Source organism: Ovis canadensis, chromosome X (assembly GCF_042477335.2).
Source record: "Ovis canadensis isolate MfBH-ARS-UI-01 breed Bighorn chromosome X, ARS-UI_OviCan_v2, whole genome shotgun sequence".
Lineage (NCBI taxonomy): Eukaryota > Metazoa > Chordata > Mammalia > Artiodactyla > Bovidae > Ovis > Ovis canadensis.
In genome coordinates this window covers 113,818,121-113,890,209 of record NC_091727.1, presented here as the reverse complement: position 1 = coordinate 113,890,209, position 72,089 = coordinate 113,818,121, and the positions used below count along the sequence as shown (strand labels likewise).

General features: G+C 37.8%; 1 pseudogene; it reads left to right on the top strand.

Moving 5' to 3' along the window:
- The first annotated feature begins 41,234 nt into the window (after positions 1-41,234).
- Positions 41,235-42,630, top strand: LOC138930841 (actin-related protein T2-like; annotated as a pseudogene).
- Positions 42,631-72,089: the final 29,459 nt, after the last annotated feature.

Genomic DNA, 72,089 nt, shown 5'->3' with positions numbered 1-72,089 from the left:
AGGGCAAAGGCTAATAAAATTTTGCCAAGAGAACACACTGGTCATAGCAAACACCCTCTTCCAACAACACAAGAGAAGACTCTACACATGGACATCACCAGATGGTTGACATCGAAATCAGATTGTTTCTATTCTTTGCAGCCAAAGATAGAGAAGCTCTATACAATGAGCAAAAACAAGCCTGGGATCTGACTGTGGCTCATATCATGAGCTCCTTATTGCCAAATTCAGACTGAAATTGAAGAAAGTATAGAATTCCATTATACCATTCAGGAATGATGTAAATCAAATCCCTTATGATTATACAGTGGAAGTGAGAAATAGATTTAAGGGACTAGATCTGATAGACAGAGTGCCTGATGAACTATGGATGGAGGTACATGACATTGTACAGGAGACAGGGATCAAGACCGTCCCCATGGAAAAGAAATGCAAAAAAGCAAAATGGCTTTCTGGGGAGGCCTTACAAATAGCTGTGGAAAGAAGAGAAGCAAAGAGCAAAGGAGAAAAGGAAAGATATACCCAACTGAATGCAGAGTTCCAAAGAATAACAATAAGAGAAATGAAAGCCTTCCTCACTGATCAGTGCAAAGAAAGAGAGGAAAACAACAGAATGGGAAAGAGTAGAGATCTCTTCAAGAAAATTAGAGATACCAAGGGAACATTTCATGCAAAGATGGGCTCAATAAAGGACAGAAATGGTATGGACCTAACAGAAGCAGAAGATATTAAGAAGAGGTGGCAAGAATACACAGAAGAACTGTACAAAAAGGTTTTCATGACCAAGATAATCACGATGGTGTGATCACTCACCTAGAGCCAGACATCCTAGAATGTGAAGTCAAGTGACCATAGAAATCATCACTATGCACAAAGCTAGTGAAGGTGATAGAATTCCAGTTGAGTTATTTCAAATCTTGAAAGATGATGCTGTGAAAGTTCTGCACTCAATATGCCAGCAAATTTTGAAAACTCAGCAGTTTCCACAGGACTGGAAAAGGTCAATTTTCATTCCAATCCCAAAGAAAGGTAATGCCAAGGAATGCTCAAACTACCACACAACTGCACTTATCTCACATGCTAGTAAACTAATGCTCAAAATTCTCCAAGCCAGGCTTCAGCAATACATGAACCATGAACTTCCAGATGTTCAAGCTGGTTTGAAAAAAGGCAGAAGAACCAGAGATCAAATTGCCAACATCTGCTGGATCATCAAAAAAAGCAAGAGAGTTCCAGAAAATTATCTATTTCTGCTTTGTTGACTATGCCAAAGCCTTGGACTATGGATCACAATAAACTGTGGAAAATTCTGAAAGAGATGGGAATGCCAGACCACCTGACCTGCCTCTTGAGAAACCTATATGCAGGTCAGGAAGCAACAGTTAGAACTGGGCATGGAACAACAGACTGGTTCCAAATAGGAGAAGGAGTACGTCAAGGCTGTATATTGTCACCCTGCTCATTTAACTTATATGCAGAGTACATCATGAGAAACGCTGGACTGGAAGAAGCACAAGCTGGAATCAAGATTGCTGGGAGAAATACCAATAACTTCAGATGTGTGCAGATGAAATCACCTTTATGGCAGAAAGTGAGGAGGAACTAAAAAGCTCTTGATGAAAGTGAAAGAGGAGAGTGAAAAAGTTGGCTTAAAGCTCAACATTCAGAAAATGAAGATCACGGCATCTGGTCCCATCACCTCATGGGAAATAGATGGGGAAACAGTGGAAACAGTGTCAGACTTTATTTTGGGGGGCTCCAAAATCACTGCAGATGGTGATTACAGCCAAGACACTTGCTCCTTGGAAGGAAAGTTATGACCAACCTAGATAGCATATTCAAAAGCAGAGACACTACTTTACCAATAAAAGTCCATCTAGTCAAGGCTATGGTTTTTCCAGTAGTCATGTATGGATGTGAGAGTTGGACTGTGAAGAAAGCTGAGTGCCGAAGAATTGATGCTTTTGAACTGTGATGTTGGGGAAGACTCTTGAGAGTCCCTTGGACTGCAAGGAGATCCAACCAGCCCATTCTGAAGGAGATCAGCCCTGGGATTTCTTTAGAAGGAATGATGCTAAAGCTGAAACTCCAGTACTTTGGCCACCTCATGTGAAGAGTTAACTCATTGGAAAGACTCTGATCCTGGGAGGGATTGAGGGCAGGAAGAGAAGGGGACGACAGAGAATGAGACGGCTGGATGGCATCACTGACTCGATGGATGTGAATCTGAGTGAAACGTGCGACTTAGTGATGGACAGGCAGGCTTGGCATGCTGCGATTCATTGGGTCGCAAAGAGTCAGACACAACTGAGGGACTGAACTGAATGACGTTGAAATAGTCACTTTTTATAGTTTTGGTTGTTGACACTTGAGCAATATGTGTTTAAACCCCATGAGTCCACTTATATATGTTTTTTTCAATGCATACATACTACATCATACATGATTTCATGATCTGTGGTTGGTTTAATCTGTAGATATGTAACTGTGGACACTGAGGAACAACTGTAAAGTAAAAGGTGAATTTTAGACTGCATGGGCTCAGTAGTCCTAACCTACACATTTGTATATCTATCCCATGTTAACAGTAGTTCTCAAGAGATTATGCATAATCATTAATATAATATTAAAAATATTTTCAATATTATATGTATATATATATGCACATATATATATACTCTCCACTCTCCACCCACCACACCTGTTGTATTTATATCTACACTAACTGCACATATATTCATTACATAACAGTGTATCTCTTATAACTCTCATTTAGTCTTAGTGCTATAAGTAATTTATATGATTATTGCTCACCATTTTATCCTATGTATCTCTCAATATTTTGATTATCTAAAGCTTATTCTTAAATTTTTCTTAATGAATTAATATTGCCTTTATTTGGTCCTGTTGAATGTTATTTGTTTCCTTTATACTTGAAAAATAATTTCACCAGGTTTTAAACCTTGATTTTCTTCCTTTGATTAGCTTAAACATATCACTCAATTTACAACTGTCATAAAAATTATTCTTGAAATTTCTGAGGACAATCTAATTTTCTTTCATTGTATGTAAGTTTTTCCCCCTAGGAACTCAGTTTATCTTTCTTTCTTTAAAGTCCAATAATTTCAAGAGAATATGTCATGGTGTTGATCATTATTGATAGGTGTTTTCTCAAGTGCATGTTTTCTAAGATGTTCTATTTCAATATGAATTCCAAATCTGATTTTTTTTTTAAATTAAGGTCTTAGAATTTTTTTCTATTTCCTAATTTTGGTTCATTCTTCATAGAATATTATTATATATGTTGAAACTTCTGTACTTTCATTATTTGTCACTTTCTTTATCTTTTGCTATTTAAAATTTTTTGTTAAAATTCCTCTATTGTGTTTCCATTAAAACATTTAAAATATTTATTCATACTTTTGATTCTTCTTATACAGATTTCACTTCTGAAACAGAGTTTTTCATTTATGTATAATTATTTTTTTTTAGTTTTATAAATCTAGAACTCATGTTTTATAATTTGTTACATTTTTCTTTCATCTTATAGCATTACCTTAATGATTTTAGATAATTTTTAAATTGATTGTTAAAATTATTACCTATTCTATGGACATGCCTTTTTAATATGCTGTTACTGCTTGTAAGAATTTTATTCTGTTCCATTTTTTGTTTCTCTGAGCACCCTTTTCTAGTTATTTGATTTTGATAGTTTTAAGACCTCAGGTATTTGTGAAATTTAATGTTTTGAACTTATAGAAGAAGAAAGATCAAAGTTTTGATTTTTGACTTAAGACAGACTTTCCTCCTTTGTTCTTAATAATGCTCAAATAAACTGAAACTGTCTAATTTTATTCATCCAAATCACGTTTATTTGAACTTTCTTCCATTCATCTTATCCCTAGTGTCTTCAATTTTGAATTCATCCCCAGGGATTTTCCCTCAATGTGGAGATCTTTCTAAAAACAGAAACCTAATGATTCCGTTTCAAAAGTTTTATCAACTTGATTATTCAGGCTGTCTAAGAAAACTTACCACAAATCCTTTCCCTCATGGCTATCAATATTAGTAGTTACAGTGCCATTCCCTTATTCAAAAACACAATTTTCCCAGCACAGTTTTAATTTCATTACATGTGATTGATTTATTCATATTTTCTATTTCTTCCAGGTTAAGTCTTAGGAGATTGTACCTTTCTAAGAATTTTTCCATTTCTTCCATGTTGTCAATTTTATAGTAGTTTGTAGTAGTTTGTAGTAATATTTTATGATCCTTTGTTTCTCTGCAGTTTCAGTTGTATCTTCTACATTTTCATTTTTATTTTATTTATTTTGTTTCTCTCCCTTTTTTGTTAATGAGTCTGGCTAATTAGGTCTACATTTAATTTTGCTTACCTTCTCAAAAAAATCAGCTTTTAGTTTCATTGATATTTGGTATTGTTTTATTTGCTTCTATTTCATTTATTTCTGCTATGATCTTTATGATTTCTTTCTTTTTATTAATTTTGGATTTTGGTTGTTCTTCTCTCTCCAGTTGCTTTTGGTGTAAGGTTAGTTTATTTGAGATTTTTCTTGTTTCTTGATATGGGATTGTTTTGCTATAACCTCTTAGGACAGCTTTTGCTGCATCCCATAGATTTTGAGTTGTCATGTTTTCATTGTCATTTGTTTCTAGGTATTTTTTAAAATTTCTACTTTGATTTCTTCAGTAGTCCATTTGTTATTTAGTAGCATATTGTTTAGTGCCCATGTCTTTGTGGTTTTTTACAGCTTTTTTCCTTATAATTGATTTCTAATCTCATAGCATTTTGGTCAGAAAAGATGCTTGATAAGATTTCAATTTTCTTAAATTTACTGATGCTTGATTTGTGACCCCATTGATCCTGGAATATGTTCCATGCACACCTGAGAAGCAAATCCTGCTTTTAGATGAAATGTTCTATAAATATCAAGTATATCTGGTCTAATGTTTCATTTAAAGCTTGTGTTTCCTTATTAATTTTCTGTCTGGAGGATCTGTCCATTGGTGTAGGTGGAGTGTTAAAGTCCTCCACTATCATTGTGTTGTTGTCAATTTCCCTTTTATGGTTATTAGCATTTGCCTTATGTGCTAAGGTACTCCTGTGTTGGGTGCACTAATATTTACAGTTGATTTATATTCTTCTTGCATTGTTCCCTTGATCATTATGTAGTGTCTTTCTTTGTCTCTTTTAAAAGTCTTTAAAGTCTATTTTGTCTGATATGAATATTGATATGCCAGCATTCTTTTGATATCCATTTACATGAAATATATTTTTCCATCTCCTCATTTTCAGTATGTATGTATCCCTAGGTTTGAAGTGGGTCTCATGTAGACAGCATACATATAGGATTTGTTTTTGTGTACATTCAGCCAGTCTGTGTCTTTTGGTTGGGACATTTAATCCATCCATCCAATTTAAGGGTCTGTTTTTGAACATGTTTATTTTCCTTCCTTTCCTCTTTTATTCTCTTCTCATTTTTTTTCCCCTACAGAAGCTCCTTTTCCAATTGTAAAAGTGGATTGGTGGTACTGAATTCTCTCAGTTTTTCTTATCTGTAAGTCTTTTGATTTCTCCATCAAATCTGAATGAGAGCCTAGCTGTATAGAAAATTCTTGGTTGTAGATTTTCCCCTTTTATCACTTTAAATATATCCCATTCTGGCTTGCAGAATTTCTGCTGAAAAATCAGCTGATAACCTTATGAGGATTTCCTTGTATGCTATCTGTTGTTTTTCCCTTATCTCTTTTTAATATTTTTCTTTGTATTTAGTATTTGTTAGTTTGATTAATATATGTCTTGGTGTGTTCCTCCTTGGGTTTTTCCTGTATGGGACTCAGTGAGCTTCCTAGACTTGTTTGACTATTTCCTTTTATATGTTAGGAAAGTTTTCAACTATGATTTCTTCAAATATTTTCTCAGGCCCTTTCTCTTTTTCTTTTTTTTCTGGGGCCCCTATAATTTGAAGGTTTGTGTATTTACTGTTGTCCCAGAAGTCTCTGAGACTGTGCTCATTTCTTTTATTTCTTTTTTTCTTTATTCTGTCCCATAACAGAGATTTCCACCATTTTGTGTTCCAGGTCACTTATCTGTTCTTCTGTCTCAGTTATTCTGCTATTTATTCCTTCAAGTGTATTTTTCATTTCAGTTATTGTCTTGTTCATCTCTGTTCTTTACTTCTAGGTCTTTGCTAAACTTTTCTTGTATCTTCTTTATCCATGCTTCTATACTGTTTCTAACATCTTGGATCATCTTTACTATAATTACTCTGAATTCTTTTTCAAATAGATTGCTCATCTCCTTTTCATTTAGTTGTTCTTGTAGGCTTTTGTCATGCTCCTTCATCTGCAGTACATTACTTAGTCATCTCATTTTTTAAAATCAAACTTACTATGTTTGTGGTCTCCTTTCTGCAGGCTGCAGGATCATAGTTCCTCTTGCTTCTGGTGTCTCCCCCGTTGGTGGATGAGTTTAGTCCAGAGGCCTGTGCTTTTATCCCTTTAGGGATTTGATTGGTGTTGCTCAGACCCTGCCCTAAGTATTAAGTGAAGACTCCCCTTTGCTCTGTGGTTGTCATTACCCTCTCAGGGGCAGGGTATGCTCCATAGTTGTTAGAGTAAAGGCCCCCAGATCTGCTTATTAGCTGTTTTTCTGATCTGTGATGTGAGGTAGGCAGATTTGGAGCACTCCTGCTGGGAGAGAAGTTGCTGGGTTTTCCTCCTCTGTATGTATTCAACTGTAAATGTGGTTTGTTATGACACATTTCACCCATTGTGCAAGCTTTCAGATTATGATGTTGGCATTGCTCTCAGCCCTGACTTAACTGTGGATGCACTGGTAATTGACCCTGGTATCTCTCAGACATTGCTTTCACCAGGCTACCAGAGAAGAGTCACTGAAGTCAAGTCCCAGGATTGCAGTTATCATGGATCTGGACCTATTGTGGATGTTATAGAGGCAGCTCAGACATCAATCTGGCCCAACCCCCATAGGTATGAGACCACAAAGTCTACAGCTGCTAAAGCGAGGTCTGTCTTGGCTGCAGGAGTACTCATCCATTCAGATGTTTTGTAGGTGCTAAGTCTGCCAAAACTCGTGTTTACCCCAGTGAGGACAGGGCACAGAGGTGGCATAGTTCCTGGGGTCACAGAAGCTCTAGTGGCAACAAGTGTGTGGAGGAGTCAGTTGCCACAAGAGACCCAGCCCTGTTGGTGATAAGGCACACAGGGATGCCAATGGCCATGGGCATGGGAGATTCAGCCATGATGAGAGCCTTTCCTAGCTCCTGGCCACTGGCACAAGATGCCCAGTCCCAGCAAGGGCCTTTTCTACTGCCTGGCATCAGGTGTATGTGGGCCAGCCCTGGCAAGGGCCTTTCATATCCCCAGTAGCAGGCAAGTACATGAGAATTAGCCTTGCTAAAGGCCTTTCCATGTGTTCGATCACAGGCACATGAGTGCCAGCCCTGGTGGGGGCTTTTTCTGGCCTTTGGCAGTAGGGAGGAGAGATCTGGCCCTGGTGGGAGTCTTTACTAGCTCCTGGCCTGTGGTGTGAGATTGCCAGCCCCTTCAGGGACCTTTTCTAGTTCCCAGTGGCAAGGCCAGCCCCGGTTGAATTTTTTTTTTGTTTTGCATTTGGCTGCAGGAGGGAGTGGGCTAGCCCTGGCAAGCGTCTTTCCTAATGTTCAGCTGTAGATTCAAGAGGGCCAGCCATAGCAGGGGCCTTTTATAATGCTTGGTAGAAGGTAAAAGAGGATCAGCCCTGGCAGGGGCCTTTTCTAGTTCCTAGTGGTCAGTGGCCAGCACATGGGGAGAGAGGGTGCAACGGCAGCTCCCTGCACTGTGCATCACTCAATAATGGCAACTTGCTTCTATGTGTGTGCTTGGTCACTCAGTCTTGCCAAACTCTTTGTGACTCCATGGACTATAGCCTGCTAGGCTCCTCTGTTCATGAGAATTCTCCAGACAAGGATACTGGAGTGGGTTGCCATGCCCTCCTCCAGGGGATCTTCCCAACCTGGGATCGAACCTAGGTCTCCCACATTGCAGGTGAAATCTTTACCATCTGAGCCACGAGAGAATTCCAAGAATACTAGAGTGGGTACCCTATCTGTTCTCCAGGGGATCTTGTTGACCCAGGAATCAAACCAGGGTCTCCTGCAGAAGTGTAGCGAAGTCGCTTAGTTGTATCCAACTCTTTGCGATCCCATGAACTGTAGCCCACCAAGTTCCTCTGTCCATAGGATTAGGCAGATTCTTTACCAGCTGAGCTACCAGGGAATATGGCAGTCCAGATTTCCTCCATAAGTGTGCCCTGTTGTGAATTTCCTCCCTCTCATCCCTTCAGGCTACCCCCTCACATCCAGCAGCAGTCCTCTCCCTGTGTTTACTCTTGAATTTCCACATTCTAGCACCCATCCCTCTGTGTGAATGGGTAGATACACATCCCAGTATGGGGCACACAGAGCTAGGGAAAGGACCATCTGTGTAGGTCTCACTTTGTCCTGTCGGCCACATACAACTGATTTCACTCTCCTCCAACGGCCCCAGATGTTCTCCTGTCCCAAGTGATCTTCCCATTGGTGAGAGGATTTCCCAAGATGTGGGATATATCCTCAATAGCTGGTACATGGTAATAAATGTTATCCAGTAGTGTTGCCCCTTATAACACAGAGTATTGTCATGCTCTTAGTGTACTTTTCCAAATCCTTCCCTAACAACAAGAACAATAAAGCATTTTTAGAAATAGGACAAATATATTCCTAGGTATCTTGTTAAAAAGCTTTTCCTTTGTATTTATGTTCTTATTTAGTAAATGTAGGATTTCATGTTGATTAATGCAATAATAATTTCTCTTTGTTATTGCAAAATTTCAAGAGTTCCTGAATTCCTAAACCTTTGTAGAAGAAAACACATTCCCAGGGGTGGTCCTAAGATGGTGGAGGAAAAGGATGGGGAGATCACTTTCTCCCCCACAAATTCATCAAAAGAACATTTGAACGTTGAGCTAATTCCACAGAACAACTTCTGAATGCTGGCAGAAAACATCAGGCACCCAGAAAGGCAGCCCATTGTCTTTGATAGGAGTTATGATAAAATATAAAAGATAAAAAGAGAGACAAAAGAGGTAGGGATGGAGATCCATCCCAGAAAGGGAGTCTTAAAAGAGGAGAAGTTTCCAAACACCAGGGAACACTCTTACCAGCGGGTCTGTGGGGAGTTTTGGAATCTCAGAGGGCAACATAATTAGGAGGAAAAATAAATAAATAAAACCCATAGATTATGTGCCTAATGGCAACTCCCAGCACTCACAGCCACCACCAGCAAGTGGGGGCTGAACAGGGAGTCGAGAGCTGCATTACTTAAGGTAAGGACTGGGCCCGAATGCCCTGAGGACAATCTGAGGGAATTAACATGAGATAGCAACCCAAAATGTGAGTTAGCCAGAGACAGAGAAAAATTAAAAAAGAGAGATCGAGAGAACTATCCTGCAAAAAGCCCTAAACTAAGGCACTGCCTGGCCCACTCACAGAACAAAGGACTGAGTGAATACCAGAGGAGAGCTAGCCGGCTGCAGACCAGCCCATCCCCCACTGGAGACAGGCAGGACTGGAACAGTCAAAGCCAGAAAGGGGCAAACTCGGCCCCAGAGAGACATCCTCTACCAAACTGCAAGCAGGCTCTGTTGCTAACTTAGACTTCTTGGGATTCTGGACTGTTGACATCCGCCTAGGGGCCCAGCCAGAGACCAGCTCCCAGGAAGAGACACATGGCACACCTGAGAGGGGGGTGCCTGCAGACCCCAGAAAAGAGAACGGCTGGGATGGAGGAGGAAATAAGGCACACCCCCTACCTGGGGGAGACTGCTCGCCAAGCACCTGGTCGCCTGAGCTGCTTGGACCTGGGAAGGGCACAAAACGCAGGCTCAACCGAGTCTGTGCCTTTGTGGAGTACCTGAGAACCTGAACCTGAGCGGCTTAGACCTGGGAAGTGCACGCAACCCAGGGCCCGCCTCAGACAGTAACCCAGCAGAGCAACCTAGAGCCTGAGAAGTGTAGACCATGAAATCACACACACCGTGAGCGGGGTCAATCTCAATGCGGCCAAGACACTGCAAGCATTCCCCACACGCGCCTGTGATATTTGCAGAATGGCAACCCACTCCAGTACTCTTGCCTAGGGAATCCCATGGACAGAGGATCCTGGTAGGCTACAGTCCATGGGGTCGCAAAGAGCCGGACACGACTGAGCAACTTCACTTTCACTTTCCCTTTCCACAGCAGGACTGAAAAAGTGAGCCTAAATAAGTAACCACCTTTGCCTCCTTGTGTCAGGGCAGAAATTAGACACTGAAGAGACCAGCAAACAGAAGAAGCTAAAATAAACAGAGGGAACCAATTTGGAAGTGACAGGTGCAACAGATTAAAACCCTGTAGTTAGCACCAACTACATTGGAAGGGGCCTATAGATCTTGAGAAGTATAAGTCGGATCAAGGAACTAACTGAAACTGAACTGACCCCATACTGTCCCAACACCACCAGAGAAATTCCTAGATATATTTTTACTATTATCATTTTTATTTTTTTTATTTTTAAGTTCTCTCTTACAGCTTTAATTTTGATTTTTATAACCTACCATTACCTTGCAAAAAAAGACCCTATTTTAAAGCAGACTTCATATATATATATATATATATATATATATATATATATATATATTTTATAATATTTGTGACTTTTTTTAATATTGTATTTTTGAGAGTCTAACCTCTACTCTGAGCTACCAGGGCTTCCCTGGTGGCTCAGAGGTTAAAGCGTCTGCCTCTAATGCAGGAGACCTGGGTTTGATCCTGGGTCAGGAAGATCCCCTGGAGAAGGAAATGGCAACCCACTCCAGTATTCTTGCCTGGAGAATCCCATGGACAGAGGAGCCTGGTGGACTACAGTCCATGGGGTTGCAAAGAGTCAGACACGACTGAGCGACTTAACCTCTACTCTAGATTTTCAATCTTTGCTTTTTGGTATTTGTTGTCAAACATTGTACTTTTAAGAACCCATCTTCACTACCCATTTTTTTCTTGGGAGTGTCATTACTGGCTTGATTGCTCTCTACCCCTTTTGACTTCCTTTTTCTCCACCAGGTCGCCTCTATCTCCTCTCTCCCCCTTCTCTTCTCTACCCAACTCTGTGAATCTCTTTGTGTGTTCTGGGCTGTGGAGAACACTTAGGAAACTGATTACTGGCTGGATCTGTCTCTCTCCTTTTGATTCCCCCTTTTCTCCACCTGGTCACCTCTGTCTCCTTCCTACCTCTCCTCTGTGTAATTCCATGAACATCTCTGAGGGGTCCAGACTGTGGAAGGCGCATAGGGAAGTGATTACTGGCTAGCTTGCTCTCTCCCATTTTGATTTCCTCACTTCTCCTCCTGCTGCTGCTACTGCTGCTGCTAAGTCACTTCAGTCGTGTCAGACTGTGTGTGACCCCATAGACGGCAGCCCACCAGGGTCCTCCATCCCTGAGATTCTCCAGGCAAGAACACTGGAGTGGGTTGTCATTTCCTTCTCCAATGCATGAAAGTGAAAAGTGAAAGTGAAGTTGCTCAGTCGTGTCTGACTCTGTGCGACCCCATAGACAGCAGTCCCCCAGGCTCCTCTGTCCATGGGATTTTCCAGGCAAGTGGGGTGCCATTGCCTTCTCTGAAAGACTGGCTGAATGGATAGAAAAACAAGACCCTTATATATACTGTCTACAAGAGACCCATCTCAAAACAAAGGACACACACAGAATGAAAGTGAAGGGCTGGAAAAAGATGTTCCATGCAAATAGAGACCAAAAGAAAGCAAGAGGAGTAATACTCATATCAGATAAAATAGACTGTAAAATAAATGCTGTGAAAAGAGACAATGCATGTAAGAATTAAAGATTTTAAAATTTAAAAAATAAAAAACTAAAATTAAAAAAAAAAGAGACAAAGAAGGACACTACATAATGATCAAAGGATCAAACCAAGAAATATAACAATTATAAATATATATGCACCCAACATAGAAGCACCACAATATGTAAGACAAATGCTAATAAATATGAAAGGGGAAATTAACAATAACAGAATAATAGTGGGAGACTTTAATACCCCACTCATGCCTATGGATAGATACTAAATAGAAAATTAACAAGGAAACACAAACTGTAAATTATACTATGGACCAGTTAGACCTAATTCATATCTATGGGATATTTCACCCCAAAACAATGAATTTAACCTTTTTCTCAGGGCACATGGAATGTTCTCCAGGATCGATCACATCCTGGGCCATAAATCTAGCCTTGGTAATTACAAAAACATTGAAATCATTCCAAGCATCTTTTCTGATGATAAGACAATAAGATTAGATGTCAATTACAGGAGAAAAACTATTAAAAATTCCAACATATGTAGGCTGAACAACACGCTGCTGAAAAACCAACAAATCACAGAAGAAATAAAAAAAGAAACCAAAATATGCATAGAAATGAATGAAAATGAAAACATCACAAACCTAAAACAATGGGACACTGTAAAATCAGTGCTAAGGGGAAGGTTCATAGCAATACAAGCTTTCATCGAGAAACAAGAAAAAAATCAAGTAAATAAACGAACTCTACACCTAAAGCAACAGGAAAAGGAAAAAATGAAAAATCCCAGCGTTAGTAGAAAGAAAGAAATCTTTAAAATTAGGGCAGAAATAAATGCAAAAGAAACAAAAGACACCATAGCAAAAATCAACAAAGCTGGTTCTTTGAGAAGATAAATAAAATTGACAAACCATTAGCCAGACTCATGAAGAAACAAAGGGAGAAGAATCAAATCAATAAAATTAGAAATGAAAATGGAGAAATCACATTAGACAACACAGAATACAAAGGATCATAAGAGACTACTATCAGCAATTATATGCCAATAAAATGGACAACTTGCAAGAAATGGACAAATTCTTAGAAAAGTACAACTTCCCAAAACTGAACCAGGAAGAAATAGAAAATCTTAACACCCATCACAAGCATGGCAATTGAAACTGTAATCAGATATCTTCCAGAAAACAAAAGCCCAGAACCAGACGGCTTCACAGCTGAACTCCACCAAAAAATTTAGAGAAGAGCTAACACCTATCTTACTCAAACTCTTCCAGAAAGTTGCAGAGGAAAGTAAACTTCCAAACTCATTCTATGAGGCCACCATCACCCTAATACCAAAACCAGATAAAGATGCCACACACAAAAAAGAAAATTATAGGCCAATATCACTGATGAACATAAAGGCAAAAATCCTTAACAAAATTCTAGCAAACAGAATTCAACAAAAATTAAAAAGATCATACATCATGACCAAGTGGGCTTTTTTCCCAGGGATGCAAGGATTCTTCAATATTTGCAAATCAATCAATGTGATATACCTTATTAACAAACTGAAAGATAAAATCCATAAGATTATCTCAATGGATGCAGAGAAAGCCTTTGAAAAATTTAATGTCCATTCATGATTAAAAAAAAAAAAACTCCCAAAAGCAGGAATTAGAAGGAACATACCTCAACATAATAAAAGCTATATATGACAAACACACAGCAAACATCCTCAATGGTAAAAAACTGAAAACATTTCCCTTAAAGTCAGGATCAAGACAAGGGTGCCCACTCTCACCAATACTATTCAACATAGTTTTGGAAGTTTTGGCCACAGTAATCAGAGCAGAAAAAGAAATAAAAGGAATTCAGATTGGAAAAGAAGAAGTAAAACTCTCACTGTTTGCAGATGACATGATCCTCTACATAGAAAACCCTAAAGACTCCACCAGGAAATTACTATAGCTAATCCATGAATATAGGAAAGTTGCAGGATATAAAATTAACACACAGAAATCCCTTGCATTCCTATACACTAACAATAAGAAAATAGAAAGAGAAATTAAGTAAACAATTGCATTCACCCTTGCAAAGAAAATAATAAAATACTGAGGAATATATCTACCTAAAGAAACAAAAGACCTATATATATATAAAACTATAAAGCAGTGATGAAATAAATCAGAGAGGACCCCAAAAAGATGGCAAAATATACCATGTTCATGGATTGGAAGAAATCAATATAGTGAAAATGCATATACTACCCAAAGCAATCTATAGATTGAATGCAATCCCTATCAAGCTACCAACGGTATTTTTCAGAGAACTAAAACAAGTAATTTCACAATTTTTATGGAAATACAAAAACCCTCGAATCACCAAAGCAATCTTGAGAAAGTAGAATGGAACTGGAGGAATCAACCTGCCTGACTTCAGGTTCTACTACAAAGCCACAGTCATTAAGACACTATGGTACTGGCACAAAGACAGAAACATAGATCAAGTGAATAAAATAGAAAGCCCAGAGATAAATCCATGTACCTATGGACACCTTATCTTTGACAAGGGAGGCAAGAATATACAATGGATAAAAGACAATCTCTTTAACAAGTGGTGCTGGGAAAACTGGTCAACTGCTTGTACAAGAATGAAACTAGAACACATTCTAACACCATACACAAAAATAAACTCAAAATGTATTAAAGATCTAAACATAAGACCAGAAACTATAAACCTAGAGGAAAACATAGGGAAAACACTCTCTGACATAAATCACAGCAGGATCGTCTATGACCCACTTCCCAGAATATTGGAAATAAAAGCAAAAATAAACAAATGGGATCTATTAAACTTAAAAGCTTTTGCACAATGAACAAACTATAAGCAAGGTGAAAAGACTGCCCTCAGAGTGGGATAAAATGATAGCAAATGAAGCAATTGACAAAGAATTAATCTCAAAAATATACAAGCAGCTCCTGCAGCTCAATTCCAGAAAAATAAACCACCCAATCAAAAAATGGGCCAAAGAACTAAACAGATATTTCTCCAAAGAAGACATACAGATGGCTAACAAACACAAGGAAAGATGCTCAACATCACTCATCATCAGAGAAATGCAAATAAAAACAACAATGAGGTGCCATCTCACACCAGTCAGAATGGCCACTATCCAAAAGTCGACAAACAATAAATACTGGAGAGGGTGCAGAGAAAAGGGGACCCTCTTAAACTGTTGGTGGGAATGCAAACTAGTACAGCCACTATGGAGAACAGTGTGGAGATTCCTTAAAAAATGAAGTAGAAGTGCCATATGATCCAGCAATCCCACTTCTGGGCATACACACTGAGGAAACCAGAATTGAAAGAGACATGTGTACCCCAATGTTCATTGCAGTACTGTTTATAATAGCAAGGACATGGAAGCAACCTAGATGTCCATCAGGAGATGAATGGATAAGAAAACTGTGGTATATGTACACAATGGAGTATTACTCAGCCATTAAAAAGAATACATTTGAATCAGTTCTAATGAGGTGGATGAAACTGGAGTCTATTATACAAAGTTAAGTAAATCAGAAAGAAAAACACCAATACAGTATACTAATGCATATATATGGAATTTAGAAAGAGGGTAACAATAACCCTTTATGTGAGACAGGAAAAGAGACACAGATGTATAGAACAGTCTTTTGGATTCTGTGGGAGAGGGCGAGAGTGGGATGATTTGGGAGAATACCATTGAAAAATGTATATTATATGTGAAACCGATCTCCAGTCCAGGTTTGATGCATGAGACAGGGTGCTCAGGGCTATTGCAGTGGGATGATCCAGATGAATGGGATGGGGAGGGAGGTAGGAGGGGTGCTCAGGATGGGGAATAACTCCAATTAAAAGAAATAATTTTTTTAAAAAGTTATATCTGTTTCAGACCAAAAAAAAGAAAGAAAGAAAACACTCCCATTAGATATCCTTATTAGTGATAACTGTCAGTTTATATGTTTTTTTTATATCCATTTACCTCTTCAACCATCAGATTTAACAGTTGCCTATGTAGTAACACACACGTGGACACCAACTTTGACACTTGGAGAAGTCTTAGTCTTAGATGCCTCCATGTAATTCTGTTCATGTGGAAGAGAGGACAAAAAATAATTCAGAGTTGGAAACATTACCATTGCCATTTTTTTCCTGGAAGGAGTACTCAGGTGTTTTTCACTTTGGAAATCACTGACTGTTCTCAGTTCCCACTCAATTTTTGACCTGTTGTCTATAGGTCTAATTTATGTGAATTCTTAAAAAATGCTATTTATGGAAATCTTTGTTTACTCATTTTAAACAAAATAAAAAACACTTTATTTATTTACTTTAAACAATATTTTTATTATTTTGTACTAAATGACACAACTATGGAGCAGGCTTTGACTAACTAATTCATTCTATGAGCAGAAATGAAACCACAAACTGATTGCACATATACTTGCTATATGCCATTCATTTTTCCCAAAAATATTCCTAATTACTTTTAAATTATTTTTAAGATCTTAATTATTTTTAAGCTATTTTTAGCAAATAGCTCCCTATCAGGCTGTATTTTTTAGAAAATACTGTGTCTAACCAAATCCACAATCATAAATCATACACTTTAAATGGACAAGATAGTTTATGTGTAAGTTCACAGTGGGAGAAAAGACAAGATAAAAGAGAATGAGATTTTGTGATCATAAAGTGATAGAGATGAAAAGATTTATGAAAAATAAGCAAAACTTACACACTACACAAGCTAAACCAAGCTCTAACTACAATTTTTGTCTTTTTTTGCATGTGTGAAACAATGCCACTTACACCCTTCTTTCCATGCCTGACTTTATCACACATTCTTTGATTTGTTAGGAAATGCATTAGTCTGTCTTGCTGTTTGCTGGTGAAAGTTAGACAACCTGATAACTAATTTTCAGAATCAATAAACTATACATCCTTGGTACAGTTACTATTAGCAGATACTTTCTGGAGGTAGTAGCCAAGTCTGAAAAAAAAAATGTAATTCTAATGTTGGCATTAGAAATGAAATGAAATGAAATTCTAATTTCATCTTGCAAACTAAACCAGAGAGCATAATTTGGAGCTATTCATTTAGGTGGCTACGTTCTGAATTTAAGCAGAGACCTATGTTGTTCAGTTGCTTGAAAGGTATTTTAAAGACACTTGTTATCTTCAATTATCCATTCTGACTCTAAAAATATGTTCAGTTCAGTCTCTTAGTCATGTCCGACTCTTTGCGATCCCATGAATCGCAGCACGCCAGGCCTCCCTGTCCATCACCAACTCCCATAATTCACTCAGACTCACGTACATCGAATCATTGATGCCATCAAGCCATCTCGTCCTCTGTCATCCCCATCTCCTCCTGTCCCCAACCCCTCCCAGCATCACAATCTTTCCCAATGAGTCAACTCTTCACATGAGGTGGCCAAAGTACTGGAGTTTCAGCTTTAGCATCATTCCTTCCGAAGAAATCCCAGGGCTGATCTCCTTCAGAATGGACTGGTTGGATCTCCTTGCAGTCCAAGGGACTCTCAAGAGTCTTCTCCAACACCACAGTTCAAAAGCATCAATTCTTCAGCACTCAGCCTTCTTCACAGTCCAACTCTCACATCCATACATGACCACAGGAAAAACCATAGCCTTGACTAGGCGGACCTTAGTCGGCAAAGTAATGTCTCTGCTTTTGAACATGCTATTAGGTTGGTCATAACTTTTCTTCCAAGGAGTAAGCGATTTTTAATTTCATGGCTGCAATCACCATCTGCAGTGATTTTGGAGCCCCCCCAAAATAAAGTCTGACACTGTTTCCACTGTTTCCCCATCTATTTCCCATGAAGTGATGGGACCGGATATCTAGATCTTCATTTTCTGAATGTTGAGCTTTAAGCCTACTTTTTCACTCTCCTCTTTCACTTTCATCAAGAGGCTTTTTAGTTCCTCCTCACTTTCTGCCATAATGGTGGTGTCATTTGCATATCAGAGGTTATTGATATTTCTCCCAGCAATCTTGATTCCAGCTTCTGTTTCTTCCAGTCCAGAGTTTCTCATGATGTACTCTGCATATAAGTTAAATAAGCAGGGTGACAATGTACAGCCTTGATGTATTCCTTTTCCTATTTGAAACCAGTCTGTTGTTCCATGTCCAGTTCTAACTGTTTCTTCCTGGCCTGCATAGAAGTTTCTCAAGAGGCAGGTCAGGTGGTCTGGTATTCCCATCTCTTTCAGAATTTTCCAGTGTATTGTGATCCACACAGTCAAAGGCTTTGGCATAGTGGATAAAGGAGAAATAGATGTTTTTCTGGAACTCTCTTGCTTTTTCCATGATCCAGCAGATGTTGGCAATTTGATCTCTGGTTCCTCTGCCTTTTCTCAAACCAGCTTGAACCTCTGGAAGTTCACAGTTCACATAATGCTGAAGCCTGGCTTGGAGAATTTTGAGCATTACTTTTCTAGCATGTGAGGTAAGTGCAATTTTGCGGTAGTTTGAGCATTCTTTGGCATTGCCTTTCTTTGGGATTGGAATGAAAACTGACCTTTTCCAGTTCTGTTGCCACTGGTGAGTTTTCCAAATTTGTTGGCTATATTGAGTGCAGCACTTTCACAGCATCATCTTTCAGGATTTGAAATAGCTCAATTGGAATTCTGTCACCTTCACCAGCTTTGTTTGTAGTGATGCTTTCTTTTTCTTTTTTTTATTGTTATTCTTTTTTTTTAATTTTATTTTTTTACTTCACAATACTGTTTTGGTTTTGCCATACATTGACATGAATCCACCACAGGTGTACATGAGTTCGTAATGATGCTTTCTAAGGCCCGCTTTACTTCACATTCCAGGATGTCTGGCTCTAGATGAATGATCACACCATCGTGATTATCTTGGTACTGAAGATATTTTTGTACAGTTCTTCTGTGTATTCTTGCCACCCCTTCTTAATATCTTCTGCTTCTGTTAGGTCCATACCATTTCTGTCCTTTATTGAGCCCATCTTTGCATGAAATGTTCCCTTGGTATCTCTAATTTTATTGAAGAGATCTCTAATCTTCCCCATTCTGTTCTTTTCCTCTATTTCCTTTGTATCCAGTGGGATGGTGATCCGTGTGTATAGAGAAAAGTGCAGACTTTTTTGCTTAAAAGACACTTTAGCAGCAAGTAAGTAATGGCATTATACTCGTTGTTTCACTTTTTGTGGCAGTAGTCTTCAAATTTATCTTTGGTTTAAACAAATAGTTTTATTAAGATTTTTTGGGTTAGAAACTGCATTGAGCAATATAATATTCTCACCTTCTAGACAGTATTTCTGGATAAATTACAGGTACACATAACTTCAGGAAAAACTAATTGGGTTAATATCCATCAACATTTTGGAAAAATTTTTTATCTATACTAACAAAAACTTGCAAACAGGCAAGCCTATTTGGAGTAAATTCAGAGAACATGGAAGAAATGGATAGAGATTCTAAATATATATTTTGAAAGTTTTGCTGGAAAAAAGAGAATAAAAGGTCTTGCCAAAGTGGAAAGGGGAATGAAGAGTCGGTGTTTTTTTTTTTAAATATAAATGTATTTATTTTAATTGGAGGCTAATTACTTTACAATATTGTATTGGTTTTGCCATACATCAACATGCATCTGCCATGTGTGTATGCATGTTCCACATCCTGAACCCACCTCACCCTCCCTTCCCATACCATTCCTCTCGGTCATCACAGTGTACCAGCCCCGAGCATCCCGTATCATGCACTGAAACTGGACTGGCCATTCATTTCACATATGATATTACACATGTTTCAATGCCATTCTCCCATATCATCCCACCCTTGCCCTCTCCCACAGAGTCCAAAAGACTGTTCTATACATCTGTGTCTCTTTTGCAGTCCCACATACAGGGTTATCTTTTCCCTCTTCCTAAATTCCATATATATGCATTAGTATACTGTATTGGTGTTTTTCTTTCTGGCTTACTTCACTCTGTATAATAGACTCCAGTTTCATCCACCTCATTAGAACTGATTCAAATGTATTCTTTTTAATGGCTGAGTAATATTCCATTCTGTATATATAACACAGTTTTTTTATCCATTCATCTGCTGATGGACATCTAGGTTGTTTCCATGTCCTGGCTATTATAAACAGTGCTGTGATGAACATTGGGGTACACCTGTCTCTTTCAATTCTGGTTTCCTCAGTGTGTATGCCCAGAAGTGGGATTGCTGGGTCATAAGGCAGTTCTATTTCCATTTTTTAAAGGAATCTCCACACTGTTCTCCATAGTGGCTGTACTAGTTTGCATTCCCACCAACAGTGTAAGAGGGTTCCATTTTCTCCACACCCTACCCAGCATTTATTGGTTGTAGACATTTGGATAGTGACCATTCTGACTGGCATGCAATTGTACTTCATTGTTGTTTTGATTTGCATTTCTCTGATAATGAGTGATGTTGAGCATATTTTCATGTGTTTGTTAGCCATCTGATGTCTTCTTTGGAGAAATGTCTGTTTAGTTCTTTGGCCCACTTTTTGATTGGGTCGTTAATTTTTCTGGAATTGAGCTAAAGGAGTTGATTATGTATTTCGAGATTAATTCTTTGTCAATTGCTTCGTTTGCTATTATTTTGTCCCATTCTGAAGGTTGTCTTTTCACCTTGCTTATAGTTTCCTTTGTTGGGCAGAAGCTTTTAATTTTAATTAGGTCCCATTTGTTTATTTTCACTTTTTTTCCCAATATTCTGGGAGGTGGGTCATAGAGGATCTTGCTGTGATTTATGTCAGAGAGTGTTTTGCTTATGTTCTCCTCTAGGAGTTGTATAGTTTCTGGTCTTACGTTTAGATCTTTAATCCATTTTGAGTATATTTTTGTGTATGGTGTTAGAAAGTGTTCTAGTTTCATTCTTTTACAAGTGGTTGACCAGTTTTCCCAGCACCACTTGTTAAAGAGATCGTCTTTTATCCCTTGTATATTCTTGCCTCCCTTGTCAAAGATAAGGTGTCCATAGGTGTGTGGGTTTATCTCTGGGCTTTCTATTTTGATCCATTGATCTTTATTTCTGTCTATGTGCCAGTACCATACTGTCCTGATGAGTGTGGCTTTGTAGTAGAGCCTGAAGTCAGGCAGGTTGATTCCTCCAGTTCCATTCTTCTTTCTCAAGATTTCTTTGGTGATTCAAGGTTTTTTGTATTTCCATACAAATTGTGAAATTTTTTGTTCTATCTCTGAAACATACCTTTGATAGCTTCATAGGGATTGCATTGAATTTGTAGATTGCTTTGGGTAGTATATTCATTTTCACTATATTGATTATTCTGATCCATGAACATAGTATATTTCTCCATCTGTTAGTGTCTTCTTTGATTTCTTTCACCAGTGCTTTATAGTTTTCTATATATAGGTCTTTTGTTTCTTTAGGTAGATACATTCCTAAGTATTTTATTCTTTTTTGTTGCAATGAGGAATGGAATTATTTCCTTAATTTCTCTATCTTCTCATTATTAGTGAATAGGAATGCAAGGGATTTCACTGTGTTGATTTTATATCCTGCAACTTTGCTATATTCATTGATTAGCTTTAGTAATTTCCCTGTGGTGTTTATAGGGTTTTCTATGTAGAGGATCATGTCATCTGCAAACAGTGAGAGTTTTACTTCTTTTCCCATCTGGATTCCTTTTATTTATTTTTCTGCTCTGATTACTGTGGCCAAAACTTCCAAAACTATGTTGAATAGTAGTGGTGAGAGTGGGCACCCTTGTCTTGTTCCTGACATTAGGGGATTTGCTTACAATTTTTCACCCTTGAGAATATTTGCTGTATGTTTGTCATATATAGCTTTTATTATGTTGAAGTATGTTCCTTCTATTCCTACTTTCCGGAGATTTTTTTTTTTAATCATAAATGGATGTTGAATTTTGTCAAAGGCTTTCTCTGCATCTATTGGAATAATTATATGGCTTTTTTATTTTAAATTTGTTAATGTGGTGTATTACATTGATTGATTTGCAGATACTGAAGAATACTTGCATCCCAGGGATAAAGCCCACTTGGTCATGATGTATGATCTTTTTAATGTGTTGTTGGAAAATGACTGCTAGAATTTTGTTAAGGTTTTTTGCATCTTTGTTTGTCAGTGATAATGGCCTGTAGTTTTCTTTTTTTGTGGCATCTCTGTCTGGTTTTGGTATTAGGGTGATGGTGGCCTCATAGAATGAGTTTGGAAGTTTACCTTCCTCTGCAATTTTCTGGAAGAGTTTGAGTAGGATAGATGTTAGCTCTTCTCTAAATTTTTGGTAGAATGCAGCTGTGAAGCTGTCTGGTCCTGGGATTTTGTTTGCTGGAAGATATCTGATTACAGTTTCAATTTCCGTGCTTGTGATGGGTCTGTTAAGATTTTCTATTTCTTCCTGGTTCAGTTTTGGAAAGTTGTACTTTTCTAAGAATTTGTCCATTTCTTCCACCTTGTCCATTTTATTGGCATATAGTTGCTGATAGTAGTCTCTTATGATCCTTTGCATTTCTGTGTTGTCTGTTGTGATCTCTCCATTTTCATTTCTAATTTTATTGATTTGATTTTTCTCTCTTTGTTTCTTGATGAGTCTGGCTAATGGTTTGTAAATTTTATTTATCCTCTCAAAGAACTAGCTTTTTGCTTTGTTGATTTTTGCTATGGTGTCTTTTGTTTCTTTTGCATTTATTTCTGCCCTAATTTCTAAGATTTCTTTCCTTTTACTAACCTTGGGATTCTTCATTTCTTCCTTTTCTAGTTGCTGTAGGTGTTCAGTTCCGTTCAGTCGCTCAGTCATGTCCGACTATTTGCGACCCCATGAATCGCAGCACACCAGGCCTCCCTGTCCAACACCAACTCCGGGAGTTCACTCAGACTCATGTCCATCGAGTCTGTGATGCCATCCAGCCATCTCATCCTCTATCGTCCCTTTCTCCTCCTGCCCCTAATGCCTCCCAGCATCAGAGTCTTTTCCAATGAGTCAACACTTCGCATGAGGTGGCCAAAGCACTGGAGTTTCAGCTTTAGCATCATTCCTTCCAAAGAAATCCCAGGGTTGATCTCCTTCAGAATGGACTGGTTGGATCTCCTTGCAGTCCAAGGGACTCTCAAGAGTCTTCTACAACACCACACTTCAAAAGCATCAATTCTTTGGTGCTCAGCCTTCTTCACAGTCCAACTCTCATATCCATACATGACTACTGGAAAAACCATAGCCTTGACTAGATGGACCTAAGTTGGCAAAGTAATGTCTCTGCTTCTCAATATGCTATCTAGGTTGGTCATAACTTTTCTTTCAAGGAGTAAGTGTGTTTTAATTTCATGGCTGCAGTCACAATCTGCAGTGATTTTGGAGGCCCCCAAAATAAAGTCTGACACTGTTTCCACTGTTTCCACATCTATTTCCCATGAATTGATGGGACTGGATGCCATGATCTTCGTTTTCTGAATGTTGAGCTTTAAGCCAGCTTTTTCACTCTCCTCTTTCCCTTTCATCAAGAGGCTTTTTAGTTCCTCTTCACTTTCTGCCATAAGGGTGGTGTCATCTGCATATCTGAGGTTATTGACATGAGTTAGATTATTTATTTGACTTTTTTCTTGTTTCATCAGATATACCTGTATTGCTATGAACTTTCCCCTTTGCACTGTTTTTTCAGTGTCCCACAGGTTTTGGGTTGTGTATTCATTTTCATTTGTTTCTATGCATATTTTGATATCTTTTTTGATTTCTTCTGTGATTTGTTGGTTATTCAGAAGCGTGTTTTTCAGCCTCCATATGTTGGAATTTTAAGCAGTATTTATCCTGTAATTGAAATCTTATATTTCTGCATTGTGGTCAGAAAACATGCTTGGAATGATTTCAATTTTTTTGAATTTACCAAGGCTAGATTCATGGCCCAGGATGTGATCTGTCCTGGAGAAAGTTCCATGTGCACTTGAGAAAAAAGGTGAAATTCATTTTTTTAGGGTGAAATGTCCTATAAATATCAATTAGGTCTAACTGATCTATTGTATCATTTAAAGTTTGCGCTTCCTTGTTAATTTTTTGTTTAGTTGCTCTATCATTAGGTGTTGGGGGGTATTAAAGTCTCCCACTATTATTGTGTTATTATTAATTTCCCCTTTCATACTTGTTAGAATTTATCTTCCATATTGTGGTGTTCCTATGTTGGGTGCATATATATTTATAATTGTTATATCTTCTTGGATTGATCCTTTGATCATTATGTAGTGTCCTTCTTTATCTCTTTTCACAGCCTTTGTTTTAAAGTCTATTTTATCTGATGTGAGTAATGTTCTTCCTGCTTTCCTTTGGTCTCTATTTTCATGGAATATCTTTTTCCAGCCCTTCACTTTCAGTCAGTATGTGTCCCCTGTTTTGAGGTGAGTCTCTTGTAGAGAACATATATAGGGGTCTTGTTTTTGTATCCATTCAGCCAATCTTTGTCTCTTGGTTGGGGCATTCAACCCATTTACGTTTAAGGTAATTATTGATAAGTATGATCCCATCTCCATTTACCTTATTGTTTTGGTTTCGAATTTATACTCCCTGTTTGTATTTCCTGTCTAGAGAAGATCCTTTAGCATTTGTTGGAGAGCTGGTTTGGTGGTGCTGAATTCTCTCAGCTTTTGCTTATTTGTAAAGCTTTTGATTTCTCCTTCATATTTGAATGAGATCTTTGCTGGGTACAGTAATCTGGGCTGTAGGTTCTTTTCTTTCATCACTTTAAGTATGTCCTGCCATTCCCTCCTGGCCTGAAATATTTCTATGAAAAGATCAGCTCTTACCCTTATGGGAATCCCCTTGTGTGTTATTTGTTGTTTTTCCTTTGCTGCTTTTAATATTTGTTCTTTGTGTTTGATCTTTGTTAATTTGATTAATATGTGTCTTGGCATGTTTCGACTTGGGTTTATCCCATTTGGGACTCTCTGGGTTTTTTGGACTTGTGTGATTATTTTCCTTCCCTTTTTTAGGGAGTTTTCAACTATTATCTCCTCAAGTATTTTCTCTCGGTCTTTCTCTTTGTCTTCTTCTGGGACTCTATGATTCAAATGTTGGGGCATTTACCATTGTCCCAGAGGTCTCTGAGATTATCCTCATTTCTTTTAATTCTTTTTTTTCTTTTTCCCTCTCTAATTCATTTTTTTCTACCATTCCATCTTCTACTTCACTAACCCTATCTTCTGCCTCTGTTATTCTACTATTTGTTCCCTCCAGAGTGTTTTTTATTTCATTTATTTCATTATTCGGTATATACTGACTCTTTTTTATTTCTTCTAGGTCCTTGTTAAACCTTTCTTGCATCTCCTCAATCCTTATTGCCAGGCTATTTATCTGTGATTCCATTTTGTTTTCAAGATTTTGGATCATTTTCACTATCATTATTCAGAATTCTTTATCAGGTAGATTCCCTATCTCTTCCTTATTTGTTTGGTTTGGTGGGCATTTATCCTGTTCCTTTACTTGCTGGGTATTCCTCTGTATCTTCATCCTGTTTATATTGCTGTGTTTGGAGTGGCCTTTCTGTATTCTGGCAGTTTGTGGAGTTTTCTTTATTGTGGAATTTCTTTGCTGTGGGTGGGTTTGTACAGACGGCTTGTCAAGGTTTCATGGTTAGGGAATCCTGTGTCGGTGTCCTGGTGCGTGGAGCTGGATTTCTTCTCTCTAGAGTGTGATGAAGTGTCCAGTAATGAGTTATGAGATGTCAATGGGTTTGGAGTGACTTTAGGCAGCCTCTATATTGAAGCTCAGGGCTATATTCCTTGTTGCTGGAGAATTTGTGGGGTATGTCTTATTCTGGAACTTATTGACTCTTGGTGTTGCTTTGTTTCAGTGTAAGTATGGAAGTGTTTGATGACCTCCTATTGATTAATGTTCCCTGGAGTCAGGAGTTCTCTGGTGTTCTCAGGATTTGGATTTATGCCTCCTGCTTCTGGTTTTCAGTCTTATTTTTACAGTAGTCTCAAAGTTCTCCATCTATACAGCAGCATTGATAAAACATCTAGGTTAAAGACTAAAAGTTTCTCCACAATGAGGGACACCCAGAGAGGTTCACAGAGTTACATGGAGATGAGAAGAGGGAAAAGGGAGATAGAGGTGACAAGGATAAGATGAGGCAGAATCAAAAGAGGAGAGAGCAAGCTAGCCAGTAATCAGTTCCTTATGTGTGCTCCACAGTCTGGACCGCTCAGAGATGTTCACAGAGTTATACAGAGAAGAGAAGAGGGAGGAAGGAGACAGAGGATAAAAGAGGCGAATCAAAAGGAGAGACAGATCCAGCCAGTAATCAGTTCCCTAAGTGTTCTCCACAGCCCTGAACACACAAAGAGATTCACAGAGCTGGGTAGAGAAGAGAAGGGAGAGGGAGGAGATAGAGGCGACCTGGTAGAGAAAAAGAATAGTCCAAAGGGGGAGAGAGCAGTCAAGCCAGTAATCTTGCTCCCAAGTAAAAATGGGTACTGAAGATTGGTTTCTTAAGGCTACAAAATTGATAACAAATACCAAAAAGCATAGATTAAAAATCTAGAGTAGAGGTTGGATTTTCAAAAATGCAATATTAAAGAAAAACATGTCACAAAAATTATAATATATATATATATATATATATATATATATGAAGTTTGCTTTAGAAAATTTGGTCTCTCTTTTTTTTTCCAAAGTAATAGTAGGTTAAAAATGAAAATTAAAGAAATAATAAAGGACTTTAAAATAATTTAAAAAAATTAAAGAATGATAGGAAAAATAGTAAAAGTATATCTAGGACTATCTCTGGTGTTGTTGTGGGCTGTGTGAGGTAGTTCATTTTCAGATAGTTCCTTGATCCAGCTTATATTTCCCAAGATCTATAGGCCGCTTCCTATGTAGTCGGTACTAACTACAGGGTTTTAATCTATTGCACCTGTCACTTCCAAGGAGGTTCCCTCTATTTTAGCTTCTTCTATTTACTGGTCTCTTCAGTGTCCAATTTCTGCCCTGATGCAAGGGGGCAGTGGTGGGCACATTTTTAGGCTCCCTTGTTCAGTCGTGCTGTGGGGAGGGAGGGATGCTGCAAACAAATAACACTGGCATGTGTTCGCCGTGTCTCAGCCACACCGGGTTTGCCCTTGCTCACAGCGTGTGTGCTTTCCCTGTCTATACTGCTTAGGCTCTAGATTGCTCTGCTGGGAACTGTCTGAAGTTGGCCCTGGGTTGCATGCACTTCCCAGGTCTAAGTTGCTCAGGTTCAGGTACTCGGGTACTCCTCAGAGGCACAGAGTCGGTTGGGCCAGCATTTTGTGCCCTTCCTAGGTCAGAGCAACTCAGGTGCCCAGGTGTTTGGTGAGCACGGTCACTGCGACTTATCACCTCCCCCATCCCTGCTGCTCGGTTTTCTGGGTGTACAACCAGCACACCTTGTCAGGTGGATGTTGACCATCCAGAATCCCATGAAGTCTTGGTTAGCAATGAAGCCTGCTTGCAGTTTGGTCGATAATGCCTCTCTGGGGCCACGATTGCCTCCTTCCAGCTCTGGCTGCCCTCGCCTGCCTGTCACCAGAGGGGGATGGGCTGGCCTGCAGCCAGCTAGCTCTGCTCAGTCCTTTGTTCTGTGAGAGGGCCTGGTGCTGTCTTAGGTTAGGGCTTTCTGCGTGGTAGCTATCCCACAGTCTGGTTTGCTATCCCAAGTTAGTTCCCTCAGATTGCCCTCAGGGCATTCAGGCCGGTTCCTTACTCTAAGCAATGCAGCATATGTCTCCCTGCCCAGCCCCCGCTTGCTAGTGGTGGATGCAGGCGTCTGCACTGCTTCTCCGCTGGGGGAGTTACCATTGGGCATGTAATTTGTGGGTTTCAATTATTTATTTATTTTTCCTCCCGGTTATGTTGCCTTCTGTGGTTCCAAGGCTCGCCACAGACTCGGAAGTGAGAGTGTTTCCTGGTGTTTGGAAACTTCTCTCTTTTTTAAGACTCCCTTCCTGGGATGGAGCTCTGTCCCTACCTCTTTTATCTCTTTTTTTTATCCTTTATATTTTTCCTACCTCCTCTCGAAGACACTGGGCTGCTTTTCTTGGTGCCTGATGTCCTCTGCTGGCATTCAGAAGTCATTCTGTGAAATTTACTCAGCGTTCAAATGTTCTTTTGATGAATTTGTGGGGGAGAAAGTGGTCTCCCTGTCCTATTCCTCTGCCATCTTAGGACTGCTCCTCCCAAGAGTCTGTTTCTTATCCAAAGATGAAAGATATTATAGCAAGATGCATTAAGTTTTAAGTCAGCTTGATATATATATAACATATTGGTACATTTGATAAGAAAGCTTATTTATGTAATCTATAATTTCTAGGTTTTTGTAAATAATGCAATTTGGTGTGATTATATTACTGAATAATCTATCCGATTTTCCTAATTCTAATTATACTCTTTATGATATATCATCTCTAAAAAAAATGTAACTCACAGTTGCTGAACTTAGGCACTAATGTAATTCAATCAATATGATATTGGTATTTGAAAACTGACATGAATATTGAAAATACTTGATTTTCTTTTATCTGCATTGTATAAGCTCCAGCCATATAGAAATGATTGCCATTACTTAATATTTACCATGTTCTCTCCTTTCTTTGGTGTTTTATAAGTGCTGTTTACCATTGTTTTCATTCACTCTTTATTCAGGATTAAAATGCTTCACTAAATGATGTATCTCCTAAAAATCAAGACTCCGCTTACTCATTATCTTTACCTTTGTATCTCTAGTACCCAATATAGCACCTGGCACATTTTAGGCACTCAATACATACTTGTAACTGACTACCTGAATGTCAACAATTTAATATAATCTTCAGTTAACTTTTTCTATAAACATATTGTGATGATGATGAGGAGAAACATTATTAATCACATTTTACAGACTAGAAAGGAAGGTGGAAATTATTTCACTTGATTAGGATTTCAGCATGGGTGTATAGTAGAGATAAATCCAAATACAATCTTCTAACTCTTTATTGCAGTTTTAATCTAACTTGTACCATATTTTCACTCTCTTATGCTACCTTCTACTGTCATCCTGTCTCTGACTTCTGTAGGAATGTCTAACTTTCCTCCCCTTGCCAAATATTCTTCTTCATTGATGATAATACAAGGGTCTATAAACCATAAATCTTGGTAAATCTTGTCCTCTAGGATTTTAGAAACAAATATATATATATATATATTTTATAATGCCAGTACCTAAAGGCATTATGCAATTAAATGAATGTTCTTTCCATTTGTGGACATTGCAAGTTCCTTAATAAGTCACCAGAAGGTTTATTTCATGCCAACATTTGCCAATTATATCATGAATGTTTATGCATTAGGATAGCACTTTGATTTTTTTTATATGGTATTTGTTTTCTGCTTACAAATCAGCTATTTCGAAAGCTTTGGAAAACTGAGAAAGTTCATCTAGCATTTTTCCTCTCAGAAAAAAGAAATATAGTATTGCTGTGGGAGATAAAAAGAAAAAAAGTATACTATTTTTAATATTATTGTACCTATTAGGATTAAGGAGTTTTATACTTCACTTAGCATTATCACATGGATCTACAACTTTGTCCATGTATAAAATTCAATTAGAAGGTAGTTTACAATAAATAACACACATATTTGAAAATATAGTGAAAATAATATTTTTAAAACTGCAAAAAAAATCGCAAATATATTTGAATAATGTTTATTCTTTTGTCATATTTTTGTTAAAGTCGATCAACTCCCTCAAGAGTCTTTATTGATCAAAACAATACAAAAAGTGTAAAGTGTCAGAAAATTCTGTTGAAATAGCAATTTTATTAAAAATAATTATGAGTAGCACATATTAAATTAATTAAATACATAACTAATAGGTGCCAATAAAATTTTTAAATAAATTTGTTTATTTTATTTTTTGAGGTCCTTACACATATTCTATTGGACTGCCTGAAAAGTTCATTTTGGGTTTTCTGTGGCATCTTATGGAACACTCATATAAAACTTAATATCTAAATTGTTGTCATTGTTTAGATACTAAGTTGTGTCCAACTCTTTTGTGACCCCATAGACTATAACCCCCTGGCTCCTTCGCCCATGGGATTTTCCAGGCAAGAATACTAGACTGGGTTGACATTTCTTTCTCCAGGGGATCTTCATGATCAAGAATAGAACCTGTGTCTCCTGCATTGGCAGGCAGATTCTTCACCACTGAGCCACCAGGGAAGCCCACTAACATTAAAATAATTCTCACACTATTTCAAAAGCATTATATCTGGTCATTTTCTTATCAGCAGGAGATTTCTCGATAGTATTACAATTCCATTGAACTAATTCAGGAGCTTACATTAATTCATTATAAACAAAATAGTTTGGCTGTTTATTATTAGCTTCCATTGTTTCAGTAGCTCTTCTTCTAAAAAATTCTTATATCTATATTCACTTAAAGGATTGTGTATCTATTACTTAATATAATCTTTACAGTAACAATTAGATTATGATGTTATAGTCTATTCTGACTTAAAATATTTTATATTGGCTGAATGTTGCAAGTATTGCTCAGAAATTGTTTTCCATAATGCCTTAAATCCTCCACTATATTCCTGCCTTTTTTTTTTCAAAGACCTGAATATTACCTGAGCAACAAGTGTGGTAGGGTATCTAGCAAATTGACATCATGTAACTTAATGATTACCAGAGAAGGCAATGGCACCCCACTCCAGTACTCTTGCCTGCAAAATCCCATGGACGAAGGAGCCTGGAAGAGTCAGACACGACTGAGCGACTTCACTTGCACTTTTCACTTTCATGCATTTGAGAAGGAAATGGCAACCCACTCCAGTGTTCTTGCCTTGAGAATCCCAGGGACAGGGGAGCCTGGTGGGCTGCCATCTATGGGGTCGCACAGAGTCAGACACGACTGAAATGACTTAGCAGCAGCAGCAGCAGCAGCAGCAGCAACAACTTAATGATTACAGGCTTTTATACCATAATAGCTAGTGACCATATTATACAGTATCTTAAAATTTTTGTAAGCTCAGCCACCAAATCTTCATAAAATGTATGATAATACATTTGAGTAATTCCTTCAAGGTAGTTGGATTTGAATTGGACTCCTTGAAGTTGGTTTATTGTTATTGTTGTTATATTGATCCTCAAAAGAATAAACTTAATACTTATGAACATTAACCATGAATACCAGGCAGAAGTTCCATATGTGTGTTATGTTTCTAGAATTTTCTACTTCGATTACTTTGGTGACTATAGCATCAAACATCATTTAATGTGACTCCCTGGTGTTCTTAATTTGCAGAATATTTTTACAATAGAAGTGCTTTGTCTTTTATGTTCAGATAAACACAAAAGCTTTATTAGTCTTTGCTTATGACTTATTGGCAGGATTTATTTAACAGTTTCATTCATTAAAGATATAGGGTTAAATGAAGATTTAGGTCTGGTTTTGTATCTGTAGATATCTCCAGGTAGTAAATATAAGATGATAATAGATAAAAACCTTCATAATAGATAAATCAAGAGAACATCAATGTGATATTGATTAAAAAGATTTTTCTTAGAGTTATAATTCTAAAAGTCATTTATAAATGCCTTTTCATTGTATTTTCTTTTCCTTTTGAAAACTAAACTGAAAGGAATCTACTTGTTATGAGTATACTACAGATCTATAATCATGATGGTGTGATCACTCACCTAGAGCCAGATATCCTGGAATGTGAAGTCAAGTGGGCCTTAGAAAGCATCACTATGAACAAAGTTAGTGCAGGTGGTGGAATTCCAGTTGAGCTATTTCATATCCTGAAAGATGATGCTGTGAAAGTGCTGCACTCAATATGCCAGCAAATTTGGAAAACTCAGCAGTGGCCACAGGACTGGAAAAGGTCAGTTTTCATTCCAATCCCAAAGAAAGGCAATGCCAAAGAATGCTCAAACTACTGCACAATTGCACTCATCTCACACACTATTTGAGTAATTTGAGTAATGCTCAAAATTCTCCAAGCCAGGCTTCAACAATACATAAACTATGAACTTCCAGATGTTCAAGCTGGTTTTAGAAAAGGCAGACGAACCAAAATCAAGTTGCCAACATCCGCTGGATCATGGAAAAAGCAAGAGAGTTCCAGAAAAACATCTATTTCTGCTTTATTGACTATGCCAAAGCCTTTGACTGTGTGGATCACAATAAACACTGGAAAATTCTGAAAGAGATGGGAATACCAGACCACCTGACCAGCCTCTTGAGAAACCTATATGCAGGTCAGGAAGCAACAGTTAGAACTGGACATGGAACAACAGACTAGTTCCAAATAGGAAAAGGAGTACGTCAAGGCTGTATACTGTCACCCTGCTTATTTAACTTATATGCAGAGTACATCATGAGAAATGCTGGGCTGGAAGAAGCACAAGTTGGAATCAGGATTGCTGATAACCATCGTGATTATAGATCTGTAGTATACTCATAACAAGTAGATTCCTTTCAGTTTAGTTTTCAAAAGGAAAAGAAAATATCAATAACCTCAGATATGCAGATGACACCACCCTTATGGCAGAAAGTGAAGAGGAAGTAAAAAGCCTCTTGATGAAAGTGAAAAAGGAGAGTGAAAAAGTTGGCTTAAAGCTCAACATTCAGAAAACAAAGATCATGGCATCTGGACCCATTACTTGATGGGAAATAGATGGGGAAACAGTGAAAACAGTGTCAGACTTTATTTTTGAGGGCTCCCAAATCACTGCAGATGGTGACTGCAGCCATGAAGTGAAAAGACGCTTACTCCTTGGAAGGAAAGTTATGACCAACCTAGATAGCATATTGAAAAGCAGAGACATTACTTTGCCAACAGAGTTCCATATAGTCAAGGCTATGGTTTTTCCAGTGTTTATGTATGGGTGTGAGAGTTGGACTGTGAAGAAAGCTGAGTGCCGAAGAATTGATGCTTTTGAACTGTGGTGTTGGAGAAGACTCTTGAGAGTCCCATGGACTGCAAGAAGACCCAACCAGTCCATTCTAAAGGAGATCAGTCCTGGGTGTTCATTGGAAGGAATGATGCTAAAGCTGAAACTCCAATACTTTGGCCACCTCATGCGAAGGGTTGACTCATTAGAAAAGACCCTGATGCTGGGAGGGATTGGGGGCAGGAGAAGAAGGGGACAACAGAGGATAAGATGGCTAGATGGCATCACCAACTTGATGCACATGAGTTTGAATGAACTCTGCGAGCTGGTAATGGACAGGGAGGACTGGCGTGCTACAATTCATGGGGTCACAAAGAGTCTGACACGACTGAGCGCCTGAACTGAACGGAACGGAACCAGAACAGATCTATAACAAATGTTAAGAATTCTAGTTTTAAGGTCCTTCACCTGGAGGAGGAAATGGCAACCCATTCCAGTATTCTTGCCTGGAAAACCTCATGGACAGAGAAACCTGGCAGTCTACAGTCCATGGTGTCACAAAGAGTCAGGCACGACTAAAGTGACTTAGCACAGTACAACACAGCACACAGGTATATCTAAGTATAATCACCTAAAAAATTGTCACCTACAATTTGCTTTAAAAATAGTTAAGTGTGCTGAGATTTTTGCATATTCTAATTTATAAGGAATCTTGTGTGTTACTTCAGAATGAATTCAGAATTCATAACTATTGCAGAGATTATTAAAATGTAACAAAAAATTATGCCTCAGAAACAACTATGTTTTTTTCAGGAGAGACAATATGATGGCTAGATTGAGAAAGGGAAAGGGACACACAGCCAAAACACATATGATTAAGTTATGAAAATATAGAAGTTAAGTTAAATTCTTTTTCAAAGACCAAAAAATTAAGGCCAAGAAACATAAGGAGCTTGAAGTAGGAGAATGACTTGGCTGCAGGCTTCACAAAAAGATAGCATTGTGTTTCACTCCAGTGAAGTTAATGTGAATACCCATATTACTGAGAAAGCTGTCAAATCTTGATTTATTTATTCTCTATTCTCATTCACTACAATCAATTTGGTTCCTCCCCAATGATTTGTAGTAGAGAAGGAAAGAAGAACTCTTAGGATAATAAGTTGATGACAAGAACTATAAAATATTTTTGAAGGACCTGCCTGTGTGCTATGTTGCTTCAGTTGTGTTGAACTCTTATGGACCATGCCCTGTCAGGCTCCTCTTCCCAGGGATTCCCCAGGAAAGAATACTGGAGTAGGTTGCCATGTCCCCCTCCAAGCAATCTTCCTGATCCAGGGATTGAACCCACGTCTCTGATGTCTCCTGAATTGGCAGGCGAATCCTTTACCACTAGCACCGCCTGTGAAGCCCTTTTAGAGGACAGATTTAAAATACACACATACACACAGACAACCATTGAGAGACTTCCCTGGTCATCCAGTGGCTGGGACTCTGAGCTCCCAGTGCAGGGGTCCCAGGTTCAATCCTTGGTCAAGGAACTGGATCCCACATTCCCCAAGTAAGATACCACATGCCTTAACTGATACCTAGCACAGGCAAATAAATAAATAAAATTTTAAAAAACAACAACCATTGAGATATAGTTCATATACCATAAAATTCATCCAAGTATGCAATTTGATGGATTTTAGTATATTCACGGAGTTGAGTAACCATCAGCCATCACCAAAATAGATTTTAGAACATTGTTATCACCCCAAGAAGAAGTCCCACAACCTTTACTCATCAACCCCAATACCTCATTCTCCCAAACTCTAGGAAAATGCTTGTATACTCTCTCTATAAAGTTGCATGCTTTGGATATTTCGTATAAATAGAATTATACACTATGTGATTTTTTTGTGACAGGTATTTTACTTAGCTTATTTTGAGGTTCATCCATGTTGTAGCATATATCAGCAATTCATTATTTTGAATATATATATAATACTTTAAATATATATAATATATATATTCACTTTGTGTATATATATATATATATATATATATATATATATAAATACTCCATCATATGGATATACCACTTTTATCCATTTATCATGTGACAGACATTTGGGTTGTTTCCACCTTTTGGCTATTATGAGTAATGCTGCAGTAGACATTAAATGAATAAGTTTTTGTGTGAATTTCTATTCTCATTTCTCTTGGGCATATACTTTGAAATTGAATGACTGAGTCATATGGAATTTATGTGTAATTTTTAAAGAAACTTTCATGTATATTTCAAAAGTGGATGCATTAATTATATTCCTGCTAGCAATTTCTCCATATCTTTGCTAATATTATCATTCTTTTCATTATTACCATTCTTATAGTATCTGGCAGTATCATATTTTTTTTAGATGAGGTAAAACTGGTGTATAACATTATGTTAGTTTCAGGTATACAACATCATAATCGGATAGTTATATATACTAGAAAGTGACCACCACAATAAATCTAGCTACCATTTGCCATCCTACAATTGACTCTCCTCATCCATTTTGGCAGTCCCCAACTCTCTTCTCCACTAGCAATCACCAGTGTGTTCTCTATATGTATGAGTTATGTTTTGTTAGTTAATTTGTTTTGTTGTTCAGATTTCACATATAAGTGAAATTATAAGGTATTTGTATTTATTTATCTGACTTATTCATTCAGCATAATACCCTCAAAGTCCATCCATATTGTTGCAAATATTAACATTTCCTTCTTTCTTTAGGAAAACACGTATTTTTGGCTGTGCTGGGTCTTTGTTGATGTACAATGGCTTTCTTTAGTCGTGGCAAATGGGACTCCTCTCTAGTTGCAGTGCATGTTCTTCTCCTTGTGATGGCTCCTCTTTTTTATTTCTTGTTAACTGGCTCTAAGGTGTGCATACATCAGAAGTTGTGGCATATGGGCTTAGTAGATGTGGCACACGGGCTCCAGAGTGCATGGGCTTTAATAGTTGTGGTGCATGGGTTTTGTTGCCCCATAGCATGTGGATTCTTCCCAGAACAAGGATTATGTCCTCTGCATTGACAGATGGATTCCCAGTCACTGGATCACCAGGGAAATCCAAGATTTCTTTTATATAGCTATGTAGCATTCCAATGTATATGTGAATTTGTATATGTATATATACATTTGTATCCACTCATCTTTTGATGGACAGTTAGATTTCTTCCATATGATTCCATATGTTGGCTATTGTAAGTAATGCTGTGGTGAACATTGAGGTGCATATATTTTTTTGAAGTAGTGGTTTTGTATTTTAAATAAATATGCAGAAGTGAAATAGATCATATTGTAGACCTATTTTAATTTTTGGAGGAATTTCTGTTCTGTTTCCATAATGGCTGCACCAATTTACATTCCCACCAAGAGTTGTATGAAGGTTTCCTTTTCACATATTTTTATCAAGAGTGGTTACTTCTTGACTTTGATAATAGCTATTCTAACATGTCTGAGGTGATATCTCATTGTGATTTTGATTTTCAGTACCTTAATAATTAGCTTTGTTGAAAATATTTTCATGTATATGTTGGCCATCTGTATGTCTTATTTGGAAAATTATCTTAAGAACTGCTGTCCGTTTTTTTTTTCTTTTTTTCCTTTTTTCCTATTGAGTTTTTTGGGTTCTTTATATTTTTCAGATATTGAACTCTAAATATACTTTGTAAATATTTTCTCCAATTAAGTAGGTTACCTTTTTATTTTATTGGTGACTTCCTTGGTTATGCAGAAACATTCTAGTTAGATGTACCTTCACTTGTTTACTTTTTCTTTTGTTGCCTTTACTTTGGGAGCCAAACTGCAAAATTAAATGCTAAATCAATGTTAAGAAACTCACCACCTATATTTTCTTCAAAGAGTTTTTCTTTTGTGTGTGTGTGTGTATATTTTATTTTATTTTTTGGTAATATCTTTTTATAACATGACATAGTGCTTTAAACTTCAAAGCATTTATTTATTTATTTAGCTGTGTTAGGTCTTAGCTGCAGCATGTGAGATCTTCTTTTTTTATTATTTTTTAAATTTATTTCTTTTAATTGGAGGTTAATTACTTTACAATATTGTATTGGTTTTGCCATACATCAACATGAATCTGCCACAGGTGTACACTTGTTTCCCATCCTGAACCCCCCTCTTCCCCCCTCCCCATACCATCCTTCTGGGTCGTCTAAGTGCACCAGCCCCAAACATCCAATATCATGGATTGAACCTGGACTGGTGATTCATTTCATATATGACATTATACATGTTTCAATGCCATTCTCAGATTACATTAAAGTCTATAACCTACTTTAGTTAATTTTTGTATATGGTGTAAAATAGTGGCCTAGTTTTGTTCTTTTGTGTATGGCTAACCAGTATTCTTAACATAATTTGTTGAAGGAAATATCCATTCCCAATGGTACAGTTCTTCATCTTTTGTTGGAAATCGTTGTTGTTTTTCAGTCACTAAGTTATTCCTCACTCTTTCCAACCCCATGGGTTGCAGCACGCCTGTTTTTACACCATTACCATACTTTTTTGACTACTATAACTTTGTACTTTAGTTTAAAATCAGGGATTGTGATACCTATAGCTTAATTCTTCTTTCTCAAGATTGTTTTGACTATTTGAGACCTTTTTTTTAATCCCATACAAATTTCAGATTATTTGTTCTTCCGTGAAATATGCCATTGGAATTTTGTCATGGATTGCATTAAATCTATAGATTGCTTTGAACAGTACGGACATTCCAACAATATTAATTCTCCCGATCCATGAGCATGAGATATATTTTCATTTGTGTCTTCTTTGATTTCTTTCATCATTTTCTTAATAGTTTTCAGTGTAGATATTTTTCACCTTTTTGGTTAAATTTATTCCTAGTTGTTATATTATTCATTTTGATTTAATTATACATTAATTTTTCCTTAATTTTCCTTTCTGATAGTTTATTATCAGTGTATAGAAATGCAGGATATTCTGTACATTAATCTTGTGTTCAGCAACTTTACTGAATTCATTTATTGATTCTAAAAGATTTTTGGTAGAGATTTTAAGTTTTTTTTAATATATTGCGTCATCTGCAAATAGAGACAGTTTTACTTCTGCTTTTCCAATTTGAATGCCTTTTGTTTCTTTTTCTTATCTAATTTCTATTGCTGGGACTTTGAATATCATATTGTGTGTAATTGGTATGAGTGGGTATCTTTGTTTTGTTCCTGATCTTAGGGGGATAGCTTTAAGCTTTTCTTCTTTATTAAATTGTTGATGTATTATGTATTGATTATAGCAAAGATGTATCCTCTAAAAAGCCCTTTTTAAATAAAGCACGAGATATCTGAGGTTATACCTATGATATTTTATTTTTTTTTATTCTACAACATTGCTGATACTTTTTGGTGGAGTCCTTTGTATTTTCTATGTGCCAGACCACGTTATCTGCAAATACTTAAAATTTAACTTCTTTGCTAATCTGGATATTTTTTTGTTTATTTATTTTAAAAAAATTTGGTTTATATGCTTGACTAGTAGCCCTAGTTCAGTGTACAATATAATGTTGAGTAAGAAGGGTGAGAATGAATGTCTCATTCTATTCCCAATATGTGGCAAAGAATCAGTCTGTCACTATTAAGTATAATTGTAGCTGTGAATTTTTTCATAGATGCCCTTTATGAGGTTGAGGAGTTCATTTCTATTACTTGTTTTTGAATGTTTCTATCATGAAGAACGTTGGGTTTTGAGAAATGCTTTTTTTTTTTTTGCTGTCTATTGAGATGATTATGTGATTTTTGTCCTTTATTCTATTAATATAATTTACTATACTGATTAATGTCCTCACTTTGAACCAACTGTGCATCACTTTAATAAATTCCACTTGGTCACAATATATAATTCTATTTATATGTGATTTTATTCAGGATAGCAACATGCAAAACAATGAAGTCATATTTTACCTCACACAATATACAAAAAATAAATAAGTATAAATTAGGACTTAACTGTGTGATTTAAAATTGTAAAACATAAGAAACTGCTACTGCTAAGTCGCTTCAGTCGTGTCTGACTCTGTGCAACCCCAGAGATGGCAGCCTACCAGGCTCTTCTGTCCCTGGGATTCTCCAGGCAAGAACACCGGAGTGGGTTGCCAGTCCCTTCTCCAATGCATGAGAGTGAAAAGTAAAAGTGAAGTTGCTCAGTTGTGTCCGACTTAGTGATCCCATGGACTGCAGCCCACCAGGCTCCTCCATCCATGGGATTTTCCAAGCAAGAATACTGGAGTGGGGTGCCATTGCCTTCTCCGAAAACATAAGAAAACATATGGGTAAATCTTCATGGAATTATATTTGTCAATATATTCTTAGATATGACTCAAAAAGCACTAACAACAAAAGGCAAGATAGATAAATTCTAGTTCATCAAACATACAAATGCTTGTGATTTAAAAGTTACTATCAAAAAAGTGAAAAGATAGTGCACAGAATAGGGAAATATTTGAAAATCATGTATCAAATAAAATATTTCTATCTAGCATTTATAAAGGACTGTCACTAACCAATAATTAAAATGTAAAATTATCTTAAAATGAATTCAGCAACTGAATATATACTTCTCCAAAGAAAATATACTAGTGGCCAATAAGCAAACAAAATGTTTCATGTCATTAGTTATCAAGGAAATAGAAATCCCAACAACAGAGATACCACATCATACCTGCTATGATGCCTAGAATTTTAAATGTCAGATACTAATTAGTGTTGGCAAGTATATGAAAAATTAGTGACTCTCCTACACTTCTCTTTGTAATGTAAAAATGCCTGATATTTTGTAAAACAGACTCAGAGTTCCTGAAATGATTAAAGACAGTTTTACCACGTGACTCAACTTTTTCATTTCTAGTTATATAACCAAGGGAAATGAAAACATAAGTCTTTGTAGAAACATGGCCAAAATTGTTTCTAGTAGAATATTAATTAATTGCAAGGTGAGAAAAATCCAAATGTCTATCAACTAACAAATGGATAAACAAAATGTGCTATATCCAAACAATGGGTCAACCTTGAAAACAATATGTAAAATAAATGACACCAAGCACAAAAGGCAGCAAGTTTATGTTTCCATTTATAAGAAATGTGCAAAAGTGGTAAATCCATAAAGACAGAAAATGTATTAGTCGTTGCTTATGGTTTACAGGGAATGGTTTGAATACAGGGTGTTGGCCAAGGGTATAACATTCTTTCTGAGGTGATGAGAAAAGTCTAAATTTTTATCTGTGATGTTTGTACATATCAGCAAATATACTAAACCCTGTGGCATATATTTTCTTCTATTTTATTTTTGATTTATTATATTGGAGTATAGTTGCTTTAAATTGTTGTGTTAGTTTCTGCTGTACAGCAAAATGAATCATCTATTTGTATGCATATATCCCTTCTTTTTTGGATTTCCTTTCTATTTATATCATCACAGAGCATTGGTAGAGTTCTCTATGCTATGTAGTAGGTTCTCATTAGTTATCTGTTTCATACATGGTGGTGTGTATACGTCAGTCCCAATCTCCTGATTCATCCCATCGCTCCTTCCCCCTCTGGTATCCATGTTTTCAGTGGGTGAATTATATGGGATGTGAAATTTATTTCAATAAATAAGTTTTAAAAATAATTGTGAGGATGGAGAAAAAGAAGGCAATAGCAACCCACTCCAGTGTTCTTGCCTAGAGAATCCTAGGGATGGGGAAGCCTGGTGGGCTGCCGTCTATGAGGTAGCATAGAGTCAGACACGACTGAAGCGACTTAGCAGCAGCAGCACTCAATACCTATTGGAACTGAGTTGCAGGCATCTCCACTGAGATATATACCTATATCTGGTGCTTAGTTTCTCCCCTGCCCAAGGGAAAGGCATTTTAATAATTTCAGAAACAGTGACTAAATGGAGCAGAGAAATCAGTTCTCTTGACCAAATCCATGGCTTGGTAGTTTCACTTGGTACTAAAGTCAGGTCTCTGTTTCATGTTCACAGATTTATCAAAGCTGTTCATAGGTACAATTTGCCCTCTTCTGCTTCATGTTTTACCAAGCAGGGAAGGTTTGTGGCTCAGAGACCTCAGGCTTAAATACCCTGTGATGTTATCTGAGGACAATTGATTCCTTTGCTAGATTATTACACAGTGGGTAGTTACCACTGAGATAGCCTCAGCAAGCCCTGGGATGCCTGAAAGGGGACAAGATTCATGGGTTGAGGACTCTATGCACTGGCAACAGTCTTCTAGCTCCACCTGAGTGATAACTTGAGAACGTGGGAATCCTGTGGTTGTTTAAATTCCAAGCAGTGCCTATTGTCTCACAATATGGCTAAGTGTTCTTTATTTTGTTGAGGTTTGAAACAGCATACTGTTGACATGTTCAAACCATATATATTAGATACTCCAGCCTATAATTTTTGACAATGGATCTAGACTCTCCAAAGTAGGCCGGTATAGAGAGACTGGATGCCATTATCTCCTCATCTCTCTGATAGGGCATCTTAAATTTAAAATCACTTTGACAAGAGACAATCAGAAGAAGTACTTTGTAGGGGAAGAAGGCTTGTGGAAGTATGAAACCTTGCATTTGTACTACCTTAGAAAGTTATGACCAACCTAGATAGCATATTAGACACAGATGTGTATAATGGACTTTTGGACTCAGAGGGAGAGGGAGAGGGTGGGATGATTTGGGAGAATGGGAATTCTAACATGTATACTATCATGTAAGAATTGAATTTCCAGTCTATGTGTGACGCAGGATACAGCATGCTTGGGGCTGGTGCATGGGGATGACCCAGAGGGATGTTGTGGGGAGGGAGGTGGGAGGGGGGTTCATGTTTGGGAACGCATGTAAGAATTAAAGATTTGAAAAAAAAAAAAAAGCAGTGACAATACTTCTCCAACAAAGGTCCATCTAGTCAAAGCTATGGTTTTTCCAGTAATTGTATATGGATGTGAGAGTTGGACTGTGAAGAAAGCTGAGCAATGAAGAATTGATGCTTTTGAACTGTGGTGTTGAAGACTCTTGAGAGTCCCTTGGACTGCAAGGAGATCCAACCAGTCTATCCTAAAGGAGATCAGTCCTGGGTATTCATTGGAGGGACTGATGTTGAAGCTGAAACTCCAATACTTTGGCCACCTCATGCGAAGAGTTGACTCATTGGAAAAGACCCTGATGCTGGGAGGGATTGGGGACAGGAGGAGAAGGGGATGACAGAGGATGAGATGGCTGGATGGCATCACTGACTTAATGGACATGAGTTTGAGTGAACTCTGGGAGTTGGTGCTGGACAGGGAGGCCTGGTGTGCTGGGATTCATGGGGTTGCAGAGTTGGACACGACTGAGCGACCGAACTGAACTGATTGAACTTGAAATGGTAAGGGGATGAAATGACATGGAGAAACCCTGGAAGTAATGTTTTGAGTGGGAACTGGGAGTAAAACCCTTTCAATGACCGTGCTCATGACTGAGCCCTCCTTGAATCCAAGGGAGACTCAGGAGAAGACAACAGAAGTGAAGTTTGAGATCTTCAATGTGCCTGCCTTCTGCCTGTCCAACCACACTGTTGTAGCACTCTATGTCTCTGCCTCAGTCACAGGCCTAGGGGTGGACAGTGGGGATGGGATCATTTGCACTGTCCCCATCTTTGAGGGTTACTCCCTGCCACATGCTGTCACAAATCTCTACATAGTGGGGAAGGACATCACAGAGCACCTCACCAGACTCCTTACTTGCTCATTGTTGTTGTTGTTGTTGTTCAGTCACTAAGTGTTGTTCAGTCACTAAGTCATGTTTGTGACTCCATGAACTGCAGCACGCTAGGCTTCCCTGTCCTTCACTATCTCCTAGAGTTTGCTCAAACTCATATCCAGTGAGTCAGCAATGCCATCTGACTATCTTATCCTCTGTTGTCCCCTTCTCCTCTTGCCCTCAAACCTTACCAGAATCAGAATCTTTTCCAATGACTTGGTGCTTTGCATCAAGCGTCCAAATTATTGGAGCTTCAGCTTTAGCATCAGTCCTTTTAGTGAATATTCAAGGTTGATTTCCTTTAGAATTGACTGGTTTGATCTCCTTGCTGCCCAAGGGATTCTCAAGAGTCTTCTACAGGCACCAGTTTGAAAGCATCAATTCTTCATACTAGCCTTCTTTATAGTCCAACTCTCGCATCCACACATGACTACTGGAAAAATCATAGCTTTGGCTATATGGACCTTTGTTGACAAAGTGATGTCTGTGCTTTCTAGTACACTGTCTAGTCTTGTCATAGCTATCATTTCAAGGAGCAAGTGTCTTTTAATTTCATGGATACAATCACAGTTCATATTGATTTTGGAATCCAAGAAAAGGAAATATGACACTGTTTTCACATTTTCCCCATCTGTTTGCCATGAAATGATGGGATTGGCTGCCATGATCTTCCTTTTTGGAATGTTTAGTTTTTTGTTTTTAATATTCAGATGAATACACATTTATTTATACCTCAGGCATTCTAGGGAGTATATTGCACAGTCACTCTGTAACTGACTTCATAGTATATATCGTTTTTTCTCTCTTTTTATTTTAAATTTATTTATTTTAATTGGAGGCTAATTACTTTACAATATTGTACTGGTTCTGCCACACATCAACATGAATCCGCCATGGGCATACACATGTTCCTCATCTTGAACCCCCCTCCCACCTCCCTCCTCGTACCATCCATCCGGGTCACCCCAATGCCCCAGCCCCAAGGATCCTGTATCAAACCTGGACTGGTGATTTATTTCTTATATGATATTATACATTTTTCCATGACATTCCCCCAAATCATCCCACCCTCTCCCTCTCGCACAGAGTCCAAAAGACTGTTCTATAGATCTGTGTCTCTTTTGCAGTCTCGCATACAGGGTTATTGTTACCATCTTTCTAAATTCGATATATATATGTTAGCATGCTGTATTGGTCTTTTTCTTTTTGTGTGTGTGCTTATTTATTTATTTATTTTAAATTTTTATTTTTACTTCATTTTACTTTACAACACTGTATTGGTTTTGCCATACATTGACATGAATCTGCTATTAGTGTACATGAGTTCCCAAACATGAACCCCCCTCCCACCTGCCACCCCATATTATCTCTCTGGATCATCCCCATGCACCAGCCCCAAGCATCCAGTATCCTGCATTGAACATAGACTGGCGATTCATTTCTTACATGATAGTATACAGGTTTCAATGCCATTCTCCCAAATCATCCCACCCTCTCCCTCTCCCTCTGAGTCCAAAAGTTCACTCTACACATCTGTGTCTCTTTTGTTGTCTCGCACACAGGGTCATCATTACCATCTTTCTAAATTTCATATATATGTGTTAGTATACTGTATTGGTGTTTTTCTTTCTGGCTTACTTCACTCTGTATAATAGGCTCCAGTTTCATCCATCTCATTAGAGCTGATTCAAATGTATTCTTTTTAATGGCTGAGTAATACTCCATTGCATATATGTACCACAGCTTTCTTATCCACTCATCTGCTGATGGACATCTAGGTTGTTTCCATCTCCTGGCTATTATAAACAGTGCTGCGATGAACATTGGGGTGCACGTGTCTCTTTCAATTCTGGTTTCCTCAGAGTATATGCCCAGCAGTGGGATTGCTGGGTCATAAGGCAGTTCCATTTGCAATTTTTTAAGGAATTTCCATACTGTTCTCCATAGTGGCTGTACTAGTTTGCATTCACACCAACAGTGTAAGAGGGTTCCCTTTTCTCCACACCCTCTCCAGCATTTATTGCTTACAGATTTTTGGATCGCAGCCATTCTGACTGGTGTGAAGTGGTACCTCACTGTGGTCTTGATTTGCATTTCTCTAATAATGAGTGATGTTGAGCATCTTTTCATGTGTTTGTTAGCCATCCGTATGTCTTCTTTGGAGAAATGTCTATTTAGTTCTTTGGCCCAATTTTTGAATGGGTCATTTATTTTTCTGGAATTGAGCTGCATAAGTCGTTTCTGGTTTACTTTACTCTGTATAATAGGCTCCAATTTCATCCACCTCATTAGAACTGATTGAAATGCATTTTTTTTAACGGCTGAGGGTTCCAAATAGGAAAAGGAGTACGTCAAGGCTGTATATTGTCACCCTGCTTATTTAACTTATATGCAGAATACATCATGAGAAACACTGGACTGGAAGAAACACAAGCTGGAATCAAGATTGCCGGGAGAAATATCAATAACCTCAGATATGCAGATGACACCACCCTTATGGCAGAAAGTAAAGAGGAACTCAAAAGCCTCTTGATGAAAGTGAAAGAGGAGAGTGAAAAAGTTGGCTTAAAGCTCAACATTCAGAAAACAAAGATCATGGCATCCAGTCCCATCACTCTATGGGAAATAGAAGGAGAAACAGTGAAAACAGTGTCAGACTTTATTTTTGGGGGCTCCAAGATCATTGCAGATGGTGACTGCAGCCATGAAATTAAAAGACGCTTACTCCTTGGAAGAAAAGTTATGACCAACCTAGATAGCATATTCAAAAGCAGAGATGTTACTTTGCTGACTAAGGTCCATATAGTCAAGTCTATGGTTTTTCCAATAGTCATGTATGGATGTGAGAGTTGGACTGTGAAGAAGGCTGAGTGCCAAAAAATTGATGCTTTTGAACTGTGTTGTTGGAGAAGACTCTTGAGAGCCCCTGGGACTTCAAGGAGATCCAACCAGTCCATTCTGAAGGAGATCAGCCGTGGGGTTTCTTTGGAAGGAATGATGCTAAAGCTGAAACTCCAGTACTTTGGCCACCTGATGCAAAGAGTTGACTTATTGGAGAAGACTCTGATGCTGGGAGGGATTGAGGGCAGGAGGAGAAGGGGATGACCGAGGATGAAATGGCTGGATGGCATCACAGACTCGATGGACATGAGTCTGAGTGAATTCTGGGAGTTGGTGATGGACAGGGAGGCCTGGCATGCTGCTATTCATGGGGTTGCAAAGATTCGGACACGACTGAGTGACTGAACTGAACTGAACTTAATATTCCATTCTGTATATGTACCATAGTTTTCTTATCCATTCGTCTGTTGGTGGACATCTAGGTTGCTTCCATGTCCTGGCGTTATAAACAGTGCTGTGATGAACATTGGGGTACACATGTCTCTTTCAATTCTGGTTTCCTCAGTGTGTATGCCTAGCAGTGGGATAGCTGGGTCATAAGGCAGTTCTATTTCCAGTTTTTTTACGGAATGTCCACACTGTTCTCCATAGTGGCTGTACTAGTTTGCATTCCCACTCCACACCCTCTCCAGCATTTATTGCTTGTAGATTTTTGTATAGAAGCCATTCTGACTGGCGTGAAATGGTACCTCATCGTGGTTTTGATTTGCATTTCTCTAATAATGAGTGATGTTGAGCAACTTTTCATGTGTTTGTTAGCCATCTGTATGTCTTCTTTGGAGAAATGTCTGTTTAGTTTTTTGGCCCATTTTTTGATTGGGTTGTTTATTTTTCTGGAATTGAGCTGCAGGAGTTGCTTGTATATTTTTGAGATTAGTTCTTTGCAGTTGCAGTTGCTTCATTTCATATTCTCCCTTCCTGAACGCTGTCTTTTCACCTTGCTGATAGTTTCCTTTGTTGTGCAGAAGCTTCTAATTTTAATTAGGTCCCATTTGTTTAATTTTGCTTTTTATTTCCAATATTCTGGGAGGTGGGTCATAGAGGATCATGCTGTGATTATGTCAGAGAGTGTTTTGCCAATGTTCTCCTCTAAGAGTTTTATAGTTTCTGTTCTTATGTTTAGATCTTTAACCATTTTGAGTATATTTTTGTGTATGGTATGAGAAATTGTTCTAGTTTCATTCTTTTACAAGTGGTTGACCAGTTTTCCCAGCAACACTTGTTAAAGAGATTATCTTTTCTCCATTATATATTGTTGCCTCCTTTGTCAAATATAAGGTGTCCATAGGTGTTGGGTTTATCTCTGGGCTTTCTATTTTGGTCCATTGATCTATATTTTTATCCTTGTGCTGTCTTGACGACTGTGGCTTTGTAGTAGAGCCTGAATTCAGGCAGGTTGATTCCTCCAGTTACATTCTTCTTTCTCAAGATTGCTTTGGCTATTCGAGGATTTTTGTATTTCCATACAAATTGTGGAATTATTTGGTTTAGCTCTGTGAAAAATACCGTTGGTAGCTTGATAGGAATTGCATTGAATCTATAGATTGCTTTGGGTAGTATACTCATTTTCACTATATTGATTCTTCCAATCCATGAACATGGTATATTTCTCCATCTATTAGTGTCCTCTTTGATTTCTTTCACCAGTGTTTTGTAGTTTTCTATATATAGGTCTTTAGTTTCCTTAGGTAGATATATTCCTAAGTATCTTATTCTTTTCATTGCAATGGTGAATGCAATTGTTTTCTTAATTTCTGTTTTTATTTTCTCATTGTTAGTGTATAAGAATGCAAGGGATTTCTGTGTGTTGATTTTATATCCTGCAACTTTACTATATTCATTGATTAGCTCTAGTAATTTTCTGATGGGGTCTTTAGGGTTTTCTATCTAGAGGATGATGTCATATGCAAATAGAGTTTTACTTCTTCTTTTCCAATTTGGATTCCTTTTATTTCTTTTTCTGCTCTGATTGCTGTGGCCAAAACTTCCAAAACTATGTTGAATAGTAGCAGTGAAAGTGGGCACCCTTGTCTTCTTCCCAACTTTAGGGGAAATGCTTTCAATTTTTCACCATTGAGGATGTTTGCTGTAGGTTTGTTATATATAGTTTTTATTATGTTGAGGTATGTTCCTTCTATTCCTGCTTTCTGGAGAGTTTTTATCATAAATGGATGTTGAATTTTGTCAAAGGCTTTCTCTACATCTATTGATATAATCATATGGCTTTTATTTTTCAATTTGTTAATGTGGTGTATTACATTGATCAATTTGCAGATATTGAAGAATCTTTGCATCCCTGGGATAAAGCCCACTTGGTCATGGTGTATAATCTTTTTCATGTGTTTTTGGATTCTGATTGCTAGAATTTTGTTAAGGATTTTTGCATCTATGTTCATCAATGATATTGGCCTGCAGTTTTCTTTTTTTGTGGCATCTTTGTCTGGTTTTGGTATTAGGGTGATGGTGGCCTCATAGAATGTGTTTGGAAGTTTACCTTCCTCTGCAATTTTCTGGAAAATTTGAGTAGGATAGGTGTTAGCTCTTCTCAAATTTTTGGTAGAATTCAGCTGTGAAGCCATCTGGTCTTGGGTTTTTGTTTGCTGGAAGATTTCTGATTACAGTTTCAATTTCCGTGCTTGTGATGGGTCTGTTAAGATTTTCTATTTCTTCTTGGTTCAGTTTTGGAAAGTTGTACTTTTCTAAGAATTTGTCCATTTCTTCCACGTTGTCCATTTTATTGGCATATAATTGCTGATAGTAGTCTCTTATGATCCTTGGTACTTCTGTGTTGTCTGTTGTGATCTCTCCATTTTCATTTCATTTCTAATTTTATTGATTTGATTTTTCTCCCTTTGTTTCTTGATGAGTCTGGCTAATGGTTTGTAAATTTTATTTATCCTCTCAAAGAACCAGCTTTTTGCTTTGTTGATTTTTGCTATGGTCTCTTTTGTTTCTTTTGCATTTATTTCTGCCTAATTTTTAAGATTTCTTTTCTTTTACTAACCCTGGGGTTCTTCATTTCTTCCTTTTCTAGTTGCTTTAGGTGTAGAGTTAGGTTATTTATTTGACTTTTTCTTATTTCTTGAGGTATGCCTGTATTTCTATGAACTTTCCCCTTAGCACTGCTTTTACAGTATCCCACAGGTTTTGGGTTGTTGTGTTTTCATTTTCATTCATTTTTATGAATATTTTGATTCCTTTTTCATTTCTTCTGTGATTTGTTTGTTAATCAGCAGTGCGTTTTTCAGCCTCCATATGTTGGAATTTTTAATAGTTTTTCTCCTGTAATTGAGATCTAATCCTACTGCATTGTGGTCAGAAAAGATGCTTGGAATGATTTCAATTTTTTTGAATTTACCAAGGCTAGATTTATGGCCCAGGATGTGATCTATCCTGGAGAAAGTTCCATGTGTGCTTGAGTAAAAGGTGAAATTCATTGTTTTGGGGTGAAATGTCCTATAGATATCCATTAGGTCTAGCTGGTCTATTTATCATTTAAAGTTTATGTTTCCTTGTTAATTTTGTGTTTAGTTGATTTGTCCATAGGTGTGAGTGGGGTATAAAAGTCTCCCACTATATTGTGTTATTGTTAATTTCCCCTTTCATACTTGTTAGCATTTATCTTCCATATTGTGGTGTTCCTATGTTGGGTGCATATATATTTATAATTCTTATATCTTCTTCTTGGATTGATCCTTTGATCATTATGTGGTGTCCTTCTTTGTCTCTTTTCACAGCCTTTGTTTTAAAGTCTATTTTATCTGATATGAATATTGCTTCTCCTGCCTTCTTTTAGTCTCTATTTGATGGAATATCTTTTCCCAGCCCTTCACGTTCAGTCTGTATGTGTCCCCTGTTTTGAGGTGGGTCTCTTGTAGGCAACATATATAGAGGTCTTGTTTTTGTATCCTTTCAGCCTGACTTTGTCTTTTCGTTGGGGCATTCCACCCATTTACGTTTAAGGCAATTATTGATAAGTATAATCCCATTATCATTTACCTTATTGTTTTGGGTTCCAGTTTATACACACTTTTTGTGTTTCCTGTCTAGAGAAGATCCTTTAGCATTTATTGGAGAGCTGGTTTGGTGGTGCTGAATTCTCTCATTTTTTGTTGTCTATAAAGCTTTTGATTCTCCTTCATATTTGAATGAGATCCTTGCTGGGTACCGCAATCTGGTCTGTAGGTTATTTTCTTTCAGCACTTCAAATATGTCCTGCATTTCACTCTTGGCCTGAAGTGTTTCTATTGAAAGATCAGCTGTTATCCTTATGGGAATCCACTTGTGTGTTATTTGTTGTTTTTCCCTTGCTGCTTTAAATTTATGTTCTTTGTGTATGACCTTTGTTAATTTGATTAATATGTGTCTTGGGGTGTTTTGCCTTGGGTTTATCCTCTTTGGAACTCTCTGGGTTTCTTGGACTTGGGTGATTATTTCCTTCCCAATTTTAGGGAAGTTTTAACTATTATCTCCTCAAGTATTTTCTCATGGTCTTTCTTTTTATCTTCTTCTTCTGGGACTCCTATCATTCGAATGTTGGGGTATTTAATATTGTCCTGGAGGTCTCTGAGATTGTCCTCATTTCTTTTAATTCATTTTTATTTTTTCCTCTCTGATTCATTTAATTCTACCATTCTATCTCCTACTTCACTAATCCTATCTTCTGCCTCTGTTATTCTACTATTTGTTCCCTCTAGAGTGTTTTTTTTTAATCTCATTAGTTGCATTATTCATTATGTATTGACTCTTTTTTATTTCTTCTAGGTCCTTGTTAAACCTTTCTTGCATCTCCTCAATCCTTGTCTCCAGGCTATTTATCTGTGATTCTGTTTTTATTTCAAGATTCTGGATCATTTTCACTATCATTATTCAGAATTCTTTATCAGGTAGATTCCCTATCTCTTTCTCATTTGTTTGGTTTGGTGGGCATTTATCCTGTTCCTTTATCTGCTGGGTATTCCTCTTTCTCTTCATGTTGTTTATATTGTTGTGTTTGGGGTGGCCTTTCTGTATTCTGGCAGTTTATGGAGTTCTCTTTATTGTGGTGTTTCCTCACTGTGGGTGGGGTTGTACCCATGGCTTTTCAAAGTTTCCTGGTTAGGGAAGCTTGTGTCGGTGTTCTGGTGGGTGGAGCTTGATTTCTTCTCTCTGAAGTGTAATGAAATGTCCAGTAATGAGTTACAAGATGTGAATAGGTTTGGAGTAACTTTGGGCAGCCTGTATATTGAAGCTCAGGGCTGTGTTCCTATGTTGCTGGAGAATTTGCTTGGTATGTCTTGCTCTGGAACTTGTTGGCCCTTGGGTGGTGCTTGGTTTCAGTGTAGGTATGGAGGTGTTTGATGAGCTCCTGTTGATTAATATTCCCTGGAATCAGGAGTTCTCTGGTGTTCTCAGGATTTGAACTTAAGCCTCCTGCTTCTGGTTTTCAGTTTTATTTTTACAGTAGTCTCAAGACTTCTCCATCTATACAGTACTGTTGATAAAACGTCTAGGTTAAAGATGAAATGTTTTTCCACATTGAGTGACACCCAAAGAGTTTCACAGTTTTACATGGAGAAAAGAAGCGGGAGGAGGGTGTTAGAGGTGACCCGAGAGATGAGGTGTAATCAAAAGAGGATAGAGCAAGCTAGCCAGTAAACACTTCCGTACGTTTGCTCCCCAGTCTGGACCACTCAGAGATGTTCACGGAGTTATACAGAGAAGAGAAGAGGGAGGAAAAGGACAGAGGTTGTCAGGAGGATAAAAGGGGGGAATCAAAAAGAGAGAGACAGATCCAGCCAGTAATCAGTTCCCTAAGTATTCTCCAGACCAGGAGCTGACTGTGGCTCAGATCATGAACTCTTTATTACCAAATTCAGATTCAAATTGAAGAAAGTAGGGAAAACCACTAGACCATTCAGGAATGACCTAAATCAAATCCCTTATGATTATACAGTGGAAGTGAGAAATAGATTTAAGCACCTAGATCTGATAGATGGAGTGCCTGATGAACTATGGAATGAGATTTGTGACATTGTACAGGAGACAGGGATCAAGAATGTCCCCATAGAAAAGAAATGCAAAAAAGCAAAATGGCTGTCTGGGGAGGCCTTACAAATAGCTATGAAAAGAAGAGAGGTGAAAAGCAAAGAAAAAAAGGAAAGATGTAAGCATCTGAATGCAGAGTTCCAAAGAATAGCAAGAAGAGATAAGAAAGCCTTCTTCAGCGATCAATGCAAAGAAATAGAGGAAAACAACAGAATGGGAAAGACTAGAGATCTCTTCAAGAGAATTAGAGATACCAAGGGAATATTTAATGCAAAGATAGACGTGATAAAGAAGAGAAATGGTCTGGGCCTAACAGAAGCAGAAGATATTAAGAAAAGGTGGCAAGAATACACAGAAGAACTGTACAAAAAAGATCTTCATGACCCAGATAATCATGATGATGTGATCACTCATCTAGAGCCAGACATCCTGGAACGTGAAGTCAAGTGGGCCTTAGAAAGCATCACTATGAACAAAGCTAGTGGAGGTGATGGATTTCCAGTGGAGCTGTTTCAAATCCTGAAAGATGATGCTGTGAAAGGGCTGCACTCTATATGCCAGCAAATTTGGAAAACTCAGCAGTGGCCACAGCACTGGAGAAGGTCAGTTTTCATTCCAATCTCAAAGAAAGCCAATGCAAAAGAATGCTCAAACTACCGCACAATTGCACTCGTCTCATGCTAGTAAAGTAATGCTCAAAATTCTCCAAGCCAGGCTTCGCCAATACATGAACCGTGAACATCCTGATGTTCAAGCTGGTTTTAGAAAAGGCAGAGGAACCAGAGATCAAATTGCCAACATCCGCTGGATCATGGAAAAAGCCAGAGAGTTCCAGAAAACATCTATTTCTGCTTTATTGACTATGCCAAAGCCTTTGACTGTGTAGATCAGAATAAACAGTGGAAAATTCTGAAAGAGCTGGGAATACCAGACCACCTGACCTGCCTCTTGAGAAATCTGTATGCAGGTCAGGAAGCAACAGTTAGAACTAGACATGGAACAACAGACTGGTCCAAATAGGGAAAGGAGTATGTCAAGGCTGTATATTGTCACCCTGCTTATTTAACTTATATGCAGAGTACATCATGAGAAACGCTGAACTGGAAGAAACACAAGCTGGAATCAAGATTGCTGGAAGAAATATCAATAACCTCAGATATGCAGATGACACCACCCTTATGGTGGAAAGTGAAGAGGAACTAAAAACCCTCTTGATGAAAGTGAAAGAGGAGAGTGAAAAAGCTGGCTTAAAGCTCAACATTCAGAAAACGAAGATCATGGCATCTGGTCCCATCACTTCATGGGAAATAGATGGGGAAACAGTGGAAACAGTGTCAGACTTTATTTTTCTGGGCTCCAAAATCACTGCAGATGGTTACTGCAGTCACGAAATTAAAAGACACTTACTCCTTGGAAGAAAAGTTATGACCAACCTAGATAGCATATTCAAAAGCAGAGACATTACTTTGCCGACTAAGGTCCGTCTAGTCAAGGCTATGGTTTTTCCTGTGGTCATGTATGGATGTGAGAGTTGGACTGTGAAGAAGGCTGAGCACCGAAGATTTGATGCTTTTGAACTGTGGTGTTGGAGAAGACTCTTGAGAGTCCCTCGGACTGCAAGGAGATCCAACCAGTCCATTTTGAAGGAGATCAGCCGTGGGATTTCTTTGGAAGGAATGATGCTAAAGCTGAAACTCCAGTACTTTGGCCACCCCATATGAACAGTTGACTCATTGGAAAAGAGTCTGATGCTGGGAGGGATTGGGGGCAGGAGGAGAAGGGGACAACCGAGAATGAGATGGCTGGATGGCATCACGGACTCGATGTTCATGAGTCTGAGTGAACTCCGGGAGATGGTGATGGACAGGGAGTCCTGGCGTGCTGCGATTCATGGGGTCACAAAGAGTCGGACATGACTGAGCGACTGAACTGAACTGAACTGAAGTATTCTCCACTCTTTGGAACACACAAAGTGATTCACAGAGTTGGGTAGAGAAGAGAATGGGGAGGGAGGAGATAGAGGTGACCTGGTGGAGAAAAAAGGAGAGTCCAAAGCGGGAGAGAGCAATCAGGCCAGTGATATCACTCACAAGTAAAAATGGGTAGTAAAGATTAGGTTCTTAAAGGTACAAAATTGATAACAAATACCAAAAAGCATGGATTAAAAATCTAGAGTTTGGATTTCCAAAAATACAATGTTCAAGAAAAGAAAGCAAGCAAAGTCACAAAATTATATATATATATATATATATATATATATATATATATATATATACATATATACATACATACATATATGAAGTTTGCTTTAAAAAATAGTCTTTTTTTTACAAAGTAATAATAGGTTATAAAAATTAAAATTAAAGGAGTAATAGAGGACTTAAAAGTTTTTAAAAAAGAATGATAGTAAAAATAGTAAAAATATATCTAGGATTTTTCTCTGGTATTGTTGTGTGCAGTGTGTTGTTAGTTGATTTTCGGATAGTTCCTTGGTCCGGGTTATCTTTCTCAAGATCTATAGGCCCCTTCCTATGTAGTTAGTACTAACTACAGGGTTTTAATCTATTCTATCTGTCACTTCCAAGGCAGTTCCCTCTGTTTTAGCTTCTTCTGTTTGCTGGTCTCTTCAGTGTCCAATTTCTGCCCTGACACAAGGGGATGGTGGTGGACACTTTTTTAGGCTCACTTATTCAGTCTAGCTGTGGGGAGGGACGGACACTAAAAACAAATAACACTGGCATGTGCCTGCAGTGTCTCAACCACACTGGGCCTACACCCACTCATGGTGCATGTGCCCTCCCTGCCCACACTGCTCAGGCTCTAGGTTGCTCCACTGGGAACCGTCTGAGGCCAGCCCTGGGCTGCATGCACCTCCCAGGTCTAAGCTGCTCAGGTTCGGTCACTCGGGTAGCCCTCAGAGGCACAGACTCGGCTGGGTCTGCGTTTTGTGCCCTTCCCAGGTCTGAGCAGCTCAGGTGATGAGGTGTTTGGTGAGTTTGGTCACTGCAACTCATCGCCTCACCCATCCCTGCCACTCGGTTTTCTGGGTGTACAACCAGCGCACCTTCTCAGGTGGATGTTGACCGTCCAGAACCTGAAGAAGTCTTAGTTAGGAAAGAAGCCTGCTTGCAATTTTGTAGATAATGCCTCTCTGGGGCTGCAATTGTCCCCTTCTGGCTCTGGCTGCCTGTCATAGGAGGGGGATGGGCTGTAGCAGGCTAGCTCTGTTCAGTTCTTTGTTCTGTGAGCGCGCCTGGTGGTGTCTTAGGTTAGGGCTTTTCACGTGGTAACTATCCCACAGTGCGGTTTGCTAGCCCAATTTAATTCCCTCGGATTGTCCTTGGAGCATTCAGGCCTGATTCGTACTCTAAGCAATGCAGCACACGCCTCCCTGCCCAGTCCCCGCTTGCTAGTGGCAGATGCAGGCGTCCACTCTGCTTCTCCGCTGGGGTAGTTACTGTTGGGCACGTAATCTGTGGGTTTTAATTATTTATTTATTTTTCCTCCCAGTTATGTTGCCCTCTTTGATTCCAAGGCTTGCCACAGACTCGGCAGTGAGAGTGTTTTCTGGTGTTTGGAAACCTCACTCTTTTTAAAACTCTCTTCCTGGGAAGGAGCTCCATCCTTACCTCTTTTGTCTCTTTTTTTGTCTTTTATATTTTTTCCTACCTGCTTTCAAAGACACTGGGCTGCTTTTCTAGATGCCTGATGTCCTCTGCTGGCATTCAGAAGTTGGTTTGTGGAATTTACTCAGTGTTTAAATGTTCTTTTGATGAATTTGTGGGGGAGAAATGATCTCCCTGTCCTATTCCTCCATCATCTTAGGACCACCCCTCCCTGAATGTTGAGTTTTAAGCCAGCTTTTTCAATCTCCTCTTTCACTTTCATCAAGAGGCTCTTTAGTTCCTCTCCACTTTCCACCATTAAAGTGGTATCATCTGCATATCTGAGGTCGTTGATATTTCTCTTGGAAATCTTGATTCTAGCTTGTGATTCATCCAGTGTTTTCCAAAATGTACTCTGCATATAAGTTAAATAAGCAGGGTGACAATATACAGCCTTTATGTACTCCTTTTTCAATATGGAACCAGTTCACTGCTCTATGGCTGGTTCTAAATATTTTTTCTTGAATTGTGTGCAGGTTTCTGGGATGAAAGGTAAGATGGTCTGGTATTTCCATCTCTTTAAGAATTTTCCAGTTTATTGTGATCCACACAGTCAAAGGTTGTAGCATAGTCAATGAAGCAGAGGTAGATGTTTTTTGGAATTCCTGTGCTTTCCCTACAATCCAACCAATATTGGCAATTTGATCTCTGGTTCCTCTGACTTTTCTAAATCCAGCTTGTATATCTGGAAGTTCTTGGTTCACATACATTTAAAGTCTAGATTGAAGAATTTTGAGAGTTACTTTGCTAGTGAAATAAGCACAATTTTACAGTACTTTACACATTATTTGGCATGGTACTTTTGGGGGATTAGAATAAAAACTGACTCCTGTGGCCACAGCTGAGTTTTCTAAATTTACTGACGTATTGAGTGTAGCACTTTAACAGCCTTATCTCAGGATTTGAAAGCTCTGCTGAAATTCCATCACCTCCACTGGCTTTGTTCATAGCAATGCTTCCTTAGGTCCACTTAACTTCATATTCCAGGATATCTGGCTCTAGACGAGTGACCACACCATCGTTTTTACCAGGATAATTATTATATTTTCTGTATAGTTTTTCTGTTTATTCTTGAAACCTCTTCTTCATATCTTCTGCTTCTGTTAGGTCCATACCGTTTCTGTCCTTTATTGTGCTGATCTTTGCATGAAATGTTGTCTTGATATCTCCAGTTTTCTCAAAGAGATCTCTAATCTTTCCCATTCTATTATTTTCCTCTATTTCTTTGCATTGTTCACTTAAGAAAGCTTTATTATCCCTCCTTGCTATTTTCTGGAACTCTGCTTTTAGTTGGTATATCTTTCCCTTTTTCCCTTATCTTTCACTTCTCTTCTTTTCTCAGCTATTTGTAAGGCCTCCTCAGACGACCGTTTTGCTTTCTTTCTTTTTCTTTGTGATGGTTTTGGTCACCACTTCCTGTACAATGTTCTGAACCTCCATCCATAGTTCTTTGGACACTCTTCCTACCAGATCTAATCCCTTGAATATATTCATCACCTCTACTGTACAATCATAAGAAATTTGATTTAGGTCATACCTGAATGGCCTAGTGGTTTTCCCTACTTTCTTCAATTTAAACCTGAATTTTGCAATAAGGGATCATGATCTGAGGCACAGTCAGTTCCCAGTTATGTTTCTGCTGACTGTGTAGAGCTTCTCCATCTTCAGCTGCAAAGAATATACTCAATCTATTTCATTATTAACCATCTGGTGATGTCCATATGTAGAATTATCTCCTGTGTTGTTGGAAGAGGGTGTTTGCTATGACCAGTGAATTCTCCTGACAAGACTCTGTGAGTTTGTGCCTTGCTTCATTTTGTATTCCAAGGCAAAACTTTCCTGTTTTTCGAGGTATCTCTTGACTTCTTACTTTCACATTCCAGTCCTCTATGATGAAAAGGACTTTTTTTTTTGGTATTAGTTCTAGAAGGTCTTAGGTCTTCATAGGTCATCTTCAGCTTCTTCAGCAATAGTGTTTGGAGGATAGACTTGGCTTACTGTGATGTTGAATGGTTTGTCTTGGAAATGAAATGAGATCATTCTGTCATTTTTAAGATTGCACCCAAGTACTGAATTTGCCAACAAAGGTCTGTCTAGTCAAGGGTATGGTTTTTCCAGTGGTCATGTATGGATGTGAGAGTTGGACTATAAAGTGAGCTGAGCGCCAAAGAATTTATTCTTTTGAAGTGTGGTGTTGGAGAAGACTCTTGAGAGTCCCATGGACTGCAAGGAGATCCAACCAGTCCATCCTAAAGGAGATCAGTTTTGGGTATTCATTGGAAGGACTGATGTTGAAGCTGAAACTCCAATAATTTGGCCACCTCATGCAAAGAGTTGACTCATTGGAAAAGGCCCTGATGCTGGGAGGGATTGCGGGCAGGAGGAGAAGGGGACGACAGAGGATGAGATGGCTGAATAGCATCACCGACTCAATGGACATGGGTTTGGGTGAACTCTGGGGGTTGGTGCTGCGATTCATGGGGTTGCAAAGAGTCGGACACGACTGAGCGACTGAACTGAACTGCCCTGCCTTTCAGACTCTTCTGTTGACTACTAAGCTTACTCCATCTCTTCTAAGGGATTCTTGCCCACAGTGGTAAATATGGTCATCTGAATTAAACTCACCCATTCCAATCAATTTTAGTTCACTGATTCCTAAGATGTTGATATTCACTTTTGCCATCTCCTGCTTGATCATGTCCAATTTACCTTGATTCATAGACCTAACATTCCAGGTTCCTATGCAATTGTTATTTATAGCATCAAAATTCAGTTTCACCACCAGACACATCCATGACTAAGGAATGTTTCCTCTTTGGCCCAGCTGGTTCATTCTTTCTAGAGCCATTTCTCTGCTCTTCCCCAACGGCATGTTGGACAACTACTGACCTGGGGAGCTCATCTTCCACTGTCATATCTTCTTGCCTTTTCATGCTGTTCATGGAGTTCTTAAGACAAGAATACTAGAGTGGTTTGCCATTCCCTTTTTCAGTGAACCACATTTTGACAGAACTTTTCACCCGTCCAACTGTGTGACCCTACTCAGCATGGCTGATAGCCTCATTGAGTTATACAAACCCCTTTGCCATAACAAGGCTGTGATCCATGAACATGTATACTATACAGTATACTTATATAATCTATAGTAATAATAAGGTGATATGAAATACTTAGTAGCCAAGATGGTGGTATAGGAAGACCCTGATTTCACGTCCTACCGTAGTCTTCCTAATATAATACTACAACTATTTAGAGAGCAGCCATCAATGAGAATAACAAGAAGACTAGCAGAAAATACTTCCCACCCCTAAAGATATAAGGAATGAACCCCAACAAGTCAGGTAGGAGGAATAGAGACACAGTATAATCTTGACCCATACCCCAGGGTTGGTGCTACACAAATGGGAGGATGATTACAATTGCAAAGTATCTCCCTAAGAAATGAGGATTCCAAGCCCCACACTGGGCTCTCCAGCCCAGGCATTTTACACTGCAAAGGTGAACCCCTACATTGCCTGGCTTTAGAAGGCCAGAAGGACTTATTTTGGGGAGAGTGAGAGGGCTGTCAGATACAGAGTCCTGCCTTAAATGGAATGGACAAAATCTCAATCTCCAAGTCCCAGCTCAGAGACTATAATTTGAATGAAGCTTGAGTCAAACCCTCAGGCTGACCTTGGACAGCCTCCTGGAGATATGGGAGCAAACTGGAACTCCCCGTGTGGTACAAACACTGGTACTTGCCATTTATCAAAGTTTAGTTAGTGTTAGTTACTTAGCTGCAGCTGACTCTGTGACCCCATGGACTGTAGCCCACCAGGCTCCTCTGTCCATGGGATTTCCTGAGCAAAAATACTGGAGTGAGTTGCCATTCTCTTCTCCAGGGGATCTTCCCAACCCAGGGATCAAACCTGGTTCTCCCCCATTGCAGGCAGATTCTTTACCCCCTGAGCTACCAGGGAAGCCACTATGAAAGTTTATTCTTTCACAGTGTCAAAGACGTTGGTGCTGTAAAATACCATTTTGGAGTCTTCCCTCTAGCCTATTACTGCCAGTAGTCTGACAATAATCCTAGGATCCTTTGGACTTGCAGGGATTTGACCCTGCCAATCAACAAATTGGCATGAGACTCAGTGTCCCTGGACTCTGTAGCCACCCACCCTAAAATATGTTTCACAAGACAAGCAGGTTGGGGCCAGTTCTACGGATAGAATATTCTAAAGTATAGTTGAAGTTCAGTGTTTCCTTACTAATTTTATGTTTGAATGATCTATTCATCATTGAAAGGGGTATTTAAGTCTTCTAAAATTACTGTATTATTTTTCTATTACTCCATTTCCATTAGTATTTTTAGTATATTTAATATATTTATTAACACTGAGTACACACATATTTACAACTATTATATCCTCTTTGTAAATCTATCCCTTTACCATAATATAATGATCTTCTTTGTCTCTGTTTTAATTTTTGACTTGAGGTCTATTTTGACTGACATAAATATAGCTACCCTTGCTGTCTTTTGTTTCCATTTACTTTGATTATTTTTTGCATCCCTTTACTTTGAGCCACTGTGTGTCATAAAAACACATCCTCAGTATTAATATTCTACCACTTCATATAAAATTTAAAATCCTTATAGAAGTATAGTCCCATTTACTCCATTGGTTGTTTTCCTAGGCGATGGCACCCCACTCCAGTAGTCTTGCCTGTAAAATCCCATAGATGGAGGAGCCTGGTGGGCTGCAGTCCATGAGGTCGTGAAGAGTCGGACACGACTGAGCGACTTCACTTTGACTTTTCACTTGCATGCATTGGAGAAGGAAATGGCAACCCACTCCAGTGTTCTTGCCTGGAGAAACCCAGGGAAGGGGGAGCCTGGTGGGCTGCCCTCTATGGGGTCACACAGAGTCGGACACGACTGAAGCGACACAGCAGCAGCAACAGCAGTTTCAAACATTTCTGGTGTTTTTAATTCCTTCATGTAGCTCTAACATTTCAAATGATGTAATTATCCACCAGCCTGAGAAACTCCCTGTCACAATTACTACTGAGGATGCTGTGTTAAACTAAGGATACACATTTTAATCCCAGGATAAACTAACAAAAATGCTGAAAATTAGAGGCAATAAGACAACATAAAAAGTAAAATTGAGTACTAAAAAGAGTTTAAATCACCTAGACCAAGGTGGTAAAAAGGTAGACAAAACTGGGGGAAAACAAATATATGTAATATAAAAATATATTACATTTTAAGTTATAAATAAGTATAAATTTAATTATATCAACTATATATTATAATTTATAAGGTAGTGTGACTAAGTTCTTATGTATCAATAATTTCTTTAAATGTAAATTTTTGAATTCTCCAATCAAAGGCATAGAGTGGCTGAAATTAAAAAAATAAGACCTAACTATATGCTATCTATAAGAGACTCACTGTCCAAATCTTTGTGAGTCTACAGCATGCCAGGCTTCTCTGTCCTTCAAAAACATTTTCCCCACCTTCTATATTTAGATTGTTTCATATGTTTGTAAGAGATTGCTTTGTTACATTCTGAAGTCCCATAGTCTCCTAAGTATTTTTTTAATGTATATCAATATTTAAAGTCATTAAGTATATTGAAATATAAAATTCTATGGACTTTGAACCATTATTGGAAATCAATTAACCTGAGAGTTCCTTGAACTGCAAGGAGATCCAACCAGTCCGTTCTAAAGGAGATCAGCCCTGGGTGTTCTTTGGAAGGAATGATGCTAAAGCTGAAACTTCAGTACTTTGGCCACCCCATTAGAAGAGTTGAATCATTGGAAAAGACTCTGATGCTGGGAGGGTTTGGGGGAAGGAGGGAAAGGGGATGACAAAGGATGAGATGGCTGGATGGCATCACTGACTCAATGGACGTGAGTCTGAGTGAACTCTGGGTGTTGGTTATGGACAGGGAGGCCTGGTGTGCTGCGATTTATGGGGTCGCAAAGAGTTGAACACAACTGAGTGACTGAACTGAACTGAACTGAACTGATATGGCTCTATTTCTAGATTTCCTCTTGCATTCCATTGTTCTGTATGTCTATTTCTATGGTAGTACCATACAGTTTTGATTACTGTAACTTTATGAAAGACTATAAAATGTAAGTTCTTCAACTTCTATGAAAATATTGGACTCTAAATTAAATTAGCAAGTGTTCCTTACTCATCTGTTTTTGGAAGAGTATGAGTAAAATTGGTGTTAATTTCTTTTTAAATGTCTGATAGAAATTCAACAATGAAACCGTATGTTTCATGTATATTTTGTTGGATTTTTTTGAATTAATAAAGTATTTTAGAGCAATTTTATGTTCATAGCAAAAATAAGTGGAAATTAGAGCGTTTTCATATATTCCCTGTTCCCCAAACTTCACCCACACACAGCCTCTCCAACTATTGATATTCTGCACAACAATGGTATACTTGCTATATCAGTGAACCTACATTGAAACATGATTGTCTGCCAAAGTCCATAATTTACATAAAGTTTCACTCTGTGTAAATTCTATGAATTTTGACAAATACAAATATATAGATAATTATCAACTGTTTTAATATCACACAGATTATTTTTGGTGCCCTAAAAACTTCTATGCTCTGTCTATTCATTCCTCCATCTCCACTAACTCCTGGGAACTACTAGTCTTTACTTCCTTCATAGTTTGCCTTTTTTACAATGTTGTATATTTAGAATTATATATGATGAAATCTTTCCCAAATGACTTCTTCCAGTTAGTAACGTGCATTTGTTTTCTTCATGTCTTTTCATTGGTTGAGAACTCATTTCTTTTTAGCACTAAATACTACTTCATTTTCTGAGTATAGCACAGTTTATACATTCACCTGCTGAAAGATACCTTGGTTGCTCATATGTTTAGGCAGTTATGAATTAAGCTTTTATAAACATTCATATGCAGGTTTTTGTGTGGTCATAAGTTATCAACTCCTTTAGGTAAATACCAGGGAGTGAGATTGCTGGATATTATGCTAAGAATATGTTAATTTTGTAAAAACCTAATATTTTGTATTTGTACAAGTAACAAATGAGAGTTCTGTTGGTCCATATTCTTGCCAGATTTGATCTTGTCAGTATTTTTATTTTGGCCCTTCTGATAAGCATGCAGGATTATCTCATTGTTGCTTTAATGTGTACTTTCTGGATGACTTATATAGGGAGCATCATTTCGTATGGTCACTTGGCATCTATATATCTTTGATCAGGTGTGTCTCTCAGGTCTTTGCCCATTTTTAAATTTGGTTGTTTGTTTTCTCGTTGCTAAGTTATTTGCACATCTTGGATAATAGTCATTATCAGATATGTGTTTTGCAAATATTTTCTACCTGTCTGTGTCTTCTCATTCTCTTGACATTGTCTTTCACAGAATAGAAGTTTTAACATTAATGAAGTCTAGCTTTAATTATTTCTTTTGTGAATCTTGTCTTTGGTGTCATTTCTAATAGTCATTGCTAAAACATGGATTAGTGAGTTTTCAAGCTTTCATTCTATTATTGATATTTCTGTTTCATTCTATTGTTTCTGGAAAGAACACTTTATATGATTTCAAAGTGCAAAATTTAATCAGAGTCATTATTTTTTGCCTAATATGTAGTCTAGTAGAATATCCCAGGTGAATTTGAGAACAATGTTTGTTCTGCTTTTTGACTGTCAACAGTTTGATCATAATGTATCTTGTTGTGAACCTCTGTGTTTATCTTACATGGAGTTCACAAAACTTCTCAAATGTATGTTTGTCGTTGTTTAGTTGCTAAGTCTTGTCTGACTCTTTTGCAACCCCATGGACTGTGGCCTGCCAGGCTCCTCTGACCATGGGATTTCTCAGGCCAGAATACTGGAGTGGGTTGCCATTTCCTTCTCCACGGGATCTACCTGACCCAGGGATCAAACCTATTTCTCCTGGATTGGTAGGTAGATTCTTTACCACTGAGCCACCAGGCAATTTTATCATATTTGGAAGATTTTGGTCATTATTTCCTCAAAAAGCTTTTCTGACCCTCTTTCCTGTCATATACTCCCGTTCTTTTTTATTGTCTAACTGGACAATTTTAATTAACCTAACTTTCAGCTCAATGATTCTTTTTTACCCTTCATTATCAAATATGTTGTTGAGCCATTTATTGATTTTTTAAAAAAATTCAATTATTTTAACTTACATTGACAGAATTTCTTCTAAGTTTGATTTTTACCTTTGTTTACATTCTCCTTTTGCTGACACATTATTTTGCTAATTTCTTTTACTTCGTCCATGATTTTCTTTTGTTCTAGCATAAAAATGTTTATTAAAGGTTTTGTCTAATAATTCCAATATCTGTTCTTCATCGTGCACAGTTACTCTTAATTTCTTCTATAAATGAGACATACATTCTCATTTCTTTTCATGCCTCATAATTTTTTGTTCACAAGCAGGAAATTTGAAAACTGTAATGTAGTAATCCTGAAAATCAGATACTCCCTCCTCCTCTGGACTATTGTATTTCCTTGTTGTAAGTGGTGGTTGTTGTTCAGTTGCTCAGTCGTGTCTGACTTTGCAAGCCCATGGACTGCAGCACATCACGTTTCCCTTTCCTTCACTGACGCCTGGAGTTTGCTCAAATTCTTGTTCATTGAATTGGTGATGCCATCCTACTATTTCATCCTCTGCTACCCCCTTCTTCTCCTTCCTTTCCCAGCATGAGGGTCTTTTCCAATACTTAATTTTATAGTGGCTTTTCTCGATTACTTAAAAAAAAAAAACCCCTGTATTCTTTGTTGTATATGTACTCTGAAGTCTCTGTTCCTTTAACTATAGTCAGTTAGTGGTATGGAAAAGAATTCTTTAAATATATGAAGTCAACAAAAATAAAGTATCTTGAAAATGCTTTTCAATCTCTGAAGGTTGGCTCTCTATTGGAGCAAAGCCCCAATACATTGCAAGTCCATTACAATTCTGCCTTAGTATTCCCTTCTGGCTTGTGGTGATCCTCAAAAAAAGCTAGAGGTTAAAGTTTAGGGTATTCTGCGTTCTTTTTGATGTGTGTCTTGCTATGAGTATGTGTGTGACTTTCTAGATACTTTGTTATATCAGGAAATTTCAAGCCCTTATTCCCCAAAGTGACATTCTCCTCAGTTTTTCTACAAAGAGTTTTGGTATATCTGTTGTCTGTCTCAACTCTAATATCATGCTCCAGGCATCACTAGCTTTTTTTAAATCTCCTTTTCACTATTTTTGTTTAACATACTCTGCTTAGCTAATTTTCTGCCGTGAGAAAGTTCTGACTTAGGTGAAACAAAAGCAAGCATCTTGTATTACTCCTTGAGGAAAACCACAAATAGGTGAAGCAGAAAACACAATTACTTGAAAACAAGGTACACTCTGGTACCTCATGAAACAAATAACCTTTCCTGGGAATATAAACTGCCACCTTCAAGACAAGTTCCACACCAGGAATAGGATTGGGCAAGGCTAAATTAACACAAAGCTTTACTGCTCACTTCAAGACACCTTTAACTTGATTCAGTGTCTATTTGGAAGATGTAATCTTTTGACTGTTTTTCAGTATTTCAACAAAATTCATTATTTTTACTCATTTCTTTTCAGTGTTTCTGCAGTGATATAGGTCCTTGGAATCTGTTACCTGCCATTTTTGCTTACATTACTGTTACAGTATTTTCAATTTTAACATTGATTTTTATTATTTCTAAGAGCTTCCTTCTTTTCGCTTTCATCTTTCATCTGTTCTTGCCTGTTGCCTATTTTTCATGAGCATTTTTAACATAGTAATCATAATTCTTTTAAGTCTTCTTTCTAATAATTACCAGGTCTGTGTTATATCTGAGTTAGTTCTCCTGTTTGCTTTGTCTCTTCAGATATGTTTTGCTTTTTCTTCCTTTTGTTATGGCTTGTAATGTTCTTGTTGAAAGCCATACATATCAATAGTAGGAGCTGAGGTGAATAGGCTTGTAGTGCAAAGATTTATGTTAATATGGCTAGGAGCTGAATTATGTTTGATACTTGGTGTATCTGTAGATGACAGAGGATTTAAATTCCTCTTGGGCCCCTGTTTTTGTCTCCTCTCATGATTTTTAGCTACCCTGAGGACTTTACTTATTAGAGCATTTGCATCTAGTAGCTCTTTAATCTCTAACTCCACCATAATATACTCCAGCTTATTGGTGTGGTAGGAAGATGTGGAAGAGGGAAGCTTTCCATTATCTTATGCTAAATCTCAGGTTTTACTGGGTGTGTCTCTGGACTGTAAACCTCACAAGTGTGTCTTCAGAGGTATGACTCTCCTCACTTTGATGAGACAAGAAACTAGAGAGAAATGAGGTGGGAATAATGCTCTTCCCTCCTTTGGAATAAGGTTTTTCCCTGTAGAGTTCTTCTTGGCTTTAAAAAAAAGTTTTTTGAAATATTTTACAAGGATTGTTCTTTCCATCCCTCTACCAGATACAAGAGAGGGAAATCTTTCTTAGATCTTCACTGTGAGAACCTGGTGGTATTCCTTGAGGTAAAACCCACCAAAACTTGAAAGTCCCCTAAGGCCCTAACAAACACAATTTAAACATTTTTTTTCATGATAGCTTATATTGAGCCTTTAACAATCTGTAAAAATGACCACTTAGGTGTTCCAAAGAGTGTATACCTCCTGTAGCTTCTGCCTCAGGTAAGCAGATGTCAGTTGCAACTCTGGATATTTTTGTTTCTCCAGATTTGTTGTGATGGTTTGTCCTGCAAACTCAGTTCTTTGGATAGGGTCAAGAACACTTACTTATTTCAGTTTATTTTTTTCTTGTTTCAAGGACTGGAGCGATTATTTCAAGGCTCTCTACATAGTAGAGGTGAGACTGAAAAGTATGTATATATATGTATATATATGTACACACACATATATACACATACTGTCTTTCTTTTCTGTTCACATTTGTTAAACCACTTGAGATTTTACTGCAAGTCAGTGTGGTTATGTTAATTATTTAATCTCAGGGATGTCAGTTCAGTGATACATGTTTCCAATTCCTGAAAATAGTTGTCTCATATTTTGTCCACTTGCATAGTTGTTCAAAATGAATGGGGAAAGGGGGTCAAGTTTGGACCTATTATCTCATCATGAGCAGAACATATTTTCTTTGTTGAAATAACATCTTAATTGCTTTTATTACATTATTTTTTCCTACTTCTCTCTCTATTCTAAAAAAAATCCAAGTATAGGAGTGCTCAACACCCTCTTACTATCTGTACTTGATTGATCTTATCCATTCATCTGGCTTTAAATGCAATTTATATGCTATAGACTATGAAAATTTGGGCTTCCCTAGTGGCTCAGATAGTGAAGATTCTGCCTGAAATGCGGGAGATCCGTGTTCAGTTCCCAGGTCAGGAAGAAACCCTGGAGAAAGGAACCCACTCCAGTATTATAGCCTGGGAAATCCCATGGACAGAGGATCCTGGTGGGCTCCAACTCATGGGGTCACAAAAAGTTGGACATGACCGAGTGACTAACACTTTCACTTTACTTCATGACATTTTACCTCAAGTCAAGGTATCTTCAGAGTTCCAGATGTGCATACACAAATATTTCATATTATTATATGGAAGTCTCAAAATAGCAAATATCATGTACCCAGATTCTCAAGCTCTAGCTTAGTTTTAATAATCCCCTAATATTTCCTACATCAGTAAATGGTTTATCCATCTCTCCAGTTGCTTAAGCATCAAATTAGCAAGTTATTCTCATTACCTCCACCTTTACCTCACCTTTTACATCCAAATTATCATCAAGTCCTAGAAGTTCTGATAGTGTTATATACTAATCTTCTTTAACTTATCCTCCTTATTTCTAGACTGGATTGTGTTAGATATCTATCAAATTTCTCTGGTGTCTTTACCCTCTATTAATGCCTTTACTCACATAGTACAAACTGAAACTAAGTTGGATTATATATTTCCACCTTTCTAAAATGCTCTAGCAATTTCCTACTACACTTAGGATAAAATCTATAATCCTTATCATGTTCCACAAGACCATGTGAGAGCTGTCCTTTTATAGCTCTTTTTTTAACCTCATCTACTTTCACTTTTTCCCTTCATTTACTTCATTTGCTTTGAGCTGGGAAATTAACAACTAAGCAGATATGGGAAGACCACTAACAGTATCTATTGTCATTACTCTGAGAAAGTCTTCCATGTGAATCTTTGTCCTATTAGATTATAAGATGATCATTGTACTCACTATATCTAGACAAATGTCTGGCACCTAGTTAGAACACAAGGCACATTTTTGGAAGAATAAAGAGAAAATTCTCATTTCAGTATATAATGAAGAGCTAATAAAATTTGATCTACAGGTGTATATAATCATGCTACTACTTCTATAATTTATCAATGATCACAGCTAGTGGAAATCAATATATATGGCAAGATAGCATTGCTGGAGAGGAAGAGTTAATATATTGATTTGATGTATATTATTTTATTATCTTAAAAATCAAGTTCAAATAAAACATAAAAATAAGATTTGAATATGATATGACTTAGATAAGTATATAAAAATAAGACAATTTCAAGGAATGAATACAAATTAATAATGTGAAAATATTTTGAAGTATGGGATATAGATGTTAAGAAAACAGATCAAGTCCCTATTCTCTTAGAGGCTATGTTATAGAGGAAAGAAAGACAAACAAAATTGTAGGTTTTACAGTGATCAATTGTCCTGGATTTCCTGGGGCTGAGAGGATTCCCTGTACATGAGGCTTTTCAGCAAAGCTCAGAAAGTTTCAGGCAAATTATAGAGTTGGCCACCCTATGTGGTGATAAGTGCCATGGAAGATTAATCATAGAGCTTACATACTGGGTGATCAAGATATACCTTATTAAAAAGTAGACTCTTGAGAGTCCCTTGGACTGCAAGGAGATCCAACCAGTCCATTCTGAAGATCAGCCCTGGGATTTCTTTGGAAGGAATGATGCTAAGGCTGAAATTCCAGTACTTTGGCCACCTCATGCGAAGAGTTGACTCACTGGAAAAGACTCTGATGGTGGGAGGGATTGGGGGCAGGAGGAGAAGGGGATGACAAAGGATGAGATAGCTGGATGGCATCACTGACTCGATCGACGTGAGTCTGAGTGAACTCTGGGAGTTGGTGATGGACAGAGAGGCCTGGTGTGCTATGATTCATGGGGTCGCAAAGAGTCGGACATGACTGAGCGAATGAACTGAACTGAAGTCATTAAATGAAAAAAATAATGAAGTGTGTCATAAAGATATATTTTATATATGTGCATATTTGAGAATATGTAAATACATATGTGCGTATTTGTGTATCATGAAGCAGAAGTTAGACTATACAGTAAAGAATTATATCTGTTAAATATTATCAGACTAAGAAAGATCACCAGGAAAAAAGGACCCAGTTTTGATAATACACTTCTTTTCTTTTTAACTATAGTTATATAATTGTGCATCCATCACCACTAATTCCAGATTATTTCATCATTTTACAAATAAATAAATCTTATAGCAATTAGTGGGGCTTCCCTGGTGGCTCAGCAGTAAAGAAACCATCTATGAATCCAGGATACATGGGTTCAAGCCCTGGGTCGGGAAGATCCCCTGGAGAAGGAAATGGCAACCCACTCCAGTATTCTTGCCTGGGAAATCCCATGGACAGAGGAGCCTGGCAGGATTTAGCTCATGGGTTTCCAAAGAGTCACACATGACTTGGCAACAACATAGAAACAACATAGCAACATCCCCTTCTTCATTTAACTAAAATGATATTAATCGAATCATAATATGTGGCCTTTGGTTTCTCCTACTTTTAATATCATGATCAATAGTTCATTAATTATTGTGCATGAATATCCAGAATTGATTTGTCCATTTTTTTCAGTTGACCAACATTTGGGTTATTTTCACATTTCAGATACTGCAAATAATGAATAATGTTGCTGGGAACATTTATGTTCAACATTCATGTAGATATATATCTTCATTTCTCCTAGTTCTATACTTAATAGTTGAAATGCTGGGTCATCTGATAACTGTGTTTAACCTTGCAAGGAATTGTGAGACTATTTTACAAAGTGGTTGTAACATTTTACATTATAAATAGCAATGCACGATAGCTCTGATTTCTCCACATTTTTGCCAACATTTGTTATTTCCTGTCTTTTGAACTATAGATATTGTAGTGGGCATGAAATGGTACATCACTGTGGCTTTGATTTGCATTTCCTTAATGATTAGTGATGTTAAGCATCTTATATGCTTATTGGTGATTCATATATAGTCTTTGGACAAATGCCTATTTAAATCATTTTCCATACTAATTACACCTGTTTTATTCATCTAATAATATATTATAATTTCAGCTCTTTTACTTGAATCTTTGATGTGTTTTGAGTTAATTTTTGTGTGATTGGGGGTAGGGGGTTGAATGTCATTCATTTGCATGTGTCTGTGCAGTTATCCCAGCTTTATCTTTTGAAAATACCACTCTTTTTTTCAATTAAATTTTTATTTGAAGGCAAATATATGTTCACATGCAGTTGTAAAAAATAATACAAAGAGATTCCATGTAGTTTTTACCTAGTCTTAACTTTGCCGACTAAGGTCTGTCTAGTCAAGGCTATGGTTTTTCCTGTGGTCATGTATGGATGTGAGAGTTGGACTGTGAAGAAGGCTGAGTGCTGAAGAATTGATGCTTTTAAACTGTAGTGTTGGAGAAGACTCTTGAGAGTCCCTTGGACTGCAAGGAGATCCAACCAGTCCATTCTGAAGGAGATCAGCCCTGGAATTTCTTTGGAAGGAATGATGCTAAAGCTGAAACTCCAGTACTTTGGCCACCCTATGTGAAGAGTTGACTCATTGGAAAAGACCCTGATGCTGGGAGGGATTGGGGGCAGGAGAAGGGGACGACAGAGGATGAGATGGCTGGATGGCATCACTGACTCGATGGACGTGAGTCTGAGTGAACTCTGGGAGTTGGTGATGGACAGGGAGGCCTGGCATGCTGCGATTCTTAGGGTCGCGAAGAGTCGGACACGACTGAGCAACTGAACTGAACTGAACTGAACCCAATGGTAACATCTTGCAACACTGCAGTACAATATTAAAACCAGGGTATTAACAACAATACAGTCAAGACAAAGAATGTTTCCACCACCGTAAAGATCCCTTATATTGCCATTTTATTACCCACACAGTTCACTATTCCAATTATCCCCTCTTGACTTCCTGGTAACCATCAATCTGTTCTCTACTTCTATAATTTTGTCATTAAAATATCTTTTATTCATGCAATCATATTGTATGTAAAATTCTAGTATATGTATATTTTAACTTACTATGATTCCCTGAAGATTAACAGATTACATCAGTAGTTCATTCCTTTTTATTGTGAAATAATTTTTAATGATATGGATGTAACAGCATTCATCCATTGAAGGACATCCGAGTTCTTTCTAGTTTTGACTATTAGGAATCAAGCTCCTCTAAACATTTATATACAGACATTTTGTGTCAAAGTTAGTTTTTATTTCTCTGGGATAAATGCTGAGGAGCGCAATGGTTGCATGGTAAAGTCATTTTTAGGTTTTTAAGTAATGGCTTTTTCCCAGAGTGGCTGTACCATATTACATTTCCAACAGAAATTTTTGAGTTATCTAGTTGTTTTGCATCTATGTTAACATTTGGCATTGCCAGTATTTTTTATATAAGTCATTTGATAGGTGTATATCATTGTGGTTTCATTAACCTTTCCCTAATGAATAATAATGTTAAATATTTTATTTTCTCACCTGCTATCTATATATGGAATTACAATGGAGGTAACATTATATTAATTTTAGATTTATAACAAGATTCAATATTTGTGTATATTGCAAAATGATAACCTCAGTAAATCCAGTTAACCTATACATAGTTATACAATTTTTTCCTGTGATAAGAACCTTTAAGATCTGCCTTACTGTCAACTCTCAAGTATGCAATACACTATTATTGCAGTCACCACAGTGCACATTACACTCTCATGACGTATTCATTTTATAGCTTGAAGTGTATGCCTTTTAACCTTCTTCACCCATTTGACCCACTCCCCATCTGCAATTTCTGGAAACTACCAACTTGTTTCTGTATCTACAATCTCTCTTTTGTTTAGATCTACATATCAATAAGATCATGCAGTATTTGTCTTTCTCTGTCCAACTTATTTCACTTAGCATAGTGTCCTGAAAGTTTATACATGATGTAGCAGATGGCAAGATTTCCTTCTTTTTATGACTTAATAATATTCCATTGTGTGTGTGTGTGCATGCGTACCACATTTTCTTTATCTTTTATTTAATGATAGACATGGTTTTTTACATATCTTGGCTCTTGTAAACAATGTTTCATGGAAGAAGGGGGTGCATATATCTTTCCAAGGTAATATTTTTGTTTTCTTTTGATAAATACTCAGAAGTGAATTCGGAGAAGGCAATGGCACACCCACTTCAGTACTCTTGCCTGGAAAATCCCATAGATGGAGGAGTCTGGTAGGCTGCAGTCCATGGGATCACTGAGGGTCAGACACGACTGAGCGACTTCACTTTCACTTTTCACTTTCATGCATTGGAGAAGGAAATGGCAACCCACTCCAGTGTTCTTGCCTGGAGAATCCCAGGAATGGTGGAGCCTGGTGGGCTGCCATCTATGGGGTCACACAGAGTCAGACACGACTAAAGTGACTTAGCAGCAGCAGCAGCAGAATTGAATTTGACAGGTCATATCCAGTACTTTGGCCACCTCATGTGAAGAGTTGACTCATTGGAAAAGACTTTGATGCTGGGAGGGATTGGGGGCAGGAGAAGAAG